This window comes from Tiliqua scincoides, chromosome 3 (genome assembly GCF_035046505.1).
Source record: "Tiliqua scincoides isolate rTilSci1 chromosome 3, rTilSci1.hap2, whole genome shotgun sequence".
NCBI lineage: Eukaryota > Metazoa > Chordata > Lepidosauria > Squamata > Scincidae > Tiliqua > Tiliqua scincoides.
This window is the reverse complement of record NC_089823.1, coordinates 232,389,119-232,460,171: the sequence shown is the minus strand read 5'-3', so window position 1 is coordinate 232,460,171 and position 71,053 is coordinate 232,389,119. Positions and strand designations below refer to the sequence as shown.

The window sequence follows — 71,053 nt, the reverse complement described above, 5'->3', positions numbered from 1 at the left end:
CCTGGATGTTCCAGGTTCAAATCCCCCCTCAGCCACAAAGCTTCCTGGGTAACCTTGGGCCAGTCACTTTCTCTCAGCCTCACCTACCTCACAGGGTTGTTGTGAGGACAAGAAAGAGGGGTGGAGCAGCTGTGTAAACCGCCCTGAGCTCTTTGGAGGAAGGGCGGTATTAAAATGTGAAAAATAAAATAAATAAATAAATAATGATCAGAAGGGCATTTTGACAGGGATCGCATTGTTTTTGTACTGATTGAAATATGATAACATTCAGGGCCAAAGGAAAGGAAGCCAGAGATCGGAGGGGAATTGATAGTAGGAAATTAAGGCCTTGATCATATGAAGAATGGGCTGCCGCTCCTTTGCTTAATATCTGCTGAGAGGCACCCTGCTGGCCCCTATGGAGCTGCAAGGCTATGGTAGGAATATTTCAGCCAAGTAAACACATAAGAAGAAAAAATAAACGGAGATGATTGGTTTGAAATTGAAACAGGATTGATCCATCTCCCATAATTCCAGGTGACACAATGATTTTGATGGACATTGATTCTGAAGAGAAGAATTAATCACACAACATATAATTTTTTTTGGAACGAGCCGAAGATTTCATTATGCTCCCAGACATCTTGTTGGGATAAGAATTTAATGTACAGTATCTTGTTATTAGTGTGTTGCCAACTGTCCGTATGAATAAAACAAATGCTGGTATTTTACAGGGGTTGTCATGGTAGTGTGATGGCCTACTTGTGACATCAAACTTCTTGTGACATCATCCCAGTCCCTTGGTCCAACTGTCAGTTGGTCAGAACATTGCTCTCACCAGACCAGAAAGACTAGATGAGACCAAACCAGTAAGTCCTTCTTGGTTTACCCGCATTTTGCAGTTTTCATTTTTACTATTATAAAGAGATTGAGAGGGGAGAGGGATAGATGATTAGAGATCTTGTTGGTTATTGTAGCATAGTAGTAATGATGGCCCTAATGATCAGAAGGGCATTTTGACAGGGATCACATTGTTTTTGTACTGATTGAAATATGATAACATTCAGAGCCAAAGTAAATGAAGCCAGAGATCGGAGGGGAATTGATAGTAGGAAATTAAGGCCTTGATCATATGAAGAATGGGCTGCCGCTCCTTTGCTTAATATCTGCTGAGAGGCACCCTGCTGGCCCCTATGGGGCTGCAAGGCTATGGTAGAAATATTTCAGCCAAGTAAAACAGGATGGTAGGCTTTTGGACCCACTATGGTGGGATTTTACAGGGGTTGTCACGGTAGTGTGATGGCCTACTTGAGACATCAAACTTCTTGTGACATCATCCCAGTCCCTTGGTCCAACTGTCAGTTGGTCAGAACATTGCTCTCACCAGACCAGAAAGAGTAGACAAGACCAAACCAGTAAGTCCTTCTTGGTTTACCCACATTTCGCAGTTTTCATTTTTACTATTATAAAGAGATTGTGGGGGGAGAGGGAGAGATTATTAGAGATCTTATTGATTATTGTAGTATAGCAGTAGTGGTTTGGGAGGTGGACTTAGACCTGGATGATCCAGGTTCAAATTCCCCCTCAGCCACAAAGCTTCCTGGGTGACCTTGGGCCAGTCACTTCGCAGTTCTGTGACTGCAGTTCTGTGACTCACTTTGCAGTCACTTCGCAGTCACATTTCGCAGTTTTCATTTTTACTATTATAATGAGATTGAGAGGGGAAGAGGGAGGGATGAAGAGAACATTAGACATCTTATTGGTTATAAGATTTCATTATGCTCCCAGACTTCTTGCTGGGATAAGAATTTGATGTACAGTATCTTGTTATTAGTGTGTTGCCAACTGTCCTTATGAATAAAACAAATGAAACAAATACAAAGACAAGGAACAAAGTGAGCCTCTGGAATTTGCTGCTACAAAAAGTGGAGATGGCTACCAGTTTGATGGCTTTAGAAGGAGAGCATACAATTCCATGGAGATGTGGCCTATCAATGGCTATTAATCAAGACGGCCAGGTGGAACCTCTTGGGTCAGAGGCCCCTAAATAGCACTTGCTCTTTTGCCTTGATATCTTCTGGGTTCCAGAGAAGCCTTTGACTAGTCATTGTGCAAAATAGGGCGCTAGTCTAATGGACCCACTGTGTTGGGATTTTGCAGGTGTCCTGGTAGTATGATGGCCTAAACCAGCCATTATCAACCACTGTGCCATGGCACATTGGTGTGCTGTGAATGGTCCCCAGGTGTGCCAGTTGAATTTGGGAGAGGGTCATTTATTAGTAGGGCCATTGAGGATGTGAGCCCCCCCGCCCTTGGCAGCACAGTGTGCCTTGTCAATTGTCAAAAAACCGATGGTGTGCCGTGACCATTTTAGTCCCTTGCCAGTGTGCCATGAGATGAAAAACGTTGAAAATCACTGTCCCAGACTGGCCTGGACCCACTGTGTTGGAATTCAGCAGTGGTTATCATGGTAGTGTGATGGTCTTCTTGTGACATCACACTCTGACATCATAGTCCCTTGGTTGTCAGTTGGCTGACTGACAGTTGACCCTTGTCAGTTGGTCAGAACATTGCTCTCACCAGACCAGAAAGATAAAACCAGTAAGTCTTTCTTGGTTTACCTTTATTTCACACTTTTCATTTTCACTATTATAAAGAGATTGAGAGGGGAAGAGGGAGGGATGAACACAGTGTTAGAGATCTTATTGGTTATTGTAGCGTATTAGTAATAATGATGGTTCTAATGGTCAGGAGTGCATTTTGGCAAGGATCTCATTCTTTTCTTCCTATCTGTACTAATTGAAAGATGATAACATACAGAAACTTTCGATTTCTTAATAGCTTCTGTGTCACTGTTTCCTTTGGAGGAGAGAGCACAGGAGGTGTTGTGGCATTTCAGTGTGATTTGCTTTATCCACAAATCCTGTTATGTACCTGAAAGGGAGAAATAAACTATTTTTTTCCCCAATAGTTTACCATCAAAATGGGTGGGGGTCTGTCGCAAATTTGCAAGTGCTACCTAAGAGGCCACTGAATGCCGCTTGCTGTTGCCTTGACACCTTGTTTCGGGGCTCCAAGGAAGCCTTTGACTAGTCACTGTGCAAAACAGCATGCTAGACTAATGAACCCACTCTGTTGGGATGACTTTAAAAGGAGAGGGGACAATTTCAAGAGGAAGTCTATCAATGGCTATTAATCAAATCTCCCAAGTGGAACCTCTCGGTTCAGAGGCCACTGAATAGCACTTGCAGTTGCCTTGATACCTTGTTTCTGGGCTCCCCAGAAGCCTTTGACTAATCACTGTGCAAAACAGCATGCTAGACTAATGGACTCACTATGGGCCCAATCCTATCCAATTTTCCAGCACCGATGCAGCTGCAATGCAACCCCGAGGTAAGGGAACAAATGTTCCCATACCTTGAGGAGATCTCTGTGACTGCCTTTTCAGGGGTTGTTCTGGCAGCGTGATGGCCTTCTTGTGACATCACACTCTGATGGCCTTCTTGTGACATCACACTCTGTCATCATAGTCCCTTGGTTCAACTGTCAGCAGGTCAGAACATTGCTCTCACCAGACCAGAAAGAATAGACCAGATCAAACCAGCAATTCTTTCTTGGGTAACCTTCATTTTTCATTTTTACTATTTTAAAAGAGATTTAGAGAGGAAGAGGAAGGGATGATAGAGCATTAGAAATCTTATTGGTTATTGTAGCATAGAAGTAATAACGATGGTTCCAATGATCAGGAGTACATTTTGGCAGGGATTTCATTCTTTTCCTCCTGTCTATGCTGATTGAAAGATAACATACAGAAACGTCTAAGAATTATTTCTTAATGGCTTCTGAATCTCTCTGATATTTCAGGCACTCTCAGGAAGTCGTCTCCTGGCAGCCAGGGGAGAGTTATCTGAAAAGTGATGCTCAAGACCAGATTAAACACTTCAAGGCAGTCAAACTTTTCCTTTGTGGGCATCTTCCAAATCCCATCAGGTGAGGCAAGGTGGTGGTGAAAGAGGCTTTTCTTCTGCACTGTGACAGGCTCCCCACTTTCTTGAGCAGCGAGAAAATTTGATGGCAAACTTGCTCTCGCTCAGTGTCTTTTGAAGGAAAGAGCACAGGAGATGTTGTGGCATTTCAGATGCATTCGTTTTATCCACAAATCCTTTTAAGTACCTGAAAGGGAGATGTGGATTCCCCCCCCCAATAGTTTACCATCAAAATGGAGGGGGGGGTCTGTCTCAAATTTGCAAGTGCTACCTTCTGGTATCACAACTCTTCATTGCTGTTGTCTAAGATTCACTTGTGTTCTACAGCTTTGCATGGGTGTTGGGACATATTTGGCCTCCTCATTCCCCATGTTCCCCAGACAGTGTATCACTCTGAGGTGTTATCAGACATACTGTTGAAGTGTGATGTGTCTCTCAGCCCTAAGCAATGGAGATGCTTGTGTGAGGAATCTCTTCTGAAGAGCACTTCTCATCTGATTTTTGTCTCAGGATGTTAACACAAGCTCTGGATGGCCAGCAAGCCCAGCGAAAGAAGAAGTTGCCAGTTCCATGGTTTACCTTCTCCCCATTGCTCTGTTCTAGATGTGAGCCTTCTTGAATCCTGCCTCTGTCAAAGGAATTCAAGGATTGTCTTTGTAGTGTCAGAGAGTAGCAGTTTGAAGAAGGATAAAGCCCTTTGAGAGAAGGTGGAGTACCTCAAGACATGAGGGATGCAAACATCATCACACTGTACAAGAACAAAGGCGACAGGGGTGACTGCAACAACTACTGTGGCATCTCTCTCCTTAGCATTGTAGGAAAGCTGTTTGACCGAGTTCCACTGAAGAGGCTCCAGGTACTTGCAGAGAGCGTTTATCCAGAATCACAGTGCGGATTCCGAGCCAACAGGTCCACCACCGATATGGTATTCTACCTTAGACAGCTGCAGGAGAAATGCAGGGAACAACGACAGCCACTCTTTATAGCCTTCATAGATCTCACGAAGGCTTTCGACCTGGTCAGCAGGGACGGCCTCTTCAAGATTCTCCCCAAGATCGGATGTCCACCCAGGCTCCTTAGCATCATCAGGTCTTTCCACGAGGACATGAAGGGCACTGTAATTGCAGATGGCTCCACATCAGACCCCTTTGACATCCAAAGCGGAGTGAAGCAGGGCTGTGTTCTTGCACCAACCTTGTTTGGGATTTTCTTTGCTGTCCTTCTGAAGCATGCCTTTGGAACTGCAACAGAAGGCATCTATCTCCGGACCAGATCAGACAGAAAGCTCTTCAACCTCTCCAGGCTGAGAGCAAAGTCCAAAGTCCAGCTGAAATGTCTGCATGACTTCCGCTTTGCTGATGATGCAGTTGTCACCGCCCACTCTGCCAAAGATCTTCAGCAGATCATGAATAGTTTTAGCAAGACCTGCCAAGACTTTGGACTGACGATCAGCCTGAAGAAAACACAGGTAATGGTTCAGGATGTGGACTCACCTTCCTGCATTACAATCTCTGCGCATGAACTGGAGGTTATCCATGACTTTGTGTACCTTGGCTCAATGATCACCGACACTTTTTCTCTTGATACCGAGCTAAACAAATGCATCGGTAAAACAGCTACCACGTTTTCCAGACTCACAAAGAGAGTCTGGTCCAACAAGAAGCTGACGGAACATACCTAGATCCAGATCTACAGAGCTTGCATCCTGAGTACACTTCTGTACTGCAGCAAGTCATGGACTCTTCGCTCACAACAGGAGAGGAAACTGAACGCTTTCCACATGCGCTGCCTCCGACGCATCCTCGGCATCACCTGGCAGGACAAAGTTCCAAACAACACAGTCCTGGAATGAGCTGGAATCCCTAGCATGTATGCACTGCTGAAACAGAGACGCCTGCCTTGGCTTGGTCATGTTGTGAGAATGGATGATGGCCGGATCCCAAAGGATCTCCTCTATGGAGAACTTGTGCAAGGAAAGCGCCCTACAGGTAGACCACAGCTGCGATACATCTGCAAGAGGGATCTGAAGGTCTTAGGAGTGGACCTCAACAGATGGGAAACCCTGGCCTCTGAGCAGCCCGCTTGGAGGCACGCTGTGCAGCATGGCCTTTCCCAGTTTGAAGAGACACTTGGCCAACAGTCTGAGGCAAAGAGGCAAAGAAGGAAGGCCCATAGCCAGGGAGACAGACCAGGAACAGACTGCAGTTGCTCCCGGTGTGGAAGGGATTGTCACTCCCGAATTGGCCTTTTCAGCCACACTAGATGCTGTTCCAGTTCCAGTTCATCATCAGGCAGTGATGAAAGATACCCTGCTGAGATCCGAGTCTGCACCCACCATCCTGGCTGCAAGGATCATCACATGTGAGCAGAGGTGAAATATCTCTTTTAAAGAGGCTGAGGAGCAGTTCATTATGTATAGCTTCATACCTGGCCTTTCAATCAAAATTATTCCTATGGCAGCTTATAATAATACAAAGCAAACCAGGAGCCTCTTAGTCCTCTGACCAGTGACAGATGCCAGAGGTTGTGGTTCTGTTGCGTTCCCCTTGCCAGTCACTGGGCAAATTGGAAGTTAGAACAGAGTTCTTTTCAGGTAGAGGGGATGAGTTACCTGCAGCTAGAACTTCTGGCCATGGGGAGGGGGGCAGCTGACCTCCCCTATACCATGATGTTCATCCTGTGGGGTCTGAGTATAGCCTCTATAGTCTGAGTATAGAAGGGGTCCTTAGTCCCTAGTGAATATCTCTTCACAGCAATTAGGCATTATCAGGATGGAGTAAAGGATGAACCAGCATATAGGAATGTTTCATTGTGCAGCCTAGCAAAAGATCAGTTCAAGCTATGGGAAAAGGCATTGAGGAAACTAGCACCCTATAAGAAAGGATGGGCTGTCTCTATGCCCTGGCTTCTACACAGGCAGTTTAGTAAGTAAGGGCCCAATCCTATCCAACTTTCCAGCACAAATGCAACCGTGGCACCAATGTGTGCACTGTGTTCTGCGGTGGGGGAGCAGTCATGGAAGCTTCCTCAAGGGAGGGAATGTTTGTTCCCTTACCCCAGAGCTGCATTGTGGCTTCACTGGCACTGGAAAGTTGGATAGGTTGGGGCCATAATAATAATAATGAAGAGAGTTGGGAAATGTTGACTTTGAGAGGGCAAGAGAAGAGCATTTAATTTCCCCCATTCCTGAGTGTCTAAAAATCTAACCTTGTTTCCTTTTCATCTGTACCAGGGAATCCTCTGTAATCAAAGAAACTTCACTGCTGATCTAACCACTTCTCGGTGTTTGGAGCTTAAAGGTTTGTACCAGAGAGTCTACCTGCAGGTGGGGTTTCACAATCCCCTGCCACTGCTCAATGCACTTAGCACAGTGGTTCTCAAACTTCTAGCACTGGGACCCACTTTTTAGAAAGAGAATCTGTTGGGACCTCCCAGAAGGGATGTCATGACTGGAAGTGACATCATCAAGCAGGAAAATTTTTAGCCATCTTAGGGCCCAATCCTATCCAATTTTCCAGTGCCAGTGTAGCCATGCCAATGGGGTGTGCATTGCATCCTGTGGTGGGAAGGCAGTCACAGAGGCCTCCTCCAGGTATGGGAACATTTGTTCCCTTAACCTTGGGGCTGCATAGCAGCTACACTGATACTGGAAAGTTGGATAGGATTGGGCCCTTAGGCTGCAATCCTACCTACACTTACCCAGGAGTATGTCCCATTGACTATCATTGTTAAAAACATATACAGAGTAACTTGTTAAAAGTACAGGTCTGTAATGTTTCCCCAAATGGTAGCATCAAGTCTAATATGTTAAAAATAAAATATTGAAATGAATGGGGACCCAGCTGAAGTTGGCTCACGACCCACCTAGTGGGCCCTGACCCACAGTTTGAGAAACACTAAACTAGCACCTGGATCACTGTTGCTCCTCACACAATGTCCTCTTTTCCCTTCCTTCCAGCCTTCCCTCGAATGGGAACAGAGCTTGCACTCCTCTGATTGATTCTAAGGATGCTCCTTCCCATCCTCTCAAGACCTGATGGTGACTTTAACCAGGACATCTCTCATCAGCACTGCAAAAAACAATCTGGCTGGCCAGGGGGCATTGTGTGCTCCAGACAGAGAAGGAAGAGACTAAGAAAAGTGGCAGGACCATAGCTTCCTTTTTGGGACGTTCAGCATTCTACAGGACCCAATGACAGAACACCTTGTGGGAACTGACAAGGTAAGCGCACAGAGGAGAAGGCGTAGCAAATGTGCCTTCCATTTCAAGCAGGGATGGAGAAAGTCTCCCCAGGGACTGTTCCCCTTCAGCTGCATGTGGAAATGGAAATCTATGGACATGGGTTATTAAGATATTCAAAGAGAAGGGTTCAACCTCACCTTCTGGTCCTTCTGATCTTGTGTGGGACTGTGGAGAGGGCTGGTCACTTTTTAGGCCTTACTTACCACTGTTATCTGTATAGTAACCGGGCGTTCTATGCATGCTGTTTACCCATTGAAGTCAATAGAAGCTTCTTTTTCCTAGGACAAGGAACATGCACAGGGAGGCCGATAGAAACTGCAACAGAAGTTAGGCTTAAAACCTCCCTTGCCTTTCACTGCAACCCTTCTCTGGATTGTCCTCGGGCCACATGGTATTTATCCATGTGGATACCAATATGTAGGGGCCAATAAAATAATCAAAGTCATGCCTGTTTGGGTCCAGGTAGCAATGTCCTGTCTCCCAAAATCCCAACTGTGCCATAGAACAAATATGGCCCATTCTGGGAAGAATTCACAGCCAGAAGGCAAGTACAGAAGGAGACATTATCATTTGTTCTGGGAACCCCAGCACACAACCCTGACCCATCAAACTCAGCCTTCTCCACTTCTCTGGTGACACCCCCCAGCTCCTTTTCCAAATTAAAGTTTAGAAAAGCATAAGTAATTATTCTCTTCAATTCTCTTCTCCCCAGATGACATTATATAAAAAGACATTAATGAAAAAGAAGAAGGAGATATGAGCCAACATCCAGAAGCTGACTGCCATACCTCAGATCTTCCAGCTGGAGTAATACGAAGACTTTAAGTCTACCATCTAGCAAGTAGGCAATTAGGATTTCCTTAAATCAGGGAAAAATTGGAAGTTCTCACAGCCTAGAGGTGGCAAGCTCAGACTCTGTTCTTCCTCTGTCCAAGAAACCAATTCTCCCCATAAGGAAAAAAACTAAAAAGAACATTGAATGAACTAGAGAACATCTGAAAAAATAGGGAGAAATTCAGAAAGAGGTAGAAAAAGTAAAACAGAATACAGTGACAGAGAGAAAAGGGCAAATGGGGAGGAAAACACACAGGGTTTTGGAAATAAAAATGGAAGAAAGAGAGAAAGAAAGAGGCCATGTCAAAACTTGCAAGAGAGAAAGGAAGAAAAATTAATTCAAGTGAGTTAGAAGGTGGGAAATTAAGGCAGGATGAAAGAAAGAAGGGAAGACAAGAGGGGCAAGTGCTGGGAAATGGAAGCTATGCAAAGGAAAGGAAGCCAGAGAAAGGAGGTGAATAGATGGTAGGAAATTAAGGCCTTGATCCTATGAAAAATGGGTAAAAAAAAAATGCTGCTCTTTTGCTTAATGCCTGATGAAAGGCACCCTGCTGGCCCCTATGGGGCTGCAAGGCTGTGGTAGAAAGATTTCAATTAAATTAGTGAAATAGTTCACTAAATAAACACATAATAAAGAGGAATAAAGGGAGGCAGATTGTAGAGAATTGGATCAGGGTTGATACAGTGGCAATCTGTGACCAACTTGAACATGTTAGAAAGAATAAAAGAGGGGAAGGTGGTGGGAAGTTGAAACAGGACTGAAGAAGGAAAGGGGGGAAAGAGCTAAGCAGTGGGGAGCAGAAGCAAAATTGAAGTAGGAAAAGGACAAAAAGAGACATGAGAGAGAAGTAAGCAGTAGCCAAATGGAGCCTGGTAATGTAAAAAAGAAAGGACAAGACAAAGGGGAGCTAACAGGTGGGAAAGGAAAAAAGAATAAGATCCAGGTGAGCAGTGGCCAAGTAGAGCCTAATAAAGTAAGAAAGAAAAGAAGGAATAAAAGAGAGCTAAGCATGGATGTATGATGCATATAATGCAAGAAGAAATAAAGTACAGCTCAGTGTAGCTAACAGACCCTGAAAACATAGGGTGAAAGGGAGGAAAGGAGAGAGCTCAGTGGTAAGGAAAAAAGAGTAACATAGATATAGTCATAGCTGTATGACTATCAGAGCCTGATAATGCAAGAAAGAAAAGAAAAAGAGCGACTAAGCGAGGCCACATTGAATGAGCCTGCTCATGTAGAAAGAAAAGGTGGAATAAGGAAGAAGTCAATGGGAAGGGGGGTAAAAAGAATAATTCACATGTCAGGAATGGCCAAACAGAGCTTCATAATTGAAAAAAGAAATGAGGGAACAAAAGAGACCTCATTGTGTCCACACTGAGCTTGATAATGTAGGGCAAAAAGGCAGAAGAACTCAATGATGGAAAAGAAAAATGGAATTAGATCTGGGTAAGTGATGGTCAATTTTGTCCTGGTAATGTCAGAATGAAAGGAAGAAATAAAAGAGAGATTAGTGTGCCCAAACTGAGCCTGTAGGAAAGAAGCAAGGAACGAGGAAGAACTCAGTGGGAAAGGAATAAGAAGTGGCCAAAATGAGACAGATAATGCAAGATAGAAAAGAAAGAAAAAGTGAGAACCAGGAGTGGTCTAACAGAGCTTAATGATGTAAAAAAGTGATAAAAAGACCCAATTAGCCTAATATAAGAAACAATAAAGGAATAGAAGGGAGCTCACCGCTCCCTCAGTCCTTAGCCCCACAAAAGACTTGGGTCGGGAGAACTAAAGTGTTGGAAGGCTCTCCTGTTCCTTGCGGAGGCAGTAACCTATCCATTTGACCGCCTGACCCTTTCTGAGGCTATCAACAAGCTACCAAAACCCAGCTACCCATTTTGCATCTTTCTCACTTCTATGTATGCCCAGGAAACCATTGGCAGAATAAATCATGTGCTACATGAAGGCGAAATATTAATATATCAATCATGAGAAATGATTTCTCTTGTTCCCGAGATTGACAGCGCCCCCTCCTGGGGAAAAACTGATTGAATTGGGATCCGGGTCCCACTCCCTTGGAGCAAACACTCGGCTCTGGCCTTTAGTGCAAACCCACTTCCTAATCTGGGCTAGTCCATTTTCCTCCCCCTGAACTGGGACTGTTCAATCCCCATATGCTGTCCTGTTCGCCGTGCTTGCTCTAGGCCATTTCTGGAGCTCATTCCTCAATCCTGCTTGCAAACCAGCCTCCTAGCCCTTTTTCAGAGTTGGTGCCAGATGGCAAATCCACATCATCCCTGACCGCTCCCCCAGCCCCACAAAAGACACGGGTCGGGAGAACTAATGTGCTGGAAAGCTCTCCTGCTCCTCGCAGTGACTGGAACCCCTCAAGGAAAGGACCTGGTCGTCTTGGGGGCGGGGCTGCTGACCCAGGGACCTGGCATGGCCTCTGGGCTCTGGCGCAGCCCCCTCTCCCGCTGTGCGCCGGGATTCCTTCCTTCCCCTTGGCCAGGACAGATGGCTTAACCTTCCTGGGCCCTGGTCACTTGGACAGTCCTGGAGCTCTATAACCGGTGCCTCCTCTCCGTTTGACCGCCTGACCCTTTCTGAGGCTATCAACAAGCTACCAAAATCCATCTACCCGTTTCGCATGTTTCTCACTTCTATGTATGCTCCAGGAAACCAATGGCAGAATAAATCGTGTGTTATATTATGGTGAAATATTCATATAGTTATCATGTGAAATGATTTCTCTTGTTCCCGATACTGGCAGCTTCTCCTCCTGTGGAATAACCTGATTGCATCGGGTCCGGTTCCCACTCCCTGGAGCAAACACTTGGCTCCGGCCTTTAATAAAAATCCACTTCTTAATTTGGGCTTGGCCATTATACCCCCTTGGACTGGGACTGTTCACTCCCCATATGCTGAGAATAAGAGAAATCACTTCGCATGATTACTATATTATTATTTCACCATATTGTAACACATGATTTATCCTGCCATTGGTTTCCTGGGGCTTACATAAAAGTGAGCAGGATGCAAAACAGGCAGGTGGGTTTTGGTAGGCTGTTGATTGCATCAGAAAGGGTCAGGAGGTCAAATGGAGAGGACGAACCTGTTCTAGAGCTCCAGGACTGTCCAAGAGCAGGTTCAGTGACCAGGGCCCAGGAAGGCTAAGCCATCTGTCCTGGCCAAGGGTAAGGAACGAATCCCGGCGCACAGCAGGAGAGGGGGCTGCGCCAGAGCCCAGACGCAAGTCCAGCTCCCTCGGACAGCAGCCCCGACCCCAACACGACCAGCTCCTTCCCTTGACGACTTCCTGCCACTGCGAGGAACACGAGACCTTTCCAACACATTACTTCTCCCTGCCCATGGGCTTAGCCATCTGGCGCCAACACAGAAAAAGGGCTAGGAGGCTGATTTGCAAGGAAGATTGAGCTCCAGAACTGACCAAGCACAGCGAACAGATGTGCAGTTCCATGTACAACGTTCAATGTGCATGGAAAAACTACATAGCTTCGGACCGCTCCCTCAGTCCTCAGCCCCACAAAAGACATGGGTTGGGAGAACTAAAGTGTTGGAAGGCTCTCCTGTTCCTCGCGGAGGCAGTAACCTATCCATTTGACCGCCTGACCCTTTCTGAGGCTATCAACAAGCTACCAAAACCCAGCTACCCATTTTGCATCTTTCTCACTTATATGTATGCCCCAGGAAACCATTGGCAGAATAAATCATGTGCTACATGAAGGCGAAATAATAATATATCAATCATGAGAAATGATTTCTCTTGTTCCCGAGATTGACAGCGCCCCCTCCTGGGGAAAAACTGATTGAATTGGGATCCGGGTCCCACTCCCTTGGAGCAAACACTCGGCTCTGGCCTTTAGTGCAAACCCACTTCCTAATCAGGGCTAGTCCATTTTCCTCCCCCTGAACTGGGACTGTTCAATCCCCATATGCTGTCCTGTTCGCCGTGCTTGCTCTAGGCCATTTCTGGAGCTCATTCCTCAATCCTGCTTGCAAACCAGCCTCCTAGCCCTTTTTCAGAGTTGGTGCCAGATGGCAAATCCACATCGTTCCTGACCGCTCCCCCAGCCCCACAAAAGACACGGGTCGGGAGAACTAATGTGCTGGAAAGCTCTCCTGCTCCTCGCAGTGACTGGAACCCCTCAAGGAAAGGACCTGGTCGTCTTGGGGGCGGGGCTGCTGACCCAGGGACCTGGCATGGCCTCTGGGCTCTGGCGCAGCCCCCTCTCCCGCTGTGCGCCGGGATTCCTTCCTTCCCCTTGGCCAGGACAGATGGCTTAACCTTCCTGGGCCCTGGTCACTGAACCGGCTCTTGGACAGTCCTGGAGCTCTATAACCGGTGCCTCCTCTCCGTTTGACCGCCTGACCCTTTCTGAGGCTATCAACAAGCTACCAAAATCCATCTACCCGTTTCGCATGTTTCTCACTTCTATGTATGCTCCAGGAAACCAATGGCAGAATAAATCGTGTGTTATATTATGGTGAAATATTCATATAGTTATCATGTGAAATGATTTCTCTTGTTCCCGATACTGGCAGCTTCTCCTCCTGTGGAATAACCTGATTGCATCGGGTCCGGTTCCCACTCCCTGGAGCAAACACTTGGCTCCGGCCTTTAATAAAAATCCACTTCTTAATTTGGGCTTGGCCATTATACCCCCTTGGACTGGGACTGTTCACTCCCCATATGCTGAGAATAAGAGAAATCACTTCGCATGATTACTATATTATTATTTCACCATATTGTAACACATGATTTATCCTGCCATTGGTTTCCTGGGGCTTACATAAAAGTGAGCAGGATGCAAAACAGGCAGGTGGGTTTTGGTAGGTTGTTGATTGCATCAGAAAGGGTCAGGAGGTCAAATGGAGAGGACGAACCTGTTCTAGAGCTCCAGGACTGTCCAAGAGCAGGTTCAGTGACCAGGGCCCAGGAAGGCTAAGCCATCTGTCCTGGCCAAGGGTAAGGAACGAATCCCGGCGCACAGCAGGAGAGGGGGCTGCGCCAGAGCCCAGACGCAAGTCCAGCTCCCTCGGACAGCAGCCCCGACCCCAACACGACCAGCTCCTTCCCTTGACGACTTCCTGCCACTGCGAGGAACACGAGACCTTTCCAACACATTACTTCTCCCTGCCCATGGGCTTAGCCATCTGGCGCCAACACAGAAAAAGGGCTAGGAGGCTGATTTGCAAGGAAGATTGAGCTCCAGAACTGACCAAGCACAGCGAACAGATGTGCAGTTCCATGTACAACGTTCAATGTGCATGGAAAAACTACATAGCTTCGGACCGCTCCCTCAGTCTTCAGCCCCACAAAAGACATGGGTCGGGAGAACTAAAGTGTTGGAAGGCTCTCCTGTTCCTCGCGGAGGCAGTAACCTATCCATTTGACCGCCTGACCCTTTCTGAGGCTATCAACAAGCTACCAAAACCCAGCTACCCATTTTGCATCTTTCTCACTTCTATGTATGCCCCAGGAAACCATTGGCAGAATAAATCATGTGCTACATGAAGGCGAAATAATAATATATCAATCATGAGAAATGATTTCTCTTGTTCCCGAGATTGACAGCGCCCCCTCCTGGGGAAAAACTGATTGAATTGGGATCCGGGTCCCACTCCCTTGGAGCAAACACTCAGCTCTGGCCTTTAGTGCAAACCCACTTCCTAATCTGGGCTAGTCCATTTTCCTCCCCCTGAACTGGGACTGTTCAATCCCCGTATGCTGTCCTGTTCGCCGTGCTTGCTCTAGGCCATTTCTGGAGCTCATTCCTCAATCCTGCTTGCAAACCAGCCTCCTAGCCCTTTTTCAGAGTTGGTGCCAGATGGCAAATACACATCGTTCCTGACCGCTCCCCCAGCCCCACAAAAGACACGGGTCGGGAGAACTAATGTGCTGGAAAGCTCTCCTGCTCCTCGCAGTGACTGGAACCCCTCAAGGAAAGGACCTGGTCGTCTTGGGGGCGGGGCTGCTGACCCAGGGACCTGGCATGGCCTCTGGGCTCTGGCGCAGCCCCCTCTCCCGCTGTGCGCCGGGATTCCTTCCTTCCCCTTGGCCAGGACAGATGGCTTAACCTTCCTGGGCCCTGGTCACTGAACCGGCTCTTGGACAGTCCTGGAGCTCTATAACCGGTGCCTCCTCTCCGTTTGACCGCCTGACCCTTTCTGAGGCTATCAACAAGCTACCAAAATCCATCTACCCGTTTCGCATGTTTCTCACTTCTATGTATGCTCCAGGAAACCAATGGCAGAATAAATCGTGTGTTATATTATGGTGAAATATTCATATAGTTATCATGTGAAATGATTTCTCTTGTTCCCGATACTGGCAGCTTCTCCTCCTGTGGAATAACCTGATTGCATCGGGTCCGGTTCCCACTCCCTGGAGCAAACACTTGGCTCCGGCCTTTAATAAAAATCCACTTCTTAATTTGGGCTTGGCCATTATACCCCCTTGGACTGGGACTGTTCACTCCCCATATGCTGAGAATAAGAGAAATCACTTCGCATGATTACTATATTATTATTTCACCATATTGTAACACATGATTTATCCTGCCATTGGTTTCCTGGGGCTTACATAAAAGTGAGCAGGATGCAAAACAGGCAGGTGGGTTTTGGTAGGTTGTTGATTGCATCAGAAAGGGTCAGGAGGTCAAATGGAGAGGACGAACCTGTTCTAGAGCTCCAGGACTGTCCAAGAGCAGGTTCAGTGACCAGGGCCCAGGAAGGTTAAGCCATCTGTCCTGGCCAAGGGTAAGGAACGAATCCCGGCGCACAGCAGGAGAGGGGGCTGCGCCAGAGCCCAGACGCAAGTCCAGCTCCCTCGGACAGCAGCCCCGACCCCAACACGACCAGCTCCTTCCCTTGACGACTTCCTGCCACTGCGAGGAACACGAGACCTTTCCAACACATTACTTCTCCCTGCCCATGGGCTTAGCCATCTGGCGCCAACACAGAAAAAGGGCTAGGAGGCTGATTTGCAAGGAAGATTGAGCTCCAGAACTGACCAAGCACAGTGAACAGATGTGCAGTTCCATGTACAACGTTCAATGTGCATGGAAAAACTACATAGTTTCTGACCGCTCCCTCAGTCCCACAAAAGACATGGGTCGGGAGAACTAAAGTGTTGGAAGGCTCTCCTGTTCCTTGCGGAGGCAGTAACCTATCCATTTGACCACCTGACCCTTTCTGAGGCTATCAACAAGCTACCAAAACCCAGCTACCCATTTTGCATCTTTCTCACTTCTATGTATGCCCCAGGAAACCATTGGCAGAATAAATCATGTGCTACATGAAGGCGAAATATTAATATATCAATCATGAGAAATGATTTCTCTTGTTCCCGAGATTGACAGCGCCCCCTCCTGGGGAAAAACTGATTGAATTGGGATCCGGGTCCCACTCCCTTGGAGCAAACACTCGGCTCTGGCCTTTAGTGCAAACCCACTTCCTAATCAGGGCTAGTCCATTTTCCTCCCCCTGAACTGGGACTGTTCAATCCCCATATGCTGTCCTGTTCGCCGTGCTTGCTCTAGGCCAGTTCTGGAGCTCATTCCTCAATCCTGCTTGCAAACCAGCCTCCTAGCCCTTTTTCAGAGTTGGTGCCAGATGGCAAATCCACATCGTTCCTGACCGCTCCCCCAGCCCCACAAAAGACACGGGTCGGGAGAACTAATGTGCCGGAAAGCTCTCCTGCTCCTCGCAGTGACTGGAACCCCTCAAGGAAAGGACCTGGTCGTCTTGGGGGCGGGGCTGCTGACCCAGGGACCTGGCATGGCCTCTGGGCTCTGGCGCAGCCCCCTCTCCCGCTGTGCGCCGGGATTCCTTCCTTCCCCTTGGCCAGGACAGATGGCTTAACCTTCCTGGGCCCTGGTCACTGAACCGGCTCTTGGACAGTCCTGGAGCTCTATAACCGGTGCCTCCTCTCCGTTTGACCGCCTGACCCTTTCTGAGGCTATCAACAAGCTACCAAAATCCATCTACCCGTTTCGCATGTTTCTCACTTCTATGTATGCTCCAGGAAACCAATGGCAGAATAAATCGTGTGTTATATTATGGTGAAATATTCATATAGTTATCATGTGAAATGATTTCTCTTGTTCCCGATACTGGCAGCTTCTCCTCCTGTGGAATAACCTGATTGCATCGGGTCCGGTTCCCACTCCCTGGAGCAAACACTTGGCTCCGGCCTTTAATAAAAATCCACTTCTTAATTTGGGCTTGGCCATTATACCCCCTTGGACTGGGACTGTTCACTCCCCATATGCTGAGAATAAGAGAAATCACTTCACATGATTACTATATTATTATTTCACCATATTGTAACACATGATTTATCCTGCCATTGGTTTCCTGGGGCTTACATAAAAGTGAGCAGGATGCAAAACAGGCAGGTGGGTTTTGGTAGGTTGTTGATTGCATCAGAAAGGGTCAGGAGGTCAAATGGAGAGGACGAACCTGTTCTAGAGCTCCAGGACTGTCCAAGAGCAGGTTCAGTGACCAGGGCCCAGGAAGGTTAAGCCATCTGTCCTGGCCAAGGGTAAGGAACGAATCCCGGCGCACAGCAGGAGAGGGGGCTGCGCCAGAGCCCAGACGCAAGTCCAGCTCCCTCGGACAGCAGCCCCGACCCCAACACGACCAGCTCCTTCCCTTGACGACTTCCTGCCACTGCGAGGAACACGAGACCTTTCCAACACATTACTTCTCCCTGCCCATGGGCTTAGCCATCTGGCGCCAACACAGAAAAAGGGCTAGGAGGCTGATTTGCAAGGAAGATTGAGCTCCAGAACTGACCAAGCACAGCGAACAGATGTGCAGTTCCATGTACAACGTTCAGGTAAAGTAAGAAAAAAGAGAAGGAGAACAGAATCTCTCAGTGGGAAAGAAGAAAGGGGAGAGTTAAGTGGTGACCAAATAGAGCCTCATAGTGCAAGGAGATGGAATAAAAGAGACGTAAGTGGGGAGAAATGGAAACTCATAAAACATGGAATGAGGGAGAGCTCAGTAGGAAAAGAAATAAGTAAGACCCAGGTAAGTGTTGGCCTAATAATTGAGCCTGATAAGGTAAGAAAGAAAAGGAGGAATAAAAGAGAGCTAAGTGTGGCAAATTTGAGCCTGATAACATGGGGAGGGAAGTTGGAATAAGGAAAGCTCAGTGGAAAGGGGAAAAGGGGATTGAGACACAGGTAAGTAGTGGCCCAATCAAACGTGGCAATGAAAGATTGAAGACAAGGAATAAAATGGAGTGAACTGGTGGGAAAGGGGGGGGAAGGGAATAAAGGAGGGATAATTAGTGTCCAAATAGAGACTGATAATGTAAAGAGAAGGAAGAAAAAAGAGCTCAGTGTGGCCACTTTGACCCTTTCCTCACCTCATGAGGAAGCTGCTTGAACCATTCACTAATGAGGCTATACTGTATCTCCAAAGCTGGAGGTGATAGGGCAAAACAGATGCCATTTTTGGAATTGGCACCCCAAGTTCGTATCAAACCACCATACATTTTGGGTAAAACTTTTCTGGCCCTCAGTTTTGTAGGCCTGTATAATTAGAGACAGGAAAGAAGAAAGAATATAGACCCAAGATGTACAAGATTGAGCCTGATACTTTAAGAAAGAAAATGCTGAAAGAAGATAGCTCAGGGTGGCCAAGTTAAGCTCATCTCAATGTGAAGAGAGGAGGAGGAATAAAAGAGAATGACAGTGGTGAATTTAGGGAGGAGGTTGGAGAGAGTGGAGAAAGGGAATTAAAAAGCCAAGCAGTAGAAAAGTGTGATCATGAAAGCAAGAATGAATAAGAGAGAAATGGAAAGGAAAGGGGGGAAAAAAACTGAGGGGGGTGGTCAGAAACTGTGTATGGGAGGATGAGAGCCGAACTGGAAGGAAGGAAAGAAAGGGTATTGGGGAAACTGAGGCAGAAGTCAGAAGAAAGACTAAAAAATTCATATCTGAGATTACAGAGGCAGTGATAGGAGAGTGAAATGGGGAGGAAAAGAAAAGAACACCTTTATGTGCAGAGAAACTTTTAACACAACTTCAAGATTTTCAATTCTTTCCAAACAAAAAAGTAAGGTGGAAAAGAGAATAAGCAGTGCAAGAATTAGAGCATTGTCAAAACTACTCTCATGTCCCATTTCCATTCTTCCTCTATCTTCCTATAGTAATATTGTGGCAACAGGTACACTCCTGTTTTCATGGAGTCCTTGCCTTCCCAATTGTGGGAAGGAGTTTGTGTTTATTTAGACATTGGTACTTTTCTTGGACAGAGGCAAACACAGCCAGGCCTGCAGGCCCTACTGATTGGGCCCTTCATGTCCAACTTCCCCTTGCCTGCAATACAATATTCTTATAGGGTGACTACCATTGCTCCAGCTGGAAGACATCAAGGATGGCAGTCTGAGCAATCTCTGGCTGCTTCCATCCTAACTTCTTTCTTGCAAAGCTTTGTCCATGCACAGCAGATGAGAGAGGAAAAATTTACAGCAGGTCTATGTGACCAGCATCCATATAGTTTCATTGACTCCTCTGATTCGATTGAAGAAAAGCATGGAGGGATTATAGAAATCCAGTCATTCCCATTTGATCAGGAATTGGTTCAACGCATATTTGAACAGACACTTTCAACAGTGTATACCTCCAGAGACTTTATTCCTGCAAGGACAACAGTTGTCACAACACACAATCTCAAGTTGGCCTTCTATCAAAGTTAGCAACAGTGCTGTTGGATAAAAATAGACAAACGTACTCTGGTTTAGAATGGAAACTCCTGTATTAAATCTTAATAAAAAGTGATTATTTTTTACACTGCTTGTTGTCTTATTAGATTGTTCCTACCTTTCCATCACAGAACACTAACTTCTCCAGTACAATGGATCACTCAAAAGAGAAAAGATGGTCTCATCTGGCATGTTCTGTTCCATTCAACATCTCTGCCCAGGCACACAAGAAGTTGTCATAAGAACTAACTTACCCCTGATGCAGAGAAGAGAGCAAGCAGGAGAGGACTTGCTTTACTTGGAAGATGTGATTGACTCTTCCTATCTTTGCCCATGGGGCTATTAATCCCACAAAGCTATGGGAATAGAGGTCAATGGAGTTAAGATCCACAGCAAACTATAGTCAAGTCTGCTTTCTGCCTGAAAGATGATTATTGAAAGAAAGGATTTGTGAAGCCTGGGGTACACATTTCCATGAGTTTTATCAGGGTGTTCAAAGTTTCTTTTGGGTCCCTTCTCAAAGGGGAAGCAGGTGAAACAGAACCGGGGGAGGGGACAGGTGGCAACAGCTAGAATAATCTTTGGAGTCCAGGTCTACCGGCTGCCACAGCACGTCTAGTTGTGCCCTATATATGCTCAGGAACAGTTCTGAGCAAAAACCCAATGCTCTGCATATTTGAGCTGCAATGTTTCTCTCTCTTCCAGATGCTATCTCAGAAATATATACTGAATGCCTCTGACTGCCCCTTGTAGTATTTCTCTTTCATGGCACCCACAACCTGTCTTGCTGAGAGAAAGCACTTGATAGTTTTCATTCCCAGAATTAATCAGCTTATTAAAGAGAAAATTCTCCATGAAAAGTCATTGTTATGTAGTTCAAAGCCATAAAAATGCCAATGGCAGTTAAAACAGCAAAAATAATGTGCCCGGTTTGCATGTTCCATTGGTTCTCTCACAGGCGGCATCCACTTCAGGGCTGATACGGACATGCATAAAAGTGGGGAACGACAGCAGAACCAGTGACTCTTGCATATAATTCCCTGCAGTGTTCAAAGTTCAATTCATGAGCCTTGACTGTGGCGGGATTCGTAAGTTCCTGATTCATAAATAAAACTTTCAGGTGTTGATGACTCCATAAAAGCAGCTGATTTTGCCTTGGGTCATCCAATTTCATGAATTGGGTGCTTTTCCCCACATCAAGTACGGCAACACCTCTCCTGATGCAGAGAATCCATTCCAGAAAGTTAAGCACTGTACAAGACAGTGCTATAGAACACATTGTTAATTTGTGAGGCAGGAAACAAGAGCTGAGTAGCCCTGCATGCACTTCTCCCATTGGCTGGAATAGCAGTCAATCATTCTAGGACAGTGGCTCCCAAATTGTTTAGCACCAGGACCCACTTTTTTAAACGGCACTCTATCAGGACCCACCTAGGTTTACCAGACCTTTTAAAAAGGAGATCTAAAAAGAAATACTGTAATATTTTATTTATTTAGAAATAAGAATAACCAGAAAAAAAGAACCTGAAACATTTAACTCCCTCTATTTACACAGGCTTGCAAACTGCAGGAGCTGAGCTCTTTGTTGGGGTAATTAGCAGCTACAGTATCTGGTTTTTGAATAGCTTCAGGACTGGAGGCAATTAGTTATCTGATCTTTCCATCACCCTTTGGCAACCCACCACAAATCAGGTCACAACCCACCTGTGGGTTCTAGAACTGTTCTAGAACCCACAAAGAGAGCTGTAATGAATTAGCATTAAGCTAACATTGTACATTGCTAAACACTAGGTAGGGGAAAAGTGCTGGGATGGGGAAGAAAGTAGTAGGTAAGTGGAAGGTTTACTCTCTCTCTCTCCCTGTGTGTGTGTGTGCGCGCGTGCGCGCGCAAGAGAGAGAGAGAGATACTGACTTTGAGAATCATCAGTCTCTCAAATGACCGAATATTTCATTTTGTCCAAAATGCGTGTGAGTGTGAGGAAAATACTCCAACACCCCACTTCTCATTCATGAGTTCCAGCAATGTGTGAAGGGGAGCATATTTGTACTGGCCAGTCCCCACTGCCCATCAGCATGTGATTACTACTTCCACATTCTATTCTCACACATTGGGTCCAATCCTATTCAGCCTTCCAGCACTTATGCAGCTGCAGTGCTCTCCCAAGGTAATGGAACAAACTTACAAAAATTTTTTATCTTAAAGAGACCTTGGTGACTCTCTCACACACACATACCCCACAGGATGCAGTGCGTGCCCTGTTGGCTGCATTGGCACTAGAAAGTTGGGTAGGATTGAGCTCACTGAGTGGAAGCTAGGAATGAACCCTACCCATGTACTGCCAGTCTGCAGGTTAGGAAACCCATGTGTGAAGAGCTGTACACACATAGTATCCATGCTTATATTCCACTCACTGTATGGAGGCAGAGCTGGGATCCAGAGGCCACACACACATCAGGAATGGAACTAGCCAGCACAATCCCACTTCCGTCCCGACTGATCACACAGAGGTGAGTATGACAAAAGAGCAAGGTGACCAGATCCAACAGAGGACACAGTGTTTATACCTTTAACCACTGCATATGTTATGCAGGATCAAAAGAGACCACTGACACCAAACTTAAGTTTAAGGCTTTTATTAGGAGGAATGGAACCTGACCCAAACAAAACAAAATGATCTTGTTCCAAATTCCTCCAATTGAGAAGTGACCTCAGGCAGGCAGGCACTTGGCAGGCACTTGGCAGGCAGGACTTGAGGCAGGCCAAGGGCTGGAAGCTTAATGGAAGTTCCTCTCTGGTTCTCAGCTCCAGCAAGGGGCACTCTCTCTCAGGGCTCCTTCCAACAGCTCTCTCAGCTCTCCTGCAGAGCTCAGGGTTCAGCTCCTCTCTGCAGCTCTGTCCCTGGTACTCACTCCAGAGCTCTTCTAGCTCCTTCTCTGCAGAGCTTCCCTGGTGGTCCTGAGCTCTTGCTGGTGCAGCCCCTTTTATAGCCTCAGTTCCTCTGCACACAGCAGCCTCTACCTTTCCTCCACTGGTACTGCAGCCTTCTCTCCTGCAGCAGTTTTCCATTTGGTCCTCCCCAGACAAACTCAGACTGACTGTCTATTGGCTCATGAAAGGCACAGGCTACGATCCCCTCGGGCCAATTTACAACAGTCAACTGAGCCCAAGTTCTGCACATATCACATAGAAGAGGGAATTTTGGCAGGTGCTGCTTTTTAAACCCTTCCATGTTAGCTACACCTGCCAAAATTCTCTTTTCTACACAATAGTTAAAGGCATAGGCACTGTGTCCTCCATTGGATCTGGTCACCCTGGATAAGAGTGAAAGTGATTTCTACAAACCATAACTGATAACAGATGTAACTATGTCACTGTTAAATAGGTTTTCTTCCAAATGGAATGACAGAAAGTGAAAGGTTGTTTTTTTTAAAGACAGCAACAAAAGGGTGTGAAAATACTTCACTGTCACGTTGATTGCTTCCAACACTAAGTATACAATCCACTTTCATGGAACAAAGTCCCATTGGGTTGAATAGGACTTACTTCCAAATAGACATGCATAGACTTGTTCTTTAACTTAATTTTGATCCATTAAAAAAGGGACGAATGTGACAGCCCAAAGATAACTTTTAAGCCCAAAAATAACTCCAAAGATAACTTTTACCATTTAAGTAAAACAAAGAACGTGCATAATGGTTTGACATTTGATTGGCATATGAGCAAAACAATGGATCCGCACATCAACGTGGGTTTAAGTAGCATGGCATTTGAAAGATGGACTTTGTGGAGGAAACAGTTTGCCATCTGATTTGGTTTCCTTTAAAACAGATTCTCAAAGTAATTTTCACAAACGTCAAGGGCTCAAAACTTTATAGACATGAAATATGAAATATAGGTGGGAACTTGGTATCCACTGATTTGGTATCCACTGATTTGACTGACCACTGATACCGAGGTCCACCTTTAAATGCCTTGTAGCAAGGGGAAAAACACCAAAATTCAATTTCCCAGCTTTGGGCTGTTAATGATTTCAATAGATTCCATTATTCACCCCCATCTAGTGGCTGAATGAGGTGTAGTGTAGCAGCGCTACACTGCTTGGGAGGCACCCAAGGCTTAAGGCCTTGTGCCTGAGGGAGTGCAGAGTGCACTGAAAAAGTTGAGACTATGAACATGAACAGCAAGGAGCAGAGCAATGAAAGAGAAACGGCAGACAGGTTTGAATGTAGAGATGCATCAAGGAGGCTTGAAGCAGGAACAGATCTAAGTTCCCCACCTGCCTCCACCAAGCTTTTTATTGAATCTCAAAACACATGAGGCAATACTTGATAAGAGGCTAGTTACAGCTAGCTGGGCCTGAGCTAACCACAAAGCACATTCTTGAGATAAAGACCTCCCATTGTTTACTGCACTGGGCTTCAGACACTCAGCATATTACCAAGGCCAAGAGTTTGCTCTTGCACAGGCGCAACAGACGCAGGCGGGCCTGCTGTCGTTGTTGCCACATACAAATACTAAGACCAGCACCTGTGCATATAATTACCACAGTATAGTGTCTATACCAGTGATGGCGAACCTTTTATAGACCAAGTGCCCAAACTGCAACCCAAAACCCACTTATTTATCGCAAAGTGCCAACACAGCAATTTCACCTGAATACTGAGGTTTTAGTTTAGAAAAAACAACTCACTGCCCAATCCTATCCACACTTTCCTGGGAGTAAGCCCCATTGACTCTAATGAGACTTACTTCTGAGTAGACATGCATAGGATTGGGCTGTCATACATTAACATCTTTTATCTACTATTACTTGTAACCTGTAATTAACTTTTCCTCTAGAACTTTGTCCAGTCCCTTCTTAAAGGCATCTAGGCAAGTTGTCATCACTGCTTCCTGTGGCAAAGAGTTCCACAGACTACAGGTGCAGCCTATTTATCCACAGATTTTTTTATCTGTAGATTTGTCTCAACAAATCATTGGGGTGGGGGAATCGAAAGTCACACACACCTTTGCCCTGCAAAAGGTGTGTGTTTTGGGCTGCTCCATTTCCAGGCAGCCCAAAACACTGCAAAAAAGCTCTGTCTCGCCCAGGCAGGGAAATAGCCCTGGAAGAGGTTCCCCTTGCAAAGGAACAGTAACACTCCTGGAGCCCCTGAGCCAGCAAAGAGGCTGAAGAGGGTAAGGGGGGGGGCAAAAATCTCTGTAGCCAGAACATGTGCTCGTGCTCTCGCTCTCACTCACTCACACAGGGGCAGGTGTGGTAGCAACAGAGGGGATTGCTTTAAAAAACCCAGGGAGTGTTTGCCAAATTCCCCCCCCCCCTGAGATGGTGCAGGCAATCACTGACACAAGCAACCCCCCCCTCCCCATGGTGCAGGCTACTACAAGCAAGCCTTCCCACCAAGCAAAGCATGAGATATAGCCTACAATCCTCTCCACACTTTCCTGGGAGTAAGCCCTATTGACTACAATGAGGCTTATTTCTGAGTAGAAATGCATAGTGCTTGACTCATCACTAAAGATCAGCATCCCAACTGTGAAAGAAGCCGGGCAGCTGGCAAAGGGGAAGGCTGAGTACGGAGGGGAGGGGATTGATAACAGCTGCCTTAGTTTCCTTGCCCTAATGAGGAGAATAAAAAGGAACATAAACTGTGGCAAAAGAAATGTAAGAAGGTGATATGGGAGGCCAAGTGAGACTATGAGGAACGCATGGCCAGCAACATTAAGGGGAATAATAAAAGCTTCTTCAAATATGTTAGAAACAGGAACCCCGCCAGAGAAGCTGTTGGCCCTCTGGATGGTGAGGGAGGGAAAGGGGAAATAAGAGGAGACTTAGAGATGGCAGAAAAATTAAATGAGTTCTTTGCATCTGTCTTCATGGCAGAAGACCTCGGGCAAATACCGCTGCCTGAACAGCCCCTCCTGACCAAGGAATTAAGTCAGACAGAGGTTAAAAGAGAAGATGTTTCAGACCTCATTGATAAATTAAAGACCAATAAGTCACCGGGCCTTGATGGCATCCACCCAAGAGTTATTAAGGAATTGAAGAATGAAGTTGCAGATCTCTTGACTAAGATATGCAACTTGTCCCTCAAAACAGCCACGGTGCCAGAAGATTGGAGGATAGCAAATGTCACGCCTATCTTTAAAAAGGGAAAGAGGGGGGACCCGGGAAACTATAGGCCGGTCAGCCTAACATCCATACCGGGTAAGATGGTGGAATGCCTCATCAAAGATAGGAAAACACATAGAAGAAGAGGCCTTGCTGAGGGAGAATCAGCATGGCTTCTGTAAGGTAAGGGTAAGTCTTGCCTAACAAATCTTTTAGAATTCTTTGAAAAGGTCAACAGGCATGTGGATGCGGGAGAACCCGTGGACATTATATATCTGGACTTTCAGAAGGCGTTCGATATGGTCCCTCACCAAAGGCTACTGAAAAAACTCCACAGTCAGGGAATTACAGGTCCTCTCATGGATTGAGAACTGGTTGAAGCCCAAGAAACAGAGAGTGGGTGTCAATGGGCAATTTTCACAATGGAGAGAAGTGAAAAGCGGTGTGCCCCAAGCAGGGCTTTTTTTCTAATGGAAGGGGGGGCGGAGTTCCGGCACCGTTTGCAGGGGCCCCTCCCCTTTGGAGGCATTCCAGGAAGGGGTGGAGCAAAATAGAGGAATTAGCTGGGTGGGTGCTGGGGGGTGCAGGGTGGGCGGTTGTCTGGCCCCTGCCTGACTGCACAACGACCCCCTCCTGCCCCCATCTCCAAGCTCTTGCCTGAGCCCAGCCTGCCTCCCTCCCCCGCGCTCTGCTTCCCAGCGCAGCTTCCAAGCCGGTGGAGGGCGCGGGGGACACGCGCCAATGCCGCAGAGGAGGACGGACAGCCAGCCAGCCAACCAAGGAGATGGGCTGCGGCGCCCACGCAACGCCCAGGTACTGGCTTGGCGGAGGAGGAGGGGAAGGAAGCTGGTTGGTGCAGCCCCCGTGCCAGTACGCAGCACGAGCCTAGGCGTGTCTACTCAGAAGTATGTCTCATTGTGCTCAATGGGGCTTGCTCCTGGGAAAGGGTGCATAGCCTTGCAGCCTGAGAGCCCAAGCATGTCTACTCAGAAGTAAGTTCCATTGTGTTCAATGGGGCTTACTCCCAGGAAAATGTCATAGCCTTGCAGCCTGAGTAGACAGGCAGAGGAAGGGCTCTCCACACCTTCCTGGGAGGAAGCCCACTGCCTCTAGTGGGGACTGACTTCTGAGTAGACAGGCACAGGAGGGGCTCTGAGGCTGCAGTCCTGTCCACACTTTCCTGGGAGGAAGCTCCACTACTTCTAATGGGACTGACTTCTGAGGAGACAGGCACAGGATTGGGCCCTGAGGCTGCCATCCTCTCCACAGTAAGCCCCATTCACTAAAGTGGACTTCTGAGTAGACATGCATAGGATTGGGCTCTTAGGCTGCAATCCTAGGCACTTTCCTGGGAGTAAGTTCCATTGACTAGAACAAGACTTACTTCAGAGTAGACTTACCTAGGATTGGGCTCTTAATCCTGGCAGAGATATATATCTGCACCCGTTTTCACATGCTAAGGGCAGGTAAAAAGGGATTCTACGTGTGTACAATGTGTTGTCCAGCCTTGCCAGAGATCCTCCTCTTCTTTCCTCCGCAAGCATTGCAGCCAGCGTTTGCAGCTCTTCTCCAGCAATGCACAGCAGCTGCTCAGGGCAGCAGAGAACATACAATTGCATGCCAAGTGCCTTCCCAAATACACAGAGTATTCTGATACCTGAATTAAACCATATTTAATTGCTTGTTTGCAAACGTAGCTGTTTCTATGTGCACCTAAGGACCCCTCTCATGTAAGAATTCCTTTTTTGTTCTTACTCCCACAGTTGCTTAGAGTAATTTTATTACATGGAACTCATGTAAGCCATTTTTTGGAAGCCATTCACTGCTTCCTCTCTTCGAAGTAGTGCCACACTACATACTACATGCTACAAGTGCACCTGTACAGTATTTTTCCCCATGTGTAGAAAAAATAGCTAGGGTGAAGGGGATGTGGAGATTGACAGCCCAATCCTATGCATGTCTGCTCAGAAGTAAGTTCATCTTTAGGGGGGAAGCACATAAAAAATATTTTATTTCTCCAATAAAAAATGGTTTATAAATAAATAAATAAATAAAATAAAAGATTAACAAGTTGTGAGTTCCTGCACCTTTTTATTTACAAAAAAAGCCCTGGCCCCAAGGATCTGTCCTTGCTTTTCAACCTCCTCATAAATGACCTGGAGACAGGGGTGAGCAGTGAGGTTGCAAAGTTTGCCGATGACACCAAACTTCTCCGAGCGGTGAAGACCAGAAGTGATTGTGAGGAGCTCCAGAAAGATCTCTCCAGACTGGCAGAATGGGCAACAAAATGGCAGATGCGCTTCAATGTCAGTAAGTGTAAAGTCATGCACATTGGGGCAAAAAATCAAAACTTTAGATATAGGCTGATGGGTTCTGAGCTGTCTGTGACAGATCAGGAGAGAGATCTTGGGGTGGTGGTGGACAGGTGAATGAAAGTGTTGACCCAATGTGCGGCGGCAGTGAAGAAGGCCAATTCTATGCTTGGGATCATTAGGAAGGGCATTGAGAACAAAACGGCTAATATTATAATGCTGTTGTACAAATCAATGGTAAGGCCACACCTGGAGTATTGTGTCCAGTTCTGGTCGCCGCATCTCAAAAAAGATATAGTGGAAATGGAAAAGGTGCAAAAGAGAGCGACTAAGATGATTACAGGGCTGGGGCACCTTCCTCATGAGGAAAGGCTACGGTGTTTGGGCCTCTTCAGCCTAGAAAAGAGACGCCTGAGGGGGGACATGATTGAGACATACAAAATTATGCAGGGGATGGACAGAGTGGATAGGGAGATACTCTTTACACTCTCACATAACACCAGAACCAGGGGAAATCCACTAAAGGATTTTCCTGCTTGATGATGTCACTTCTAGTCATGACATCATTTCCAGTGGGTCCTGACAGATTCTCATTTTAAAAAGTGGGTCCTGGTGCTAAAAGTGTGAACCACTGACTTAGGGTCAGAGCAGTGAACCATCTGCATGTTTGTATGGATAAGGACATAAGGGCCCTGCTGGATCAGGCCAAAGGCCCATCTAGTCCAGCTTCCTGTGTCTCACCATAGCCCACCAGATGCCTTAGGAGCACACAAAACAACAAGAAGCCTGCATCCCGTGTCCTTCCTTGCAGGGATGTGCAGTGGGTGGGGAGACAGGAGAGGCAGAGGCTCCCCACCGGAGTCCTTCAAAAAGTGCCGCCACCGTGGGAAGCATCCATGACCCGCGTGGAGAGAGCAGAGCTTGTGGGTTGTGAGTGCTTGGGGGCCTCACATGGCGTCGGTGCAGAGGCTCTGCCTCACCTGACTCCCCACCCACTGCATGTCCCTGCTCTGTTGCACCTGGCCTTCTGAGGTAGCCCACTTCTAAAGCCAGGAGGCTGCACAGACCCATCATGGCTTGTAACCCGCGATGGACTTTTCCTGCAGAAAGGCACCCAGGCCAGATGCCATCACCACATCCTGTGGCAAGGAGTTCCACAGACCAATGAATGAAAGTGTGTGTGTGAGTGAAAGATGATTCTTTTCCTGCCTATGCCCTTACTGGCTGCACCCATCAACACATCCTGTGGCAAGGAGTTCCACAGACCAATGAATGAAAGTGTGTGTGAGTGAAAGATGATTCTTCTCCTGCTTTTCCTGCCTATGCCCTTACTGGCTGCACCCATCAACACATCCTGTGGCAAGGAGTTCCACAGACCAATGAATGAAAGTGTGTGTGAGTGAAAGATGATTCTTCTCCTGCTTTTCCTGCCTATGCCCTTACTGGCTGCACCCATCAACACATCCTGTGGCAAGGAGTTCCACAGACCAATGAATGAAAGTGTGTGTGTGTGAGTGAAAGATGATTCTTCTCCTGCTTTTCCTGCCTATGCCCTTACTGGCTGCACCCATCAGCACATCCTGTGGCAAGGAGTTCCACAGATCTCTGTGTGTGTGGGGGAGAGGCCTCCCCCCTCCCGCAGCCAGGGGAGGGAGGCCTGTCCCGGATCCTCCTGCTCCTCCTCCGCTCCTGCCCGGCTGATAGGCCGAGGCTCCGCGGCGGCAGCCCAGCCCCGTCCCCGCCTCCCCGCACTCGGGCGCAACCATGGCGGCCCCGGGCTTCGTGCTGGCGGGCGAGTGGCGGCGCCAGGCCCTGCGCGGGCTCCAGTGCCAGTGAGTGGGGCCGGGCCGGGCCGGGCCGGGCGCGGGGTGGTGGTCGCCCCCGCAGCCCCTTCCCTCCCTCCATGGAGGGGGCTCCTCCTCCTCCTCCAGCAGGCCTCGGCCCCTGCAGCACGAAGGGTGGCAGCAAAGAAAGGCGTGCCTCTGAGCATGTGCAGAGTGTCCCTCTCGGGGTGGAGCCTGCAGCCCCCCCTCTATCTGAGTAGAACCAGTAGCAGCTCTAGTTCTGAAGCCCCTTTTAAGGCCACAATCCTGTCCTCGCTTACATGGGAGGAAGCCCCATTGACTAGACTGGGACTGACTTCTGAGTAGACATGCACAGGATGGGGCTCTGAGGCTGCACTGCTATCCACACTTTCCTGGGAGTAAGCCCCATTGACTAGACTGGGACTGACTTCTGAGTAGACGTGCAGAGCATTGGGCGCTAAATCCCTGTAATTCTCTGTTTTTGCAGATTATGAGCCCAAGCCTGTATGCATCTACTCAGAAGTAAGCCCCATTGTAGCCAATGGGACTTACTCCCAGATAAGTGTGAATAGGATTGCAGCCTTATTCATTCTGGAAGGGTTCACCCTTCCTTCACCCTTGTTGAGTAGGGAGTTGCTGGACCCTCTTTCAACAGTGGCCTCTTGGAGGACCATAATAAAGTCAGCCTATGCATGTTTGTGTTCAGTGGGGGTTTATTACTTCCAAGTAAGTATGCATAGAATTGTAACCTTTATCATTCTGGAAGGAGGGCAGTGGAAAGATTTTACTCCCTTCACCCTCTGTTAAGTAAGGAGGCGTTTTGACCTCTTGGAGTATCCTAATAATGCCATACTGTGCATATTTACTCTTTGTTCAGTGAGGGTTCCTGCCAAGTATAGCCAAGGCAAGTATCATGGAAATCTATGTACTGTATGAGCCACCATCGAATGGCAGCCTGGGGTGTGTGTGTATGTGTGATCCAGTGTTCACAAGAACAGCCAGCAGTGTTGAGATTGGGGTGGCAGAATTTGTGTGTCTGGTGTTTGCCAGCAGAGAGTCATCCTTTACCAAATGGCACAGTTTACCAATACCTAACAATGCCACAGAGAAACTTTGCTTGCCCAGAAGTGGTGACAGTGACTGTTCTGAGTGCTGAACTGCAGCGCATGAATGGCTTGCAAGGGTCAGACTGCCACATAGCTAGAATTTTACAAGCCACTTACTATGTATGCAAAGTGGATTCATCCGTTACTACAGTGCCACTGGTGCTAGTTCCAAGTGTCTGATAATGTCTGTAAAGAGTAAACCATGTGAGTTCACCCTGTCAGTTTCGTGAACCATCAAAAATTGGGTGGCGATCCAGTGGTGGGCCATGGACCCACAGTCTGAGAATCCTTGCGGCATAAATAATTATACTTGGGGGAATACTTTGTCCTAAATCAACTGTCAGTCAGCTTCTTTGAGAGCACTGTTCTAGCATTGTGAGAGCAGGAAAAACTTTTCTTCTCTCTACTTTCTCCACACCATGCACCATTTTATAACCTTCTCGACTTCCCCTTTAGTCATCTTAAAAAACAACTTAATAGCTAAACTAAGAAGCCTCCAATGTTTTCACAGGCAAGAGACCCCAAACCTTTTGGGTTTGATCTTTTTGGTTTCCCTTTTCTGCAGCTTTTTCTCCTGAGATGAGAATGAAGAGAATGCAGTATTCCGCAGATGTAGTTGCATGACAAATTTTAAAAAGTCAATATGAGATTTATTTTCCTCCCCTTTCCCAATAATTCTTAGCATGAAATTTGTCTCTTACCATCGCTGCACACTGAGCTCCATTTTCATTGAACAATCTAGCACAGTGCTTTTCAACCAGTAGTACTGATTCACAGTAGAGCAGGTGGAACGTAAACCCTCTGTCATGATGACCACGTGGCACTGCCCTGCTTAGCTTGACCCTGTTGAAAATGGAGAAGAATTAGGGGTGCACTAGTGAGTCACAGGTAGCTGTACAATGGCCTGGTCCTTCAAAAGAGGCATGATTTGAGGAAGGAGGGTGCGGGGGGGGGTACTAACTGTGGGGCAAGCCACCCACTCCTCTGCATGGCTACCACTTCCAGAGGCAGTAGTGGTTGTACTCACAGAAGAGAGACCAGCAAATAGTGGTATTGGGGGGATGTCCCCCCCAAATTGAAAAGCCCTGATATAGAATGACCCCAAGATATCTCTCTCTCTCTCTCTCTCTCTCTCTAATTACCACCGTCAAGTCAGTGTATGTGGGAAGTTGGAATTTTGGACTCCAAGTGGTTTACACTTAAGCCATTCTGCCCAACGTTGCATATACGCAACAGGGATCAAATGTGTCCACCTGTGGACTGTGCAGAAAATTTGTCATTTGTCATTTTGTTGCATGTTCAGCCAGTTTAGAGATGACTTCCAGAATCCTATTTGCTTCTCCTTCTCCATTTTCTGAATGGGTTCAGATGTCCATTCTGAAGGCTGAGTTTACTCGGTCATTTTACTAGCTTGATTGTAAGAACATAAGAACAGCCCCACTGGATCAGGCCATAGGCTCATCTAGTCCAGCTTCCTGAATCTCACAGCGGCCCACCAAATGCCCCAGGGAGCACACCAGATAACAAGTATAAAATTGTTATGGTAGATTGGCCAACTTTTTTTTAAACAATGTTTCCTGTCTTTAATAACTATTTCCATCTCAGGAAAAGCTTCATTTGATGAATGTGTACCTTTGTTCACTACAACTGCATACTGTTATTTTTCCTTTCCATGCAGAAAATGGATTTGGGCACTTGAAGGCAAGAGGTATGCTTCTACAACAAGTAAGTGGTTTTGGTTATTTTCTTCATAGAAAATATTTTTAGTGTCAACTTTTTTGGAACATTAGCTGTTAAATAATTCCTTTATTTAACAGCTATTTAATTTCCTTTATTTTACTGAGAGCCAAGATGGTATACCAGTTCTGGAGTTGGCCTTAGTCCTGGAAGATCCAGGTTCAGACCCGAAGCTTTCTGGGTGACCTTGGGCCTCTCACTCTCAGTCTCACCTACCTCCCAAGGTTGTTGTGAGGACAAAAGGAGGGGAGGAAGCATGTACACCACACTGAGATCCTTGGAGAATGAGCAGAATAAAAATGCGAAATACTTTCTGTCACTTTTGCTTGAATTGCTTTGGATGTTTTTGCAAACCTGCAAATATCTTGCTTAGTAGAGATGAAAGGGCAACAAGTGTTATGTACTTTGAGTACTAATTCCACTTTGTAACCTCTGTGTGAGTCTGATTTATTTTGTGAAGAACATGTAATCTAAGGGTGCATTCCTAACCCCTTATGTCAGTGCTTTCCAGCACTGACATAAGGGCAATGCAGCTCTGAGGTAAGGGAACAAACATTCCCTTACTTTGAAGAGGGCTCCGTGAGTGACACCCAACTGCAGGATGCAGCACATGTCCCATTGGCACCTCTATGCCAGAGCTGGGAAGCACTGATGTAAGGGGTTAGGATTGTGCCCTTAGAAAGGTATGCTCCAGTATTCTAATCTACTAGTTATAAGCTGTAAAAATAATGTCTTGTTCCTTTGACAGTTTCTTTTCTATTTTACTTTAAAAATAAACAAAAACACAGAACAAAGAAATATTGAGAAGGTCCTTGTTGCAAACCGAGGAGAAATAGCCTGCAGGGTGATGCGGACTGCCAGGAAGATGGGGGTGAAGTCTGTGGCTGTTTACAGTGATGCCGACAGGAATGCAATGCACGTAGCAATGGTAAAATGTTGGTTAAGAATTTTAAGGCCAGGTGTGGAACTACACATTTGTGCCTACGTGATTTGCGCTAAATCAGACTGTTGTACTGTCTGGTCCACTCTCATCTTTCTGGTCTTAGCCGCCCTGGGTCCCTTTGGGGAGAAGGGCGGGGTATAAATAAAGTTTATTATTATTATGTCTTGGGTTGGAGGCTCTGCAGCCTGCAATTCTTTCAGTAGAGATGTTGAGCTTGAGTCCTCATGCATGCAAAGCATGTGCTTTGCCACTGAGCTGTGCTGCGCCCCCCCCATGTGGCAGAGTTTTCACAGATATTACAGAAGGGTTTGCTGGACTAGGACTCCTGAACTCTAAATGAAAATCGCTTTTTAATGAACGCCTTAGCTGAGCTGTGAAGGTTTGCGTTCGTTAATGCAAAAGAATTCTGTATCTGGGAAAGTGTGGCTTGTCTAGCGGAGTGGATTTAGATTTGTTCTGGGTCCCTGTAGTTATTGGAAAACCAATTTACAGATCTACAGCCCAATCCTACCTAAACACCTCTACGGCAATGTAGCTGTGCCACAGGAGCATCCTGCGTGGGGCAGGAGGAGTCTTGGAGGTCTCCTCCAGGTAAAGGAATATTTGTTCCCTTGCCTGAAGGTAAGTTTCCACTGCTGTGGTGGGTGTACTTAAACTTGTGTCAGCAGGCACAAGCTGGACCTGGGAAGGGGGATAGGATATTAACGAAGCTGCTGCCGCTGCTACCAGCCTCTTCCTGGCCTCAACACAGCCCCCTTTCTGCCCCATTCTGCCCACTCCCAACACACCGCCCATCCCCACATTGACTTACCAGCACCAGGGCTTTCCTGCTTGTGTGTGGCCATGGCTAGTTGCAGTGGTGGCCTAACCGCACAGAATGATGGGTCATGCTTTGTGATCTCTGCAAAGAATGCTGTGCTGCTGGAATGTGGGTTCCAGCAGTGCAGCAGGCCCGGATAGTTGGATATGAGTCATGCTGTATTAAGGGCTATTCCAGTCTTTGGTGAAGGGCAGGGGCGGACATATTAAACTGTTTCATAAGGTTACAGTCCTTTGCACGTTTTTACTCGCTTTAAGTTTTATTGAATTCATTGGGAATAACTTCTGAGTAAACATGTAAGAATAGGCTGTAAATTGTGGTACTATTTGTCCAGCCAATGAAGTTCTGCTTTTTGTGAACACTAAAGTTGTTTTGGAATGGAATTCTAGAGTTATTCTGTCCTTTCTGTTCCTGATGTAAAGTCCAGTAGTAACGTAAATACAATAGTGTGTCTGCTTCTTTCACTACAGGCTGATGAAGCATATTACATTGGCCCAGCACCATCTCAGCAAAGCTACTTGGCCATGGAAAAGATCATTCAGGTGGCCAAAAAGTCAGCAGCTCAGGTATGATCAGCAGCTCAGGTGGCTGGGACTGTAACTCAACTGGCCAACTACCTCTGTGGTGCTTATACATCATTGAAAGAGGTCACCTTGGAGCAAAGTCTGCCTGGCCTTCAAAATTGAGTTTCTGTTGGACGGACATGTCTTTAGCAGCAACTGAAGCTCTTGCAGGCATGGAGTTTTGTTCTACTACTGTTGAAGTAGCAGCCTATAGCTGCATCTGAGTCCTACATGCTACTTCAGCTTTGTGTTTTTCATTTTGAAAATTCCAGATGTCCTTTTGGAACCAAACCTAGGCCCCAGTTCTCATTGCTTTTGTTGCTCCTGGTTTTTCCCCCAATATTCCCCTGAGTGGCTTGTCGGAACTAAATGGGGAGTGCTCCTTCCCACATGTGTTCTTCCCGTAAGCGCGAATCAGTTGGAGAGGACCTGCTTCATATCCTGTCCTTCAGTGAGGGTACAGAGCAGTGTCTTCTCCATGGTGGCCCCTGCACTGTGGAATTTGCTTCTGTGTGAGATCTACCCAGCGCACTCTGGGCTGTCTTTTCGGGGCTAACCAAAAGTGTGTTAGTTTTTACAAGCCTTTTCATTTAGCTAAAATATTGTGTCTTCTTTTGATTGACATTCTGAGTGGTTTTGTTGGTTTAAACTTTTGCTGGTATTTTAGCTTTAGTTTTAGATTTTTAAAAACTTTTAGTGTGGATTGTATGTTCATTTATATTTTTAGCTATGTATTTGTTTCATAGGCATTTATTTCCATCTACTAAGGATTCAAATACATAGACTGGGAAAAGTTGTGTTTTTTTAATTGCTGATGGATCTCGCTAGGCTGAATAAACTCACCCAACTTTCTAGTTTCACCAACATGACTCAGCAATGCTGGAAAGCAAGTGTAAATATGCATATTCTTGTTACAGGAATATGGGGCATCATGCACTGTAAACACTTAACAAGACTGCATTTCCCATGTTTAATTCTATGTGGGCCTTCTTAAGAAACTACGAGAAATCAGGGCACACTGTAGACTACCCACATAATGCGCTCCTAGTAGGCTGCATCCCCCAGAGAAAAGGTTACTGTGTTTCAAGTCAAGTACAGCTTCTGAACAGGTTCCAAGGACAAACCATTACATCTTACATCACCTTACGGCAGGCAAGTCTCATACCATGTGTTATTGGTGTTCCCTATTTTAGGCTATCCATCCGGGCTATGGCTTCTTGTCAGAAAACACAGAGTTTGCAGAACTGTGCAACCAAGATGGAATCATTTTTATAGGTCCACCTTCATCTGCCATCCGAGATATGGGCATTAAGAGGTACCCAGTTTTGTTGCATGGCTATGTCTATTGTACCTAGTCGCTTAGTGGAAATGTTAGGCTTTACAGTGTATTTTGTATCCTGACTGTGAGTTTGAACTTTGTTTTGAAAATGTGTGCAGCAATTTACATAGAGCAATTTTATAGGCTTTTCATAGGTCAGAGAATAATATGAAAATGGAAAAATATGTTAAAACTGCATAGATATCATGTGCTGATCACAACTGGATTGGTTGTTTCCACACAAGAAAACTGTAAAATTTGAAGCAATGCCACATTGCATGAGTAAAATGAAGCACATGCTTGTAGACCTTGAGGTGTGCAATAAAAGTTAATTAGTTAATCATTGCTAGTATAAAATAATATTCTTTTGAAGCACTTCCAAGGCCATCATGTCAGCTGCTGGAGTCCCTGTGGTTGAAGGTTACCATGGTGAAGATCAGTCTGACAGTTGCTTGCAAGAACAAGCCCAAAGAATCGGGTATCCGGTCATGATCAAAGCTGTTCGTGGAGGTGGAGGAAAGGTAGGGACAAAGAAATGTATTCTTTATCTGATATTCCTAAACAATATCACACTCCACAGTTTTGCTGCTCTGGTAAAGAAACACATGGAATGTGATTTCATTCTGCTAGTGCTACAACTCAAATCATGGTTTCATTCTGAACTTGCCTTTATTATCACTTAAGGCACCAGTGTATGTTTGTCCTGTTTTTAGATCAGGGCACCAAGCATGAAGGATCTGGTTTCTCAAACTTCATCTTACTGTGTCTTCCATAAGGTCACCAGATACCTAAGGAGGTCAACTTAAGAACTGTAGTTGCCAGTTTGGGGTTTCTCCATAATTGTAGCAGATATATCCATATGATGTACTTGGGGACACTTTCACTGTGATGTTCTTAGCAGTAACTGATTTGAAGGTAGCCTGGATGGTGTTCCCTGTTAGTTTGATTTATAATGAGAAGGTTACTGAGATCTTAATTGTTTGCTTTTTTTCTCTCTATACTTATTTTCTTGTTTTTTCCCCCCCCCCCCTAACAAATTGCTTTTTTCCTTTATGCTAGGGCATGAGGATTGCTCTGTCGGATAAAGAATTTCAGGAGCAACTGGAATCAGCCAGGAGAGAAGCAAAAAAATCTTTCAATGATGATGCCATGTTGATAGAGAAATTTGTAGATAAACCAAGGTGACAAGAACATCAGTCTATCTGTAACCTTTTTAGGAGTTGTGCAGGAAATGGGGAGTAAGGCCTTCAGTGTTTACCCACTCAGCTATGATCCTCAGCTAGTCAAGGGTACACCTCAGGGCTTCTCTGGCCATGTACAGAAGGTCCCCAACTTACAGGCATTCACATTACGAACATCTGACTTATGAATAGGCTCAGTCAGAGCTTTGATGTAAGTGACCCTAACACAACAGAAACAGCTTGGAGGCAACCCAAGCAGTTCAGTAACTTTGAAAATCTGAAGGTTCCTGGGGGAAGAAGGGAGGGAGGAGATGAAGGAAGCAGTCAGTGTGGAGCGAACGCTCCACTTTCACGTGTGAAGCTTCGGGGAGCCCTGCGGACAGCCGTGCAGGGCTCCCTGCATGCCCAGGAGGCTACAGGAGGCTCTGGTAAGCGTACCCAAGCCCCTGCATCCCCCCTGAGCGGCGCGATGCTGGGGATCGTGCTGCTGCCTCTTCCCTGCCTCCTGGCTGCCCCTGCCCTTAAGGGGTGTTGTGACGCCCCAGTCTGAAAAGCCCTGAAGTACTGTAAGATAAAAAGTGGGCCCTGAAAGGAGGCAACTCAGAATAATAAAACAAAGCCACATTTTACCACCACGAAGCAGGAAAGGATGAAGGTGAGGGTTAAAGCTGAGTTTGATCGAAGCACCCTACAGCTGGCATCTACTCTCTTTAGAGAGCAAACACTGAGAAAAACTTTACAGTCTCAGAACGCGAGCCCGGAATTTTCTGGTCAGAAGTAAGTCCCAATATATTCCGTAGGGCTTACTGTTAGGAAAGTGTGCATAGGATTGCAGCCTAAATCTTACAGTGTAATTATGATTAATGTGACTAAAAATTAAGGCCAGAGGCACATGATAGCGCTGTTCTGTGTTGTAATTGCTTTGGCCCAGTGTGTACGCAGGAGTCTTGCTTTTGCTCATAGGCAAGTCTTTGTCATTACACTGGCTCCCCAAGTGAAAGATGCTTGTGTTGGTGCTTTCACACTGGCTCAGTGCACCTTTGGTGGTGGTTTCGCACAGACACGATAATGCTGGAGCAACAAGAACTGGATGTTTTGACTTAAGTACAGATCTCTGGGACCTGACCTGTACTTAAGTAGGGGCTTAGTGTAACAGGTTGTGTACATCAGTAGGCCTTGTGTCATACATGTTTTGTTTTTTCAATCCAAAACAGGCACGTAGAAGTCCAGGTATTTGGTGATCAACATGGCAATGCAGTCTATTTGTTTGAAAGAGATTGTAGTGTACAAAGAAGACACCAGAAAATTATTGAGGAAGCTCCAGGGGTAAGTGGCCCGTTTCAGAGGACAGGGACTCTCTGGGCAGTCACGTTGTCTGCCCAGCGTCCCAGAAGGCCACATGCCAGGACATCTGGGCAGACATGACTACCCAGAGCGTTCCTATCCCCCAATTAAGGGGGACTTTGTGTGGCTCCTGGGTGGAACTGAAAGGTGCATCACTTGGTGAGTGGATCTGGCCCCCGGGTCGGGGTTCACTTGGTGCTGGTGTAAAGTTATACTAATTTCAAAGACTTCAGAATATACAGGTTATACGTGCACACACATACCACTCTAGCATGCCATCTAGCCTAGTATTTTGTCTTCAGGCAGTGCTCAGTATTTCCTTCCTTTTTCTGAAACATCAGGGAGAGCTATTTGTTCTAACCTGATCTGGTCTACCTCTTGAGAATTGCCATATCAGTGGCATTTCCTGGCATCTAAACAAGTCTAAAATGTACTTATAGAAGTACTGCGTTCTTGATTTCACCATTGCAGGGATGTTCAGCAATTGTGGTCTGGGTCAGATCACCGTGTAAGCTTGGCCTTATCTTTAGATATCCATTTAAACTATTTGTGTCTCACCCTTTGGTTCAGCTCCAGAACCGCTTCCAGAATGCTTATGCATTTGTTTTATTTATTGAGTTTTACAGTCTTTTAAAACAAAGCAATTAATAAAACAGTAGCGCAGCCAATAAATGACAGTTAAATATTATCTACCCCGGAAAATCGGATATAAAAACTTATTTTTTGAATGTGGTTCTGTGGGACTATTGACACTGCCAAAATCCCCCAGAGTGTGTGTGTGTGAGGGGAATAAAAAAGACTTAATCTAGGGCATATTTTGTGTAAATCTTAAAGTAGCAGTGTTGGCTCCCAGTCTGTTTGGGGACACAGTTCAAAATACTAATTTAACTAAAGTTTACTTTTATTTAGTATGTAAGTTTACTTAAAGTAAACTAGTAAATATTTTAAGTTTAAAGTATTTTTAATACTAATTCAAATACTATAAACTTTGAAAGCCCTGAACAGCTTGGGATCTCTCACATGAACCACCTGAATATTAAGATTATCCTTGGACGATCCCCTCTAGGATTCCTTGCCTTTGTGGTGAAGCAGATGGTGATGGGGAGAGGGCCTTTAGGGTTGTGGTGTCCTAGCATTGAAATGGTCTTCCCAATGAGGCTCAGCTGGTGCTGATATCTTTTTGGCATTGCATAAAGAACTTGTAGATGATCTGCACCAAGGACTTGACAGGGAGAGTACATCCACTTGGACCTCTTGGTGGCTTTCAATATCAGCGACTGTGGTCTCCTTCTGGGCCAGTTGACTGGGTTGGGGCTTGGAGGCTGACAGCCCAATCCTATCCACATTTTCCTGGGAGTAAGTCCTATTGACTCTAATGGAACTTACTTCTGAGTAGACATGCCTAGGATTGGGCTGTTACTCTGTTAGTTGCCTTGAGCATCCCACTTTTACGGGAGGAAAGATGGGATATAAATATTTTAAATAAATGTAACATTATTTCAAACCTTCTTAGCCAGGGATTAAACCTGAAGTGAGAAGGAAACTTGGAGAAGCAGCTGTGAGGGCAGCTAAAGCCGTGAACTATGTTGGAGCAGGTATTGCAAACTTTGGTTACTTCTGATGCTGTGTTCAGATTTCTGTGAAAGAGAGGATTGGAGCCAGGGGAGGATTAGATCAGGACCATGCAGCTGGAGGAGGGTTTCCCACATAACATTTGCCTGATATGAATTAAACCTCCCTGCAAGCTATTGTTTGCCCTTTTGAGGCAAGCAGCAACTTGAGGGGCATTGACACCAGGAAAACAGTCCAAGAGAAAAGCTACATGCACCACCTCTCATAACATTGCAGTCCCAGTCCTTTTCAGCCCCACCCTAGCTAGCATTTACAAAAGATCTGATTGTGGCTTTCTAACATTTTGTCATGTTTAGCGCTTCGGCATGAGTGTTGCCCAAAAATGATAGGCAGTGTGAGGAAATTAACTGATTTTAGTTCCACCTTGAGTGGAAAAAAATTGTTTCATCAGCAAACACAACTTTTAAAATCAGTCACTTCCGACTTCTGCATGTTGGTCTCAGTTTCCTTGAATGCCCCCTTTTCCTAACCAGAGTGGCACCACCACTAACTGAAGACTTTCGTGTACCCAGCTTCTCTGTTAATAGGCAAGCTGAAGAGCACAAAAAAAAGGTCCCAAGTGCCATACAGTAGTGATTGGAAACAGCTTCAAAAAAAATGAACACATCTGAATAACTTTTTAAGGTTATATAGTTTGAAAGAGAAATATTGGAACCAGGGTAGGGTCTGGCCATTCTGAAGGATCATCAAGCAGTTTCGTGATATTCTGAGGTGGTTTATGAAAAAATTCAATTTGAATCCTGTGATAGGGATGCTGTAGGTTATGCTGGAATCCTGAGTTTTTCTGGGACTTGTTTAGACAAAGCATCCCCACATCTGTGGAATGTAATGTCCTCTAAATGTTTTAGGAACAGTGGAATTTATCATGGATAGTGAACATAATTTCTATTTCATGGAGATGAACACCAGGCTGCAAGTGGAGCACCCAGTTACAGAGATGGTCACGGGGACTGACCTTGTCGAGTGGCAGCTTCGGGTAAGGACTTATAAGGGGCAGAGGCCATCGGTTTGAATCTTGGGTGGCAAAACCCTTTGCTACCTGTGCAGAAAATCCAGTACCTGAAATATTGAATCTTCAGTCTTTTTGTCTGACCTGATTAGGAAGTGGACTGTAATTGAGAGGCTGTGGTGAGCTGCCTGCATGGTATACAGAGCTTATGCACCTGCACTGCTGCCTGTAGCCTGTCAGTGAAGCTCAGTACTGGTTGCATCTGGGTAGCTCTCGAGAGAGGTTCGGTTTAAAACTAGAAGAGCAAAAAGCTGGGCTTGAGATTGGAAGGTTTAGAGCAGTGCTTTTCAACCAGTGGTGCCAGATGCAGGGGAAAGCACTAGGATGCAGGTCTCTTGTTGTCTTGTGTGCTTCCTGAGGGATTTGATGGGCCACTGTGAGTCACAGGAAGCTGGACTAGTGGGGCCTGTAGCCTGAACCAGTGGGGCTCTTCTTATGTTCTTATGTACCACTAGTGATACCCCACAATGTTGCAAGTGGTAATTGGCCCTGCTGCTCTGGTGAGCACTCACCTGCCTGGTCCTCAGTTGAAGTGGAGATGACTGATTGGCAAAGTAAACCAGCAAGTATGATGTGACCGCACAGTTGCATTAAGGTTGGGACTTTGCTCTGCATCTTCCTTCCCCAAATCATGCTTCTTCTGAAGGATCAGGTACTTTGCCCATTCCTGGGCAGAACTGTTTTCCTTGATGGCATAGGTGGTACACCACAAAAGTGATACCCACAAAAGGTGACACTTAGAAAACAGACACTTGGAAAAATAGATAGATTGAAAAGCCCTGGTCTCTTAAACAGAAGATGTGATCAATATGATTCACTGTGGGAATGTTTTCAACATTGTAAGTTTATTTGGTGAGCTGAAATGTGCTCTTCTAGGAACAGAGAACCTCAAGCCATTATGTAAAGACTAGCCAGTATATTCAGGATTTTTCTCTATTTATATATATTTTTTTAACCAGTGATACCTCGATATCATAAAGATGGCACTCTGGATCCCAGAAAATAAGCAGAACTGCTTTTCTTTACAGGTTGCTGCAGGAGAGAGGATCCCTTTAACGCAGGAAGAGATTTTGCTCAAGGGGCATGCATTTGAAGCTAGGATCTATGCTGAGGATCCCAACAACAACTTCATGCCAGGAGCTGGTCCCTTGTTGCATTTGTCCACACCACCTGCCGACAGCTGCACTCGGATTGAAACTGGGGTAAGACAAGGTAAAACCAAAACTCGGCTTTACAAATATGTATGAGGAATACTGTTTTAGGATTTCATATACTACACAGAAGATTCTTTTTAAAGTAGTTTTAGGAAGCATTTGGTTCTGGAAAAACCCTAGACATGTCTATTGATAAATCTCTATTTGAAGTTCTCTTTAGAAATTTATCTGTATATGTATTGAATTCCTTCTGTCTCATCCATTGTATCTGGGATTTGGCATAAGGAATGCTTTTGGAATAGAATTGTGATACTAGAAGAGACCTGAACTCCGTTGCATGGCAACCCCCAAATAATAATAATAATAATAATAATAATAATAATAATAATAATAAACAACTTTATTTATATCCCGCCCTTCTCCCCGAAAGGGACCCAGGGCGGCTTACAACATGTTAAAAACAGATTCAAAACATAATTTAACAGCGAATAAAAACATATTAAAACACATTAACAGATACCATAAAAACAGTAGTCAGATAAAAAGTCAGATAAAAAGAGCAAAACACAGCAAATCATAGAGGAATCAGGCCTGTAAAAATACTAAAAGATATAAAAAAGATGTTTAAAAGGCCATGAACTCAGAAGGCTTGTTTAAACAAAAAGGTCTTCAGGCCTCGCCGAAAAGTCTCAAGAGAGGGAGCCATTCTCAAGTCAAGGGGAAGGGAGTTCCATAACGTTGGTGCCACTACTGAGAAGGCCCTATTTCTTGCCGCTGCCCCACATACCTCCTTAGGCGGCGGCACTTGTAAAAAGGCCTTCTCTGATGACCTAAGAGGACAAGCTGGATTGTACGGAAGTAGGCGATCTCTGAGATACCCTGGCCCAGAGCAGTATAGGGCTTTAAAGGTCAAAACCAGCACCTTGAATTGGGCCCAGAAACGAATGGGCAGCCAATGCAGCCGCCGGAGAAGCGGGCTGACAGAGTCAAACCGCCTACCTCCAGTGACCACACGGGCCGCCACATTCTGCACTAATTGCAGTTTCGGAACCGTCTTCAGGGGCAGCCCCACATAAAGCGCGTTACAATAATAACGCTTTAATAATCCTACAAATCTACTGTAGGATTCCTTATAAACTGGTGACTAGATGCTGGAGACAATCTCAATCATATTCTGTTGGTGAGCTTTCCAGGGGCATCTAGTGATCCATTTTTGGAGACAGAGCACTAGGCTACATGGACATTTTGGTTTTATCCAACAAGGCAATTCTGCATTCTTACTGGCTTTCCCCTCCATATTAATTTGTATAGCTGTATTGTCACAGCATGGCACCAAATATCTTTTTATGGTTATGTGAGGCCTCCCTGTGGGGGGAGGGGAGGGCCCGCCCTCCCTTTCTGAGGGGGAACCCCTTGTGGAGGCTTCAGAACAGTTCACCAGAAGAAGGGGGGTTGTGTCACCCGGTTCCCCCTCTTTGGGTTGGCAACATTTGCCAGTCAGGAGCAGGGGCTGCTAGCAGCAGATCCTCCTGGCTGCTCTTCTGACTCCCAACTGCCTGGTTATCCCTGGCCTCCAGGTTTATGTAGGGCAGACCCCTCCCCCTTCCCTCACAGGGATGGTACAAAAAGGGCCTGTCTCTGGGACTGCCCTCCCCTGGGATTGCCACAACTCCTCCTCTTCCTCTCTCTGTTCCCCTCCCACCTTCTCTCACCTGGAGCTGCCAGGGTTGTTCCTGAGAGGGCTGGGAAGGCTGCTGCCTCTGCTCTGGTCCCTGCCTTTGGGGTTGGGCTGGCCCTGTAGCTCTGCAGATGACATCGGGAGGTCCAGTTGTGGTCCCCCGATGTCATAGCCAGGTGCCCTGACTGGTAAGGCAGGTCCTGGCTGGCTGGGCGAGGGAGTGCTCCCCTTTCCCCCGAGGCAGGGGAGGGGCGACTGCCCAGCAGCTGAATGGCCTGCATCCTGTCTCCCCCCTCCCTCCTCCAAGGCAGAGGGAGAAGCGGGGGGTTCAGTGCGCCGTGTCCCTCTGCTGCAGTTTGCCGCCTACAGGAGTGCCCAGGCAGCCTATGGGGAGGTGGCCCCATGTTCTACCGGCTTCCTCCCTGATCCTCTGGCCCAGAAGCCTTCTCCCTGGGTAAGCTGGGGACTTGTGGGAGGAGGGGAACCCCGACAGGTTGCTCTGCTGAGATGGTTGCAGTGGCAAATGTGGTGGACTAACAGCCCAATCCTGTCCTTTCTCCCCCTTGCAGGTGCAGCTGTGCCAAAGACAGGTGCATTGTATCCAGAGTGTGTGTGGGGTGTGCAATTGAAAGGCTTTTAAAGGGGATTTAAATCCCTTTATGACTCCATAAGCTGCCTGCTCTGCAGTTGGTCTCCTCAGACCTACACCAGCTATTTCTCTGGCAAAAGTTCAAGGAGAGAAAGGATCCGGCATGTGCTGTCGTCACCAGACCCACTCCCTCCATGGTGTCCTCCACCCCTTTCCAGCACTCCTGCTGACTTACTTGTTTCAGTGGGTGGCCAGCGTTTTGGCAGCACACATGGGAATGCTCTGCCCTTCTTGCCAGCGCTACTCAGCGTGCTGCTGGAGTTAACTTTTGGGCCGTTTTGCAGCAGACACTGCCAGTGGAACATGCGTTCTACTGGTGGTGGAGCCCAATAGGATTGGGCCGTAAGCTCTGCTTATGGTCCCCAAGAACCAAGGAAAATAAATTTCTTTGGTCTGTCTGATAGTGTCAAAATGGGAAGGGCTTTGCATTGGTTTTTGATGAGCTGGTTAGTTTGCTGCTTCCCTAGACCAGGTTGTTCACACCTGAACAAAAGGACAAGGATGGATGGTGTGTGTGTGTTGCTAATGCTGGCAACAAGTTCTAATTATTTTTCATAAATTCCTAATGCAGGAGATGAGGTTTCTATTTACTATGACCCAATGATTGCTAAACTGGTTGTCTGGGCAGAGGATCGTGAAGCTGCGTTGAGGAGACTAAGATACTGCCTTCAACAGTATAATGTAAGTATAAGAAGTCTAGCAGGATTTGAGTCTGTCTAATGGAGAGTACACAGTAAGTAAATGCTATTGCAAATGTTTTTCAGTGTCTGGCAGCCCAATCCTAAGAGGCAACCCATTCCTGAGCTGCCCGGGGCACCCCTGCTCTGTGGCACCACGAGGGCTGCCACCGAATCCAGCACCTTCCATGCTACTGCGGGAGGCACCTCGTGAGTAGGGGACATTCGTCCTCTTCCCCTGGGTAAGGGAGGCAGCCCCGCAGTGGGGCTACTCTCTTTAGTGGTGCCCAAAGGGCACCGCTAAAGTAAAGGCACTCGTGTAAGGCACGCAGCCTGCACGAGCGCTTAGGATCCCGCGGCGCAGAGCTCCACAGATCCTCTCCCACCCACCCCCAGGCACGCCTCTGGCACGCCCCCTCCCCGCTTCACGCTGGCCTCCCCCCTCCCTGGAACGCCCCCGTCCTCGCCCCATTTGCCATTCCACAGCCCGGTGGTCGCAGGCACCGCCAAGCTGCAGAACGCAGGCGCCCACCGGGCAGTGGCTCAGCACTGGCCGGAGCTGAGCCACCTCCGGTGGGAGCCTGGCGGTAAGCCCCGCAAATGTGCCTTATGGCACGTTTGCGACTATGGTCCATGCCATGGAGGTGCAGTGCAGACCACAGGATTGGGCTCTGAGTTAGTTATGTCAGTAGCTGTCCTTATATGCTGAGAGCTATTGAAATCCTCAATATGGAGCTCAACAGGTGGACCTCAACAAGTGGGAAACCCTGGCTTCTGAGCAGCCCGCTTGGAGGCAGGCTGTGCAGCATGGCCTTTCCCAGTCTGAAGAGACACTTGGCCAACAGACTGGGGCCAAGAGGCAAAGAAGGAAGGCCCACAGCCAGGGAGACAGACCAGGGACAGACTGCACTTGCTCCCAGTGTGGAAGGGACTGTCACTCCCGAATCGGCCTTTTCAGCCACACTAGACGTTGTTCCAGAACCATCTTCTGTCCTAGTACTGAACTTGCAGGATTAGCGCAGAATAGCAACCCTAAAATTCCAAAGTGATCCTTTTGGATATTTCAAGTAAGATTTGATATGATTTCATTTGGGTCCAGCGTCTAATGTAATCTCCAAGATTTGCTAACTTAGGCTTCCCCTCCCCAGTGCTGGCAGAGCTTCTTGTAACCCAGAGAGGGCCCACGTGTTCATTTAAGTACAGCAGACACTGCAATGCGCCATGTAAACAGCCCCTCCCCTTTGCCGTTGGAGCCATGTGGGACAGCAACAGCAATGCGCAGGTGCTCACCCGAGCACCTGTGCATTGCCTTCACTGCCCCAAATGGCTCCAACAGGAAGGGGGAGGAGCCACTTACATGACGCATTGTGATGCCTGCCATACTTACTGTACTGCCCCCCCCAGCTATTCTACTGTCTAGTTCAACACATGTTGTTCAGTCAGAGCTGAACACTCTTGGAAACTCCTACCCTTGCCATATTTCCAAAATAAATTTAAAATACACTTAACTTCCTCATTCCAGTGCAGCGTTGTCAGAACCACCGCCTTGTTAAAAGGCATATCTGCCTATCTGAACATTTAGCATGAAGCTCTGTGGCTGATTTCTCTCTTTCTTACATTTCATCAGATGTGTTTGTTCTTCTCTCTCCACAGATCGTAGGACTGAGCACCAATGTGGATTTCTTACTGAGCCTTTCGGGCCACCGGGAGTTTGAGGCTGGAAATGTTCACACCAATTTTATCCCTCAGTACTATGATGAGTTATTTCCACCCAAAAAGGCGATATCGAAAGTGGCCTTATGTCAGGCAGCCCTTGGACTCCTGCTGAGAGAGAAAATTGCGACAGAGGCTTTTAGAGTCCGATCAAGAGGTAAGGTTCTGCTGTCTTTTTCCTGTGAGAATACGTTACTTGTTAAGACTGCGAAAGTATCCAATGTGTAACCTGGTTGTTTTTTTTGGTTCACGGTCGTTAACAATGTGTGTTTCTGATCCAGTGATTGTTGCAGTCACTGAGACTCTGGATGCACGCAGAGTTATCTGCCTACAAGTTGTTTCAGTGGAGCATGCACACCACAGTATACAGGTGGATTGAGAAAGTGCTGCTTGCAAGAGCCCAGCTTACATATTGAAGTGTGATCAGGGCACATGCATTGGGGATGAATGTTGTTAACTTCATCTAATAAATGGAAGCAATATACAGCATTAACAACATTTCTTCTTGTATGTTTTTTGATGTTCTAGATAAGTTCTCTCCATTCGCATCCAGCAGTGGCAGAAGACTAAATATACTCTACAGCAGAAACCTGACTCTCCTAGATGGTGAAAATAGTAAGTGACTCGAAGAGAATTTGAATAATAGTTTTTATTCCCCTTGTGTATATTTGAAGAAACCAAGAGGAATGTAGAAACCTCCCTTAGGCTGAGTCTGGTCCACTGTTGCTGGCAGTGACTCTCCAGGGTTTCAGGCAGGAATCTGTCTTGGAGATGCTGCCAGGGAGTTGAACCTGGAATATTCTGTATACCAAGATGTGGTGTATCAGTGAGTGATGGCCCCCAGCTGTAAATTTACTCAAAATTGAATTATTTTTAATATATATTATAACAAATGGTAAAGATCACTTAGGCTACAGTCCTATTCACACTTTTCTGGGAGTAAGCCCCATTGAACAAAATAGGACTTACTTCTGAGTAGACCTGGTTAGGATTGTGCCCAAAGTTCTGAGTAGGCATGCATAGGATTGCACTGTTTGTCCAATCTCTACAGCATGATTATAGGCATCCTATATTTGCTTTCATCAAAGCTGCCCCTTGTTGTTTCTGCAAAGGCCTATTTAGTTGATGTTGCTCAACTTTAGGGATCTTGAGCTACATGCTTATGTAGTGTTGGAATAGGGCAGGGATGTCAAATATGTGGCCCGCAGAAACTTTTTATCTGGCCCTCAGGCTCTCAGCTGCTGAGCAGTGTTGAGGTGTGACTGCTGAAAGAGCAACCTGCAGGATAACTGGGCTTTCCCATATCTTGAAATATGCTCAAGATTTGTGTATTTTCTCTTCTGTCATTTGCAGCTAATGAGTTTCTAAGTGAGGAAAAATTGGTTATTTAAGGTTATGACCTGTTTAATGACATCACTTCTTACCTACTTACATCACTTCTGGCCCTCAGCGGGCATCATGAATGCTGTTCGGCCCACTGTATGAAATGAGTTTGACACCCCTGGAATAGGGGGTTAGGGGATTGTAGCAAGCAGGGCAATCTGCAGAAGAAACTTTTTCCTATAGTAAATTTCACCACTCAGCATGTTTGCTGCTTTCAGTAAACACTCACAGGAGCAGAGGCAGTTAAGGTTCAAAAACTTCTCAAATGTATACATCTTCTGAGCTATCAGAGGCTTCTGTAACTTAGGGAACAGAGAAATCTTTAGCACTTCTCTTTGTGTGGGTGTGAGCGGACACTGATCAGCCATGGCAGCCTACCATTGGGGATGGAACGCAACAGGCTTGCGTGCTGCCCTTTGATGGCCAGGAGCGTGGGAGAGAAATATGTGTGAGAAAGGAAGTTGCACAAAGGGGCACCCCTCCTACAGGTACCATTAGAGGGCAGGCAAAGGAGTCTCAGGCAACCAGAGAGCACACCGCCCCCCAGTCCTGCAGGTGCTATTACATCCATATTCAAACACTCAACTGTACTTTCAGTGAGCTGCTGAGGACTTGCATTAAATCAGGATCGGCAGTCTTTCCCTTTAAAGGGGCCAGACATTTGACAATGACATTGCTGTCGAGCTTCTTAATTACCAAGCACCAGGAAGTCACCTACACAGTGCTTGGCTTGCGAGACAAAGTCTCCTACAGTTGTGGCTTGCTGGATGGGAAATAATAGAGCTGCCTGCCTCAGTTCACAGAGGGCCAGGCTTTGGTTGGCAGGCCAGATGGCTTCAGATAGCAGGCCATATCGGGCCCATGGGTTGCTGACCCCTGCATTAGTTGGACAAGATAGAGGAGAGGAGAAGTTAAAAGTATTTAAGTGACTATTGGAGAAAGGATGGTACACTATTTGCCGAGGAATTGTATCTGTAAGAAAGTCTGGGTAGTGGAGATAGTTGTGAATTTCCTTGTTCCAGGAACCCCCACAGATACCAAATTCCATGGATAATGAAATCTGGGGCGGGGGGGGGGGGTCCACGTGGCACTATAATTATACCTATCTACGCTCAGCCCTCCAGAGGTCCATGTGGCCTCCCAGCCTCCTCAGAAGCCTCCTAAATGCTCCTGGAAGGCCAGCATCTGGGGGACCTTCTGAGGCACAGGGAGGTTGACCTCCCAGATGCAACTGGAATGAACTTCTGGTCACGTCTGGAAAGTACTCTGAGGCCCTCCTACTGCAGGTTCGGCACCCATGAATAAGTAGGGCCCACTGTATGATTTGAGAAAGGCAACATTTCTCCTGGCATAATAAAGTATTCCTTTTGTTTCACTGTCATCTCTGGTCAAGCAAGGTTTTGAAGCAGCGCAAAATCTACCAAACCTGTTTATGCCCAGGATTAGATTATTAATAAAATATTGTGTTTATTATCAGGAATGGGATGAATAGAGATCCCTCTTTCAAACCACCTCTGATAATATCTAAAAATAGATCCCCCATGAATACTGAGAGCCCACTGTATTATCTGTTTCCAATCTCCATATGGACCAACCACAAAACTGGTGAACAGAGAGCAGAAAATTCTTCTTGACAGAGAGATGGTTGTGGAAGAAAATCAGGCTGCAATCCTTTACACAGTTACCTGGGTGTAAGCCTGTTAAACATGACTTACAGTGCAATCCTATACATCAGGGGTGTATTGAGTAAGCCCCACTTTCCTCCCAGAGGCACCTGAAGGGGGGGTCGGCACTCCGCAATCTACTCATTTTGCCTTGCGATCTACCGGTAGATCGCGATCCACCTATTGAGCACCCCTGCTATACATGCTTGCTTAGAAACGAGGGGGCTGACAACATAAGCTGTGCAAAACAGAGAGAAGAACGGGGGTAATAGAGGTGAAGATTTAAATGTGGCACAATTGGACTGTCATATAATTATGAGGCTTGTAGCATAGGTTACTTCAAGTCTTCTAAGTATCCTGTCTTTTTATTAACAGAAATAAACATGACTATAACCTATCGTCATGATGGGTCATATGACATGCAGGTGAGCTTCTCTATCATATATAATTTGAATTACTTCAGAGGTCATCGCTGCGGTCTTAGCTTCTCTATGTGACTCTTGGCCGTTAATTATTTGACCCTGTTCCCCCAGAATGGAGTTTCTACGAAATGAAGCAGTACTCACAAGCTAAAAGGGTCTGTCTGTCTGTCTGTCTGTCTGTGAAAGTCTGGGGGATTCTACCATAGAAGCAGTGGGGTGGGTTCTGTTGTTGGAATCTTGCCAGACCCACTACAATAATTGCAACTTCCCAAGGTGGGGTGGGGGCAAAGGAGAAAAAAATTGCTCTTGATGTGGTGCTTTCTCCTGCCCAAAAGAGAGGAGCTGAGGTTTCTCTTGCACTTCACTTTAGTGCTTCCTTTTGTAGGGTGTCTGCAGGACTTACGCAGCAGAAGAAATGAGCCTGCTTGCATACTGTTCTGCCAGATTTCAAGGCCGAGCTCTGCCTAGAGAATTATGCCCACTTTCAGCTAATTAGCTGTCCTTCGTTCCCTAAAAATGACCCTAGTTCAGCCTTGCAGCACTGCTGGACCCCACCACCAGGGTAGCTTGCCTGTTTAACCTGCAGAGGTCTTCCTTCCTCCCTCTCCTGCCTTTGATCTTCAGCAGGCCTTGGGCATGGCAGCCCAACACCAATCTCAGTGTCTCCAGCAGTCTCCAAAGTCCATTCACCATTAATCCAGTCTCCTTCCTAAAGCTTTCCTCCTTCTGCTACTCACACCAAACTCTCCCTTCATCGGGTGCTTTTATGCCTGAGGGCCCTCATTGCCTCTAGTGGTTGCAGCTGTGCAACACACTCCATGCTTTAATGTCCATGCCTTAACCCTTAAAGGGACCACTGCTGACACCACATCTACCTCCTCACCAGATCTTCCATGATTCCAGTACACATACGTGTAGTATATCAATATGTTGAGGCATTAACCAGGTTGTGTGTTTGTGTGAAATTTAGAAGTGGAAACATCAAAATCTTGTTTTATGGCAGACTGGCTTAGAAATTACACTAAGTTTCTGGCAGTGTGGGGAGTAGCTGTTTAAGAAACAGAAGTCCTAGTTGCATAGTTCTTTGGGTCCTGGCCAGTGTGTGCATATCGGGAGTACATGTATGAATGCCTGCAGGGTTGTACAGCTACAGCTTCGAATGCAACATGTGTCCCAAGCTTACCTGCTCTAAAGCAATACACGGACCAATGGATTAAAACCTGTACATGGTTTTTCAGATACAGGATGACTCTTTCCAAGTTTCTGGGGACATTTCAAGAACTGGTGCTTCAGACTACATCAGATGTTCAATAAATGGCGTTGTTTATAAATCCAAGTTGGTGGTGTTGGATGAGGCCATTTACCTCTTTTCACTGGTAAAATTTCTGTTTCGTTTGTCTGGAGAATAAAATACTCAGTCATGGAAATTAATTTTTAAAAGACAAATGGAAATGGATTTGGATAAATGTCTTTATGTTTAGGAGGGCAGAATTGAATGTATGACCCTCTCTTACTGTAAGCAGTTCATAAGTTTATTGTAACATGTAAATATATGGCTTTAATTAGTGGAGACTAGTTAGCTGGCTGAAGCAGTGTGAATGTATTGCGGCTGGAATGGGGAGACAGTGCAAGTGATAAAATCTCAAAGGATACCCTGTATAGGTAGATATTTATGAGAGCTTTCCTGGAACAAAATTGTAATACAGGTAACCTTGGTATCCCCTGATTTGACTTACCACTGATAACGAGGTCCGCTTTTAAATGCCTTGTAACAAGGAAAAACAGCACCAAAATCCAATTTCCTACCTTCCTGCTGTTAAATATTTATAATTTTGTTCAATTATTTACCCCATCTAGTGGCTGATTGTGGTATAGTGTCTATCTATACCAATGCATTCTAAGGCAAGAATAGAGGAGCAAGAAACCTGGAAGTGGGTCTTTAAAGCTATTTTTCCACTGGTTTGGTATCCACTGGTTTTTTTTAATCCACTTGGAGTTCCGGAACACAACCCCAGTGGATAACGAGGCACGACCTGTATTTAGAATGCATTCACAGCAAGTGATAGGATGGGCTCAAAATCTCTTTCTAAAGACCTAAGGCAGGTAACCACAACTTTATAATGGAGTTATCAAAATATAAGCGGGTTGCTGACATCTCTCCCTGCTTCTCCAGTTTCTTCATGCTATCCTGAGTCTGCATAAGAATTTGTCTCCTTTGCAGAAGATGTACGGGCTCTCCTTTAATGCTTCTGTAGCTCAGGGGTACATAAGTCTAGGTAGGCTTGGAAATGTGAATTAATGTAACAAATTCCTGTGGCATGTTTTGCATTACAATGGCAGACTTATTTATATAAAAAATAATATTGTAGTGCTCTTGGAAGACTCTTGGAGATTGGTTGGTTCTGTTTTATTCCTCAGCAAGAGCAATTAAAGGGAATTAAAATGGTTGATGATGATTGTCACATATCACTCAATTGTGTATTAGCATGTGGCATCACAGACTGTGGAAAACATAGGTTTGTACCAGTTGTGAAGTCTTGTGGTGTTCACTTGCTCATTATTGATTTTGTTTTCTCTAGGAAGGTAGTGAGCAGATTGGTCTTCCGGTGCCCAAATACTTATCTGGAGTGAGTACAGCTGGAGATCAGGGTGGAGCCGTGGCCCCCATGACAGGGACGATAGAAAAGGTAATTTGGCAAATTCAGATGTGAGCAATACAGGATTTCCTACAGAACTGGGAAGCCAGATTTGCCAATTTTTGGTTAGTCTTTATGTACCACCTCTGCTGCCAAAGCAAACTTACAAGGACTGAACACACACCAAGTTTTGTCTCATTTACTTTGGTTACTTGCTTGCCCTGCTTACTCTCCCTGGGAGTTTGAGGACCAGGGCAAATTTTTTGTGAGGGTGGGGGGGAAGCAGTGACGCAAGCCCTAGGATCGCGATGCTGTGGCAAAAGAGGGAGCTTTTTTTCTAACATGCCTTACCTGCTGCTGGGGTCCAAGAGGTGTGGGGAGCCCCTTGGAAACCTCTGCAGGGCTCCCCGCAGCTTGTAGAAAGTAAAAAAAGTGATTGCAACCCACTTCCGGTTTCACAATTGCTTTTTTTACTTTCTGTAGGCTGCAGGGAGCCCTGCAGAGGGCTCCATGGGCCTCCCTGCACCCCTCCAGACCCTGGCAGCAGGTAAGGCACGTTAGAAAAAAGCCCTCTTCTCCCGCATCAGTGTGATCCTGGGGATCGTGTTGCTGCGTTCCCCCTGCCCCTACCCCTTAAAAGGGAAGGGGCAGTGGTTCTCCATCTGGTGGGTCACAACGCAGCAGTTTGAGACACTGCACTAGAGCATTGTTGTCTTTGACAGATTGCTACCTAGGTTACCTTTAGCCACTTCTTATAGTAGTAGCATTTAAACCTCTTTGATTTTCTTCTTCTACTGAATAGCCTTAGCATGTTTCAGAGTATTCCGAGGTGTGGTTCTAGAGCACATTTTCAATTCATGTGCTGGTCAGGCCTTTTTTACCTCCCTCATGCTCCGTGTGAACCATGGATAACAATACCCACATTCTACAAAGGCTGCAAATTGCAGGGGAAGATTAATCTTGGAAGAAGACAAGCTTTCTTTTAGGGAATGCTGATCACTGAGGAAAGCTAATAAGGCTCAGATAACCCCAAAGTTCCTGAACTGGAACTGAAGTTCCAGAGCTGAACATATAAAATTGGTTACACCGAATATATGGAGGGGAAACAGTATTGCATTCCTTTTGTACTAATGATTGACCACTAGGGAGCACGGCCAATGGGCACATTGGCAGTAGCATTGATGGAGAGTTGAGTGTGGCCCTTCTCCTCTCCTAGCATATTCTGTGGGTGGAGGGAAGAATTCCTAAATTCCATTTGCAAATCACTTCTCACCAGATTGTTCCTCCATCCCCTTCTGACTCTAATATCCTTGTCCTTACTACAAATTCTCAATCTCCCTGTTCTCAACCATCTGTTCTCCAAGATTGTAAACCCTTTGGCCACAGACCATATAACTCCTGTGGGCCAGTGTTCGCAAGCAGCAGAAACCCTTGCTAAAGCCTTTAATGAACTGTACTGTTTCAAGCTGCAGCTTGTGAGGCTGTGGTTGAATGCTTCCCCATGAGTCTTGAGTTTTAAAGAAGTGGAGAATGGAACCCTTGTCCTTGACAAGCTCATTTTCTGTGTGCAAGGAAGGTGGTGTTCAGTGGGGGGAGTAATCAGACTTCACCTCTCTGCAACTTAAAACAGTGCAGGCCAGAAAACCTTTACCTTTGTAATTCTGCTGATGGTGCAAACTGGCTTTATGTTCAGCTCTTAACACACTGTTAGTGCTTAAGAAATGTTAAGTATTCGTATGGAGGGGTATTTGTATTGGGAGGTAAAATAAGCCAGTGTAAATTCTTCAGGCCCCTTCACATATTATATGACTGAAAATGTGTCTCTGTGGTGGGTATGCCACAGGGAACCTCAGCCAATGCTATCTCCCTGACATCTGTGCCTAAAAATACCCTCCTGCTCAGGAAACTGGCTCCAAAAGCAAACCCAGAAAATGTTTTCTTTGTTCAGCTTTGCGCAAGAAATCTTGTTGTTCTTTTTGCATTTTTTTAGGCCTGTCCAAAAAACACCATCACACACCATCCCAGTGATGTTTGCGCTGTAGCAGTGTTAGCACCCAGATTTAGTTCACACGTGCTTTTTCAATTTGTAGGTGTTTGTGAAAGCTGGTGATAAAATCCAGGCTGGAGACCCACTCATGGTCATGATAGCTATGAAAATGGAGGTAAGTTTTGTTGCAGCACCTTAGTCATAGAAGGGACAAAAGTACGGTGTTCCCATATGGTTTTTTTTAATCTGGTTTCTTAGCATATTGTGCCTATAACTGTTGCAGAAATAATATGTTAACTGACTAGATGTTTGCAGATTATGCTGTTTTTATTGGCACAGATCATTTCTCTCTATAACAGAACGTTCTAATACTTCCTCAGGAGCAAATCATCAGCTGTATTTGCATACAAGATGATCCTTTTATAATAGAGAGCAGTGTTTCTCATCCAGTGGTACAGGTGCCACTGGTGATACTTGACGTTGTCTCTAGTGGTACGCACAGGACCCCTGGATCCCTGCAACACAATGTGACATGTTGGTTGGTTCGTCTTGGTTCGCCTGGCAGAGCTCCAAAGCAGACTTTTCTGCACTCAAAAAAAGCCCTCCCATCCACCCTGAGCCTCTTACTGGAGTTTTTCGTGTCGCAACTGGCGTGATGTCGTTGCCATTTACTTCTGGTGATACTTTGAATAGGTGGACCATGCAAAGTGGTACAGTGGAGGATAAACGTTGAGAAACGCTGATATAGTAATTATTCTTCCCCCTTGCCATTTTTTTGGTAGTTCTCTGCAAACTGGACCTGCTCTGTCTAGCATGCAACAAGCCTCTCTGTAAATTGCTGCACTTTCTTTCTTTGTAGTGCTCCTGGTAATTAACATAAACATTTGCAGGGTATATCATGTTTAGGGCTTGGTGGATTTCTTAATAATAACCCCAAACAGTTATTTTATGAACAGTTCCGTTTAGTTTGGCCTACTGATCAATACTGAAATGCACCCAGCACTTTGAATTTTTGGTAGTGTAAATGAAGGAGTGCTGTGCCAGAAGCTGTTATAGTCCAACTTAATGCTAACAGATCTTTTTCTGATCCGTGAATTGTCCATTGTGCCAGCTTTGGATTCACCAATTTGCATAATTTTGTTTGACTTGCACTCTGGTTTCAGTAGCCTCTAAGCACTCAGTTCAGGCTCAAGAATGGTGGCAAGAAGCTTAGAAATTTGGTGATTGAAGCATCTGCATATCATTAAACCCCTGCTAATTGGGTAAGAGGCAATTTTTTCAAGTGGGTGCTCCTCTTTTTTTTGCAGGGGGAGAGTAACTGGCCCACCTGACCCCAGCTGTGTCTGTTGTAGTGGCTGTCTGCTGGTATTCTTTTGCATCTTTTTAGATTGTGTGCCCTTTTGGGACAGGGAGCCATTTAGTTATTTGATTTTTCTCTGTAAACCACTTTGTGAACTTTTAGTTGAAAAGCGGTATATAAATACTGTTAATAATAATTAATAATAATAATTAAAGTTCTGGCCCATTAAAGTTGTCTCTCCCACTTCCCCGTGAAATAATTTTAAAATACGAGGCACTCTGTAGAAAAGAAAACTTCTTTAATATGATGTGAAATAAATTTGGACAAGACAAATGTTCTCCTGAGTGTCCAGGTGGCAAGTGATTTTTGCCAGGCTTCAGCTGATGTGCCAGTTGTGCCCATTCCTGTCTTGGAGAGATCTGGCTTTGGTGATGCACATCACTGCATAACTGCAGCATGCCCTGTTTGGGGCTGCCCTTGAAGGAGACCCATCGGAAACTTCAGCTGCTACAAAATGCAGCTGAACTGTTGACTGGTGCCGGATGATTCAGTCCTGATTTGCCAGTTGTGGTTGGTTGTTTCAGCCGCATTGGCTATCAGTTTGTTTTCAGACGAAATTCAAAGTGCTTTAAATCCCTGCACAGCTTGGGTCCTGGATACCTGAAGGACCACCTTCCAACGAAGCTGTCCATTAAGAACAGGGAGGGAGGCTCTATTCTGCGTCCTGCCATTATCTGAAGCTCAGTTGGCAGTGGTGTGTAAAAGGGTCTTTTTGGTGGCAGCCCCCCAACATATGGAATTCCCTGCCTCACTCGAGAGTGCCTGTCTCTGTTCTTGCTCTTGTTTTGCTGGTGGCTGAAGAGCTGGATATTTGAAGAAGAGTTTATTGAACTTGCTTAACTTGTTCTGTCTCCGTGATTTGTGCGTGTTATTGCTGTCTGTTGTATTTCTGTATTGTACTGTTTTAACTGTGTTTTAAAATTGGTATTGAAAGCAATCACTCAAAGGGGGAAGGATGGGCTAGAAGTTTTTTATTAATAGTTTTTCAGTGGTAAACCTTTGAAAGTTTGTGAGGAGTTGAGAAACATGATCGTGGCCATGGTCTGTTGGGAGGGGAAACACTTTAAATTAGATTGAGCACCACTCCCCCCTCCAGCCGATGATGTGATGTGGCTTATGAGAGGAGGTGTTCATTTGTTACAACAAAATCATTGGCATTCTCATAGAAAGGTGGCATTCTCCCTTCCCTTGCGACCCACCCTGCTGTTGATCAGTGTTATGTTAGCATTGCATGCAAGCAAAACTATTAATTTTTTAAAAGTTTTATTTATTTACTCAATTTATATCCCGATTTCTCCCCAAAGGGCGCCCAAGATGGATCACTACAGACAGTATACATTAAAATACATAAGACAATAAAATACATAAAACACCACGTTAAAAGTCAAACAGCAATAAAAACCATTAGTCGTAGAAAAAATTACATAATTAATAAAATATCTTGCCCTTGTATCTCCAGAAGAACTACCAGGGCTACTAGGGGAGGGAGGAGTGGAAGCACCTGGGTCATTGCTTTCTTATCAACAGATGATGTCACCATTTGTCAGGGTGAGAGCAAGTATTGGGGCACCTCCCCATCTGACCTACCTAACAAATTAGGTTACTAGCTTGACAAAGTCTAGTAACTATATTAAGAGTTTCACCCAAGTACATTATTCGACTTGGACGTTTTAGAAAACAAAAAATTAATTACAATTTCTGTTTTGAAAACCTTAATGCTTTCCTTTGAGCCTCTACTATTCTGTCTAGGACACTTACCATCATATATGCCCAGGAGTTCTGAATTGATATATGGTGATTTTAGGAAAATCATAACTGACTTAGTATGTGTTTCTCTCTCTGCAGCATACCATACGGGCTCCAAAGGCAGGAATAATAAAGAAGGTTCATTATCAAGAAGGATCCCAGGCCAATAGACATGCTCCACTAGTCGAATTAATTGAGGAAGTCTCTGAATCAGAATAATTCCCTATGAATAAAGGTGGTGCATTTTGATTCCTTTTTTCTTAAGAAAGCAATTTTGTTGCATTATTCATTGAACCAATTACTACTTAAATGAATTTGTTTCCTCTGTAGTGTTCAGATATTTTGTTTTCACAGCTTCAGCCAACTACCCATGTAATCTGGTGTTTGCTGAACTCGAATGAAAGGCATGAACTCTAAGGAGTGGTTCACAGTTCCAAGTGATGCACATGGTCTCTTATCTCTTAAGCAAGTGATGAGTTGAAGCTATACCCTCTCCACTGAAAAGGGTGGTATCTGAGTTGACATGGAACAATATGAAAGTTCTGTCTGTTGTATGTAAGAAATGGACCATCATGAACTAATCACAAGTCCTCACTTCATGCTATGGTCAGTGAGTGACAAACATGCATATGAGAACCTGGCTCTAAGTTGATCCTTGGATCCCAGTGGCTTGCCGATGAACTTGCCCTGAAGATATGTGTTTCAGTTGCCACCGAGACGTCAACAGAAGGGAGAGCTTTTTTGCACAGTTTGTGCTTCCAGTGCCTCATTTGCTAGTATAATAGCTGCTGGATTTGCAGGATGGGTATTATGAATGATGAAGCAGGGCTTGCATGAAAGTTGGCATAGTGGAGACAGAAAGCAGCAAACCAAGCACAGGTGGGGCATTTGCCTTAGTAAAAGTTCAGTTGAAGTGACTAATGAAAACTAATGACACCTAGAGACACAGGATCCTGTTCCCTGTCCTCTGCGCTGAGAACTTTGTTTGCCTGTAAAGTGACTGTGGGGATACTTCATTGCCTTGAAGGCCTGTTTTGTGAAAATGAATTACCTTAATTATTTTGAGAGCTGTTGATGGAAACAGCAAGTTGTAGCTTTTGTGCTGCTTACTGCTGTACTAAACTGAGCCGGAATCTCCATTGCCAAGTGCAGTTATTTGATCATGAAGATTTCTGATGTAGGAAGAGCTCCACTTTATAGAATATGTTAAAAAGCAAGCATTGAAATTCAGATTATTTTCACATCATTTGTGTTCATGTCTCAATCGGCCTTTACTCTGATCCTGGAAAGGTCTTTGCACATATTTTGCACGTTGTGAGCGTAAATCCAGGTGGACATATGAATACAGATGTTGTTTTCCCACACTACCTTACTTTACCTGAGATGTGCAGATCTCCTCTGTATTGGAGCTCTTTTATGCTCCTTATCCACCACAGTAGGATATGGATAAAAAGAATGACAGATACAGAATGGCAGAGTGTTGCCTATCGTACAAGAGTGAAAGTTCTTTTCATGGCTTTTGATTTCCTGTATGCCAAAAACAAATGTGGCACATGATGGTGAGGTAATTTGACTCAGTCTCCAAAAAAGTGGGATGCACACTTTTTCAAAACAAAATTTAAATAAAGTGATGGGTAATCAGTCCCTGAAGTACATTGATTTGTTGCCACATCAGCCCCAAACATATAATGTTACCCCAACTGCTCCAGGACACACATCAACACACACCCTCTTGTCTGAACCTTCCAGGGAATCACCTGTGATGACATCAGTATCCTGAAAAGGCTGCTGAGTCAGTCAGATGCAATTGTTGTGTTTGCTCTTGTTTTTTGTTTTTGGCCTCCTCCCTCAGACTGACTGGTCAAAAAGAACTCCACTTTGAGCCAGCTCAGTAGACTGAGAAATTCATCTGATTTCCAAGAGTAGGAAGGTCAGGGGTTCAGGTGACACCCGCGCACCCCCCAGGATCCAGTGCACAGGTGAAATTTGGTTAATACCCACGTGTTGTAAAAAGCAGGGTCTCGCACGCTCTTTTGTGTTTGTCCTGTTTGTTTATTTGAGCATTGGTAGTAGTTGCCTACCTTCCTGGCTAGGCATGGGTGTAAGGACCAAGATTTTGAACTAGCCTGAATATTTGGGGTAGGAAAAGGTCCCAGTAAGCCAGGTTAGTGTGTGTGTTTTCTTCCTGACTTTTAACCAGCTTTCTGCCCGAATCTGTTCATCTGGTGCCCCTATTGATGCCTACTGCTTAAATCTGACCTTTTCCTTCCCCTTGCTTTGGTGTAGTTTCAACCCCTTTTAATAAAATTCCTTTATTTTACTGTTTTACCAGCTTGTTCTCAGTTCACTCAAAGAGCTAGGGTACCCTACCTTCTTAGACTGCATCTTTCACTACTGCCTGGCTTTTAAGGGTGGTTCCCAGGGATGTGGGGGCTCTATATTATACTTGGAGAGAGGTTTCTCGAAAGCAGCTGCCTCTCATCTGGTTTCTCTTGACCTTAGGTGGGAGCAGCAGGAGCTCTTGTCTAGTTTTAAATTCTGTTTCGGGTCAACAAAGACTGGAAGTGGATGCTGGCTGTCAGGCATGGCCCCTTCTGTCTGCTTCCACCATGCACATGTATCCCAAAGTAAGAATGATAGTGACCGTGAACTGTTGGCCATTGCACACCCACCTTCCAACCTGGTCCTGGAGAAAAAAGAGAACCAGAACTTTGGATTAAGTGAAACAAATGCAGTTTATCTAGGGAGTTAATTACAGAAGCAAGAAGTTGGAAGAAATGCATGAAAGTGACATAGCCTCAATAACTGAAACTGACAGGAACTGGAGCCACTCAGTGGGGGGAGAGGAATAACAGTGTCTGTTGTCCCACTTGTCCTGGGATTCCAGGAGTTATATGAGAGGGTTAGGCTCTGAGGCCAGTTTGGGGGGGGGGGCGCGAATGAAGGGTGGCAGTGTTGCAGAGATGCAGAATTGTGGAGAGGGAGGTGGATGTTGGAATTGGTTGCAGACAAACTGCCTAAGTCATGGAATGTTCAGCTGCTTTGACTGATAATTCAAGGGTGGGAAAGGGGAAACACTCCTATAAGTGTTCTTAGGATGTTTGGAGGTAGATCTCTGGGCTCTCGCTCTGTTCTAGTTAAAAATAGAACTGGAGGGGGAGAAGTTACAGTGTGCCTCTCCACACATGGGCCATATATAAGCAGTCAAAAGCCAAATATTTGTACTTATTAGGAGGGTCAAAGCTTCTGGGTAACTTAGTGATCTCAGCCCTGAGGCAGCCCAGTGTGGCTGAGAGCTTGGGGGGTGCATTAGTGCAGCTCCTACAAGGTTGGTGCCAGTTCAGGAGGCATACACACATGCTGGCCAGGAAAGCCAAATGTAATCATGGGGCTTCTAAGTATCGGAAGGTGAATCCTGATAGGTCAGGGCAGGTAAAAGAGGGGGAGTGCAGTTTTTGAACAAAGCAATGAGTAGCCAGGCACAGCCACTATGGCACTAGCAGGCGGTAGCCTGGAGACTTATTTTTCCCAGTCTGAACAAAACGACCAATCAAGGCATAAGGCAGGGCAAGCAAGAAGGACTGAGGAGGCTGGCATGTTGGTATACAGTTCAAAGGTCTGGGAAGACCCCAGAAGGCTAACAGACAGAATTCTTAACTGGGATGGACTTCCACAATAATAGTGCTGCCACGGAGAATGCCCTACCTCCCTGTCGCTGCCAATCTGGCTTCAGCCAAAGGTGGGATTTGCAGCAGGGTCAGATGACCTCAGGATGAGCAAGGTCATATGGAAGAAGGCATATCAAGTATCCTGGCTCCAAAACCATGTTGAATTGTGACTGGAAATGAACTGGAAGCCAGTGTAGCTGCAGGGAGCTATGGTCTGAGCTCCAGAGACTGACCAAGCTGCCATGTTCTTTGCTAATTGTAGTTTCTGAACAGTCTTCAAGGACAGCCTTATGTAGAGCATACTACAGTAGTTTGAATCTTGATGTCACCAAGGCATGACTCCCACCCAGACCTATGTCAGCAGGACCCAATCCCAGCAACCACCTTTCCCATCACACTACCTCCTCCCCCTCTCACAGGGCTTCAGAATTTTTTGGTTTCTTCTTGAGTCAGATTATGACAAAGGGGACAGGCTCTCACTCCCATTAAACCCCCCAAATGATGAGGGGAAAGACCTGCTCTGTGTTGCCCTACTCATGCTTGGGTGGCACCAGCAGGCCTCAACACCCAACTTCCCCGCCCCCCCTCACAGGACTTAGGAGGATGACAAAAAGGAGGGAGGGTCTTGTCCTTGCCTCTTCCCTTTGGTGTAACCTGCACTGGGGAAATTCTCCTGCCCCTGGAAGGTAGAGTCTGGGAGGGCAGTTTCCTCACCAAACCAAACATTGTGCTGTGCATCTCCTTCCACTCCCCCATCTCAGCCAAGAAAGCACACAGCAACCACAAGCCCTCTACAGATGAGAGGTCATTTGCGGGGGGGGGGGGGGGTGAGTGCTGTCTAGTTACTTTTGGGGTGTAATAGACCCCATAAATCCTGGGTGAGATGAGGCTCTTTTGGGCTGTGGCTGCTGCCACCACATTGTCCCTCTGCCAGTGACAGCTCCGGAGAGCAGGACCAACATGGCACTCAGGAAAAGAACCCTTTGGTTTGCACCTCTGGCCAAACCAGTGATGCTTGTAACTACCTGCAGAGGAAGGTAAGGCACCAAATCAATCTCTCTCTCTCTCTGTCCCAGGTTTCCTTGATGCTTCCTAACCTTTAATTACCTTCCAAAATAAAACGATGCATGGCCTCTTGTGAATCTCCAAGATGGTCCAGTCTTTCTGTTGCCTGAGTTAAGCCTGTGGATACAAACCCCAAACTTTCTTCCATTCTTCTAGCACCAGACCTTCATGCTTTCATTTTCTTGACCTCAGTCTCACTCTTTCCCACTGTCCTCATTCCTGACCCCCAATTCTAGAGTATGGTGTATGAGGAAGAACAAATACTTACATACCATAAGTGGGTAGACAAATTTTGCATGAAGTTTAGTAACTTGCAGCACAATTCTATACATATTTACCCAGAAGTAGGACCTCTTGGGTTCAGTGAGCTCCCAGGAATGTGTGCATAGGATTGCACTGTTAGTATATTCTAGTTCCAGAACTTAACAGTCCTTCTTTTGTCCCTATTCTTGCTTCTTGGGGATGCCTTGTTAAGTTTTTGTGGCAATGGTTGTGTAGGGCAGTATGTAGATGGCTGTTGTTGAGCACTCAGGGATAATAAAATAGAAATGGAAAAATGTAGGGTAACAGGCAGTCCTCAGGCTTGTTATGCCTGTATTGGGATTTGAACCAAGGTATCTTCCATGTCTGGCCCACCTTGGAGTCTTTGAGCACCAGCTAGTACGCCTGTATGTGTCAGTGGCTGGAGTGCTGGGCTGAGATATGGCAACATCAAATGAGGGCTAAAATACCAACTTTCCTAGGGACATCACTAGGTAACCTTAGTCAAGTCACTTATCACTCTGCTGAACATAAAACCTGTGAGGCTAACAAGCTGTTGTGAGCTCTTTGAAAGAAAGGCAGGATTCAGCTTTAACAAATAAATAATATACCATTAAAAACAAACACCTGCTGCCCTTGCCCTGTTTCATTCACAGTGACTTTGCCTCCTGGAATCTGTTCATAACAAAAGGATAATTGGGTAACAATGCCTTGCAGCATTCAGGGAAAACTGTGTCAGGCTCAGTAGCAGCACAAACTGGATGAAATTAAGAGGGAACACCCTCAACAGTGACCTACACACCTTCTAACCTTTAGATGTGTGTCCTAAGCCAATTGCCATTTAAAAACACTCTTAAGAGAGGAGGAAACAGGAAGAGAAAATGTGTCAGGCTTATCCTCTGTATTTTAAAAGGGCTATGAGCTTCGATTACACTAATCAGTTATAACTTTAATCTTAGGTCACAATTTGCCCTATGATGACATGGTGGAACTGGGATTGGGAGGCCCATGGATTTGCAGGCTGTATGGATGTATTAGTTCAGAGGAGCAAATAACTCTGATGAATTCAAAAGGCAGTTTTTCTTCTCACCAAGTACCCACAGCTAGTAGATAATTTGCATTTCAAGGTGCAATCATCACTTGCTCCTCTCTAGCAACATAAACCAGAACCCCAGAAGCTGCCAGTGCTCCACTGAAACCCACACCAATTCATCTTTCAAAACAGGGTCATTTCCAACACAAAGGCATCCTGAATTTATTTCTTAAAACATTCATTTAATAGGAAATATTATATATTCCAGGTTTCCAAATTCATTTATTTAGAAGATGTATACCCTGCTTTTTCCTGAAGAGCAAAGCAGTGTACAATATAACAATTTAAAACACAAACAATAAAAATAACTTATCCCCCCACTCTTCAATATACATATGAAGCTGTTGGGAGTTGTCTGGAGATTAGTGCCATCAACAGGCAGATGGCCCCCAGTTCTACCTCTTCTTTCCATCTGATACTAGGGAGGCTGTGGATGTTCAACTGGTCCCTGACTGAAGTGAACAACTGGATGTAGGTTAATAAACTGAAATTTAATCAAGGCAAGATGAAGGTGCTGTTGGTTAGCAGGATAGCTGGTTGAGGGCCCAATCCTACGCAACTTTCCAGCACCAGTGCAGCTGCAATGCAGCCCTGAGGTAAAGGAACAAATGCTCCCATATCTTGAGGACTCAGTGACTGCTTCCCCACCACAGGATGTAGTGCATGCCTCTTTGGCACAGCTGCACCTGCATTAGAAAACAAGGATTGGGTCCTTAGTTCTGGGGTTGCTGCCTGTTCTGGATGGGGTGGCAGTCCCCTTGAAGGAACAGGCTTGCAGTTTGGAAGTATTTCTGAACTTTACTTTGACCTTTGAGAACCAGGTTTCAGCACAGGCGAGGAGTGCATTTGCCTAGCTTTGACTGATGTGCCATTTCCTGAAGAAGGAAGGTCTTGTCACAGTGATCCATGCCTTATTCTCATCATGTTCGGATCACTGCACTGCACTGCACTCTACTTTGATAATGGTAGTTAGTCTTAAGCAGTTTCAAAATGTGGCACCCCCAGGTCCTTTCTGAGGCCTGTTGTATTTGTATCTGAGTGTATTTGTCCTGTGCCTTTCCATCTGCACTGGTTATTAGCAAGTTTCTGTGCCCAATTCACAGCACTGGTTATTATCTTTAGACTGAGCCCTATATGGCTTGTTCCCTGCATATGTGAAGATGTACCTTCTCCCCCAATGAATCTGCACCTGATTAGGGCCCCTGCTTTGGATACCATGCCCTGAGAGATATGGTTGGTGGGAATGTGGGTTAGGGCCTTTTGGGTGGCAGCACCCAAGTTCTGGAATTCTAGCTGTCTTTGGACATTTTGAAGCATTTGGAGAAGAGAGAGGCACCTGTTCTGGGTGGCTTTTTGTTAGTTATGCATGTCTGATATTTTGATTACATTGTGTGGACTTTAATTGGTATATACTTGTACCATCAGTGGTACTTGAGGTGGTGTCCAGTGGTACTCACCCCCAGACCACTGCTGCCTGGCAACAAGCTCAGCAATGCGGCAAGCAGCAGTAGGAGGCTTAGCTCTGCCTGAAGAACTCCAGTGTGCACTTTTTGCATGCTTGAAAAAGCCCTCCATGACCTGAACCTCTTCCCAGTGTTTGTTGCATTATGTGCAGCCTCCCAATCCAGAAGTCTCTGGCAATGACATCATCACCAGTTATATGTGAACCAAACATCTGAGAAATGCTGCTATGCTGTATTTAGAATAATGTTGTCAATTACCCTGTTAGTTCCTATGGGAATGGAAGGGCAGGAATAAAACAGGGTGAAATAAAATAAGTGAGGGCAGTTTCAAAACAGATCCAGAACAGAAGTCCAACACGCTACTTACTACTCCAAATGGGCTTTCTGATGACCTCTTCTCAAATGCCTGTGTGCTGTCAGGTGGGCTCCCTACAGGGATCAGTAGTGTAGCTAGAGGGGGTGCAAAGCATTAAGTTTTGCAGGAAGCCTCACCATGGCATGCAAGGGGCCCCTCCCCCTCCAGAGCCATTCTAGGTTGCTAGAGCAAAACAGAGAGCAAACCTCATGGAATCGATCCATAGGGGAAGGGGAGAGGTCACTTGCATGCCCTGGTGAGGTGCCTTGCAAAACTTAGTGCTTTATACCTCCTCCAGCTCCTCTAGCTATGCTACTGACAAGGATGCCCGATCTCTCCTCTGAATGATCTTCCTAAAGTACAACATGTGCACCTATAGGTGCCTACCCAAAGTGCCTAGGACCCTCCACTCCCCCCAGGGAAATGGTCTTAAACAGCAGTGAAGTGACCCCCTTGACCTTGGAGGGGGGGTTTGCACCCATCCCTTCCCTGGGAGGTGAGAAATGAGCCCCAGGAGGGCTGGGTTTAACTTGACATAGGCTACAGTTAACACTTATCTGGGAGTAAGCCCCACTGACTAGAATGGGACTTACTTCTGAGTAGAAATACATAGGCTTGTATCCTAAGGCTGCAATCCCATCCACACTTACCTGGGAGTAAGCCCCATTGGTTGTAAGGGGGCTTACTTCTGAAAAGACATGCATAGATTGGGTTCTAAAGCTACAATTCTATCCATGCTGATCTGGGTGTGAGCTCCATTGACGAGAATAGAACTTACTTCTGACAGAATTGTGTCTTGAGGTTGCAATCCCATCCACACTCACCTGGGAGTAAGCCCTATGGGCTGCAATGGGACTTCCTTCTGAGTAGACCTGGGTAGGATTGGGCTGTCAGGCTTCAAGTCTAGCCACACCTCCCTTGGAGTAAGCCCCATGGGCTGCAATGGGACTTCCTTTCGAGTAGACCTGGGTAGGATTGGGCTGTCAGGCTTCAAGCCTATCCACCCTTCCCTGGGAGTAAGCTCCATGGGCTACAATAGGACTTCCTTCAGAGTAGACCTGGGTAGGATTGGGCTGTCAAGCTCCAAGTCTGACCACAGTGACCTGAGAGTAAGTCCAATGGGTCGTAATGGAACTTACTTCTGAGCAGACATAGACAGGATTGTGTCCTAAGGCTGCAATCCCATCCACACTTACCTGGGAGTAAGCCCCATTGCTTGTAATGCAGCTTACTTCTGAGTAGACCTGCATTGGCTTCTGCCTAAGGCTCCAAGCCTGTCCGTAGTGACCTGGGAGTAAGTCCCATTGCTTGTAATGGAACTTACTTCTGAGTAGACCTGCATAGGATTGGGCTGTCAGGCTCCAAGCCTGTCCGCAGTGGCCTGGGTGTAAGCCCCATTGCTTGTAATTGGCCTTCTTTCCGAGTGGACCTGCATAGGCTTGGGCTGCCCACACTTCCCTGGGAGCAAGCCCTATGGGCTGCAATGGGCCTTCCTTCCGAGTAGACCTGCAGCTTGCCATCAGGCCACAAGCCTTGCACAGCGACCTGGGAGTCAGCCGCGGACGAGAGCGGGGCGCCTGGGCCCGAGCTAGGCGAGGGGGCTCGGGGCGCCTGCCCCCCCCCCACAGGCCCCGCGGGTGCGCGTGCGGTGGAGCCCGGCGAGGGCCGCGCGGTCCCTCACGCCGGCCGGGCCCGGGGCGGCCCCTCCGCAGTGCGCATGAGCGGGCGGGCCGGCGGCGGAAGGCAGCCAGGCAGGCGGGCGGGCGGGCAGGCAGGGCCGCGAGGTGGAGCCCCGGGAGCCGCCGCCGCCACCGCCGCCCCTCCTCCCGCCAGTGTCGCCTGAGCCGGCTCGGGAGGGGAGAGGCCGCGCCGCAGCCCCACCATGGTGAGAGGCCAGGCCCAGCCCGGCCGCGGGGGGGGGGAGCGCCGCCATTGCTTGGCAACGCGGGGCCTGGGCGGGCGGGCCGGCGCGCGGGAGGGCGGCCCACTGCGGGGTCCGGAGGGCTGCTCTCCTCAGGCTGGGGGCGGGGGGCCCACTGGGCCTGGGGGGTCGCCGGGGCCGCCTGCTCCTTGGTCCTGAGGGGGCTCCCCATCCTGTCTGTACTTGCCTCTGGAAGTGGTTTCCCGGCGCGTAACGTGTGAGTGGGAGTCTGCGTGTCTGGCGGTGTGACCCGTGTCTACTCAGATGTAAGCCCCATTGAGCTCAGTGAGGCTTACTCCCAGGGAACTGTGGCTGGGATGGACCCTGACACCCCGATCCTGCATGTGTCTACTCAAAAGTAAGCCCCACTAAGTTCAGTAGGGCTTACTCTCAAGGAAGTGTGGCTAGGATGGCAGCCTGACACTCCAGATCCTATGCTTGTCTACTCAAAAGTAAACCCCATTGAGTTCAGTGGGTCTGGTCTTACTCCCAGGGAAGTGTGGCTAGGGTGGCAGCCTGACACTCCAAATCCTATGCTTGTCTACTCAAAAGTAAACCCCATTGAGTTCAGTGGGTCTGGTCTTTACTCCCAGGGAAGTGTGGCTAGGATGGCAGCCTGACACTCCAAATCCTATGCTTGTCTACTCAAAAGTAAACCCCATTGAGTTCAGTGGGTCTGGTCTTACTCCCAGGGAAGTGTGGCTAGGGTGGCAGCCTGACACTCCATATCCTATGCTTGTCTACTCAAAAGTAAACCCCATTGAGTTCAGTGGGTCTGGTCTTTACTCCCAGGGAAGTGTGGCTAGGATGGCAGCCTGACACTCCAAATCCTATGCTTGTCTACTCAAAAGTAAATCCCATTGAGTTCAGTGGGGCTGACTCCTACGGAGGTGTGGATGGGATTGTAACCTGACCTAGGCATGTGCACTCAGAAGTAAGCCCCTTTATAGTCAAGGAAGCTTACTCCCAGGTGAGTGTGGATAGGCTTGAAGCCTGACAGCCCAAGGCATGTCTACTCAGAAGTAAACTCCATCAATGTGGCTGACTCCCAGGCAAGTGTGCATAGGATGGCAGCCTTCCTCTGCTGCCACAAAAACAGTCAAGAGACTTGTAGTGCCTTCACAGTCAATCCTTCCTAGGCATCCTTCAGTCTCGGAAGACTATGGTGTCACGCTCTGAATGGTGGTTCTGGAACAGAGTGTCCTCTCCAGTGCACGAAGCCTGGGTAAAGTAGGTATGGAGGATAGGCTGTTACCCGTGCAGCAAATGCCCCCTCTCCACGTTGCTGAAGGCAGAGGCCGATATGGTTGGTTCCAGCAGCGTCGCAGGAGTTGCCAGAACATGACTGTGTTCAGCCATGAACTGCCTCAGGGACTCCGGCTCCGGATTTTGCCTCCAGGTTGACTCCTGAAGCCTTTTCCTGAAGGATTGTGAAGCCTTTTCACAATCAATAAGGTGACCAGATACAAAGGAGGGCAGGCTGCCTTTACCTTTAACCATGGTATAGAAAGATATTAAACCCTTCTAGAGCTGCACCTGCCCAAATTCTCTCTTCTGTACAAGGGTCAAAGGCTAGGGGTGGCCAACCCACTTCAGTGGCATAGCTAGAGGTGGTGCAAAGCACTGTGTTTTGCAAGGAGCCTCCCCTTCAGAGCCACTGGGGGAGCAAAACAGATCCCCCTCACTTGGAGTGGCTTCGAGGGAGAGGAGCTGATTGCTTGGCGCAGTTAGGTGCCTGTAACACTTAGTGCTTTGTATCCCTTCTAGCTATGCCACATGTCGCTTTTTATGGAAAGAATCTTGCATATGCCACTCCATCTTAATGTCACTTTTAACAATTACCACAGTAGCTAAGTAGAGCCTCCAAGTTCAAGGGCAGTATATCTCTGAGGGAACAATCCTAACCAGGTCTACTCAGAAATAAGTCCTAGTTTGTTCATTGGGGCTTACTCTCAGGAAAGTGTGGTTAGGATTGCAGCCTGAGTGCCATAAGGTACAGAGGAAGAATCATGGGAGTACTGTTGCCTATTTCTGAAGGCTTTCCAAAGAAACCTGGCTGACTGCTGATGTGGCCAGAAAAACAACTTGCATGGGCATTTAGTCTGGCCTATATGGACTCCTTCAAGGTCCATATAATGTCTGGTCTGGGCAGGAGGTCTGGTCTAGAGGGTAGAGCCTCCATCTCCCTGAAGATAACATCCATAAGGTCGCCAGTTCGAGGCCACCGGCACCGTGCGACCTTGAAGCAGCTGACAAGCTGAAGCCGAGCTATTCCATCTGCTCTGAGTGTGGGAGGATGGAGGCCAGAATGTGAAACCAGATCAGAGTGAAACACCTGGACTGTTGTGGTTCTTGAAAGAAAGAACCTTCTTTCAATTGTAAAAATCCCTATTTAATAAGGGATTTAAAGAAGCCTGCCTATGTAAACCGCCTTGAATAAAGTCTTGAATAAAGACCAAGAAAGGCGGTATATAAATACCTGTTGTTGTTGTTGTTGTTGTTG

The 71,053-nt window shown here is 46.4% G+C and overlaps 2 protein-coding genes across 4 annotated transcripts in view; both read left to right on the top strand.

The window, feature by feature from the left end:
* Window positions 1-29,942: 29,942 nt before the first annotated feature.
* Window positions 29,943-61,055, top strand: MCCC1 (methylcrotonyl-CoA carboxylase subunit 1). 3 transcript variants are annotated; one of them, XM_066620224.1, is made up of 20 exons: window positions 29,943-30,029; window positions 32,787-32,833; window positions 33,634-33,773; window positions 35,079-35,174; window positions 36,365-36,486; window positions 36,863-37,010; window positions 37,549-37,670; window positions 38,885-38,996; window positions 40,528-40,609; window positions 41,495-41,622; window positions 42,684-42,867; window positions 45,708-45,817; window positions 47,467-47,683; window positions 48,055-48,141; window positions 50,949-50,998; window positions 52,234-52,371; window positions 53,575-53,682; window positions 55,722-55,793; window positions 58,824-58,959; window positions 59,079-61,055. In XM_066620224.1, exons 1-19 carry the CDS (start codon window positions 29,962-29,964, stop codon window positions 58,941-58,943), a joined length of 2,151 nt encoding a protein of 716 aa, XP_066476321.1. In that variant the 5' UTR covers window positions 29,943-29,961; the 3' UTR covers window positions 58,944-58,959; window positions 59,079-61,055. The 3 variants fall into 3 exon arrangements, with proteins under 3 accessions (XP_066476321.1, XP_066476320.1, XP_066476322.1); XM_066620223.1 differs by having other exon boundaries at window positions 58,824-61,055; XM_066620225.1 differs by lacking the exon at window positions 33,634-33,773 and having other exon boundaries at window positions 29,948-30,029; window positions 58,824-61,055.
* A 7,312-nt stretch (window positions 61,056-68,367) lies between these two features.
* DCUN1D1 (defective in cullin neddylation 1 domain containing 1) overlaps window positions 68,368-71,053 on the top strand; it is a 22,834-nt gene continuing 20,148 nt past the window's right edge. The window contains exon 1 of the mRNA XM_066621715.1: window positions 68,368-68,514. Coding sequence (XP_066477812.1) covers window positions 68,512-68,514 — 3 coding nt within the window. The 5' untranslated portion in view covers window positions 68,368-68,511. The remainder of the gene's footprint in view (window positions 68,515-71,053) is intronic.

Excerpts from the sequence above, each read along its gene's own strand:
- MCCC1 (XM_066620224.1), top strand. The coding sequence starts at position 29,962 with ATGGCGGCCCCGGGCTTCGTGCTGGCGGGCGAGTGGCGGCGCCAGGCC. Across the intron at positions 32,834-33,633 it reads GAGGTATGCTTCTACAACAA|AACAAAGAAATATTGAGAAG; the intron begins GTAAGTGGTTTT and ends ACAAAAACACAG. Across the intron at positions 36,487-36,862 it reads CGAGATATGGGCATTAAGAG|CACTTCCAAGGCCATCATGT; the intron begins GTACCCAGTTTT and ends ATTCTTTTGAAG.